This window comes from Euphorbia lathyris, chromosome 7 (genome assembly GCF_963576675.1).
Source record: "Euphorbia lathyris chromosome 7, ddEupLath1.1, whole genome shotgun sequence".
Taxonomy (NCBI): domain Eukaryota; kingdom Viridiplantae; phylum Streptophyta; class Magnoliopsida; order Malpighiales; family Euphorbiaceae; genus Euphorbia; species Euphorbia lathyris.
This window is the reverse complement of record NC_088916.1, coordinates 40,914,283-40,986,371: the sequence shown is the minus strand read 5'-3', so window position 1 is coordinate 40,986,371 and position 72,089 is coordinate 40,914,283. Positions and strand designations below refer to the sequence as shown.

At 35.9% G+C, this 72,089-nt stretch overlaps 2 protein-coding genes across 2 annotated transcripts; both read left to right on the top strand.

Moving 5' to 3' along the window:
* The first annotated feature begins 11,421 nt into the window (after window positions 1–11,421).
* LOC136234927 (receptor-like protein kinase 7) lies at window positions 11,422–14,762 on the top strand. The gene is made up of 2 exons (XM_066024418.1): window positions 11,422–14,112; window positions 14,209–14,762. The coding sequence occupies exons 1-2, from the start codon at window positions 11,562–11,564 to the stop codon at window positions 14,592–14,594; spliced, it is 2,937 nt and encodes a 978-aa protein (XP_065880490.1). The 5' UTR covers window positions 11,422–11,561; the 3' UTR covers window positions 14,595–14,762.
* A 28,476-nt stretch (window positions 14,763–43,238) lies between these two features.
* On the top strand, window positions 43,239–46,498 carry LOC136235594 (receptor protein-tyrosine kinase CEPR1). The gene is made up of 2 exons (XM_066025385.1): window positions 43,239–45,768; window positions 45,944–46,498. Exons 1-2 carry the CDS (start codon window positions 43,296–43,298, stop codon window positions 46,327–46,329), a joined length of 2,859 nt encoding a protein of 952 aa, XP_065881457.1. The 5' UTR covers window positions 43,239–43,295; the 3' UTR covers window positions 46,330–46,498.
* Window positions 46,499–72,089: the final 25,591 nt, after the last annotated feature.

The following is a 72,089-nucleotide window of genomic DNA, read 5'->3' as shown; positions in this document are numbered from 1 at the left end:
GATATCGATCCCACAAAGAACATTTTGATAATAAAAACTACAATTCTGATTAAATTCGTTTTCTCGAGGTTAATAGAAAAACGTTAAAAGGTTTCTAATTCTAATTTTGGTTATAGTTAAGATTACAATTTATAGAAATTATATTTAGATTAAAGTTCATTTCAAGGTTAATTTATACCAAGCAAAAACACAACTTATAACTTTGATTTGTTTAGAAAGATATAACAAATTATCGATTTACTCAATTTAAAAGCATTGAACTGTAATCAATCTTTCCCATCGGCCTTGATTGAAAACCTTAATCAAATTCGGTGTTTATATCCGATTAATCGACCTCTCGTAATGATGAAATATAAATCCGAATTTGCTTAAGTGCCCAACAAGTTAGCATGAAAAATACCAAGATATTTTTATAAATACTTTGCATGAAACACCCGTTAGAATTACTTAAAGAGTATCGCTAGATCAAACTTAAAATGAAACAACAGTAAAGATGGAATTGAATTAAAAGATATTCATTAGTTTGAGTTGAAACATCTCAAGTTAACAGAGAAGAAGAAGTTTGAATCATATTTGACTATGAAGAGTTCCTGGTTGTCAATCCTTTACTCAACTTCGTAGGTTTGTCAAACCATGGGTTGCCCCCAACACTGGTTCATCTCGTTGAATCCTCGAAATAGCACCCCTCGGTGATCTACAGAGTATAAACTCGACTTGAGTAAACTCTAATGTAAATAATAAAATTTGTATCTTGTATCTCTAACTATTTGTACAACTTGCAACTTTATTTAACAAATTTGTGTAACAATTTTCTAACATTTGAACTCTGAGTTCTTCCTCTATCTATAATTATCCAAGAGGTGTGTTGAAGAGACATGTTCATTGGTGAAGAGTTGCCTCTATCCGAATGAAAGGATGCGTCGTTTGGAGAAATAAACATGTTAAATGTGCTAAATGTCTTCGCTGTTTCTATAGAGATTTAAGAATCTCGTACGTGATTTAGGGAAGAGGAAGGAAGGAAGGAAGGTGTGCATTTCTGGCTGCCCCTTAGCGTGTCGCAATCGAGATTTTGAGAATCTCGATCGTGACAGAAACCTTTTCTTTTCTTTCTTGGTTGTGTGCTTCAATTCTTTGACGTGATTTCTGATTCTCGTACGTGATATTCACAAAAGCTTGATTTCTCACTCATTTCTACTCCATTTTTTGCTCCTATTTGGATTTTTCCAAATACTTAACACCTTGCACACAAACAACAAATACCAACGTGAAATCTTTCCAAAATAATATAATTAATATATTTTTTACATGAAATTGACATATTTATGCATGCTAATTTAGGTATATTTTGGGCTTATCAATTCCCCATTATTATGATAATATGGAACTTGGTCTAACTGGGAGCATACTGAATTATGATAAATATATGAAGTTCGTCTATCAGGATTCGGAAACGCGTCATACTAAAAGACAAAAAGTTGATCATCGATGATTCGGTGTCGAAGGCTTATCTCTTTCAGTAACTCATGGTGATTATGCAAAACCGAAGAATATTCAACATGCTCTCTCTTGTCCTGAAAAAAACAAAAGGATTAAGGCAATGGAAGAAGAACTTGTTGGTCTATTGTTATGTGAGAATTAGTTCCCGGGGGGGGGGGGGGGGGGGGGGGGGAGGGTTAATGGAACTATTTAGGATTTAAAAATTTAGCCAAGTTAAAATATTTCTCATAGCTCAATAGCACAGTTCAGAGGATAAATATGTAAGGTTTAGAGGCAACTTTAGTTGATGGCCAACTAAGATTGGTTCTGTCCTTAGTTCGAAAGATGTTGCCTTAGAAGGGCTTCCGAACTTAGCTCAGTTTAAATACAACTCTGACTAATTTATGTTTCCAAAATAAAAGCAAGCAATAAATAGTAAGAGTTAGAGAGAGTGATACTCAGTAGTTATATCCTGGTTCGGCCTCCTGCCTACATCCAGTCCCCGAAATTCCTCTTCCGAGCTTCAATCCACTACTGAGTTATTTCTGGTAGAGCACAAACCAATAGCTACTGAGTTATTACATAGTTTCTTCCTCTATAATCCTACACTCAAACTATCTAACTCTATTTGTTAAATACTGAACAAACAGAGATTCAGAACTAGACTTAAAAAATTGATAATTTCATTCTAAGCTAAGAACAAAATGAAAGATCTAGAGAATTGATTACATAGAATAATAAAGACGTTTGTGTAAATGCTTTTGCGTTTGCTTTTCTTTGCTCGGAACCTCAAGAAATGATTCACTCAGAATTTCAGCGTTGAAGATCAAATTCCAAAGTTGCAAATGAGGGGCCTTTTATAGTTGACACCTAAAGGCTCGGGTCATTTCAAATTTCGAAATAACCGTTGGGAGGGAAACGCTCTTCTATCGCATTCACTCCTCAGAAACCAGTGTCAACAGCCAATGGTCTTCTATCTTTTACCATTTATTTGTCTGTTGCGCTGTGCTTCAGGCTTGGTCGGAAGCAGACTGGTTGTCTAACCAAATCAGGCAAAGTTCTCAGGTTGACCAAGAGGCAAGTTGTTTGTTGCTTCTGAAACTTTCCTTTTATGGTGAGGCTTTGTCAATTGCGTAGAGTCAACTCTTGATCTTGTCTAGCGTGGCTTGATCTTTGTCTTCCGAATTCATTCTTATCTTTGAGACACGTAAGATTGCTTCTAGATCCTTGTGCCTGTTGGGCTGGAAGCTTGATCCACTAGCATTTGGGCTTATGGGCTTTGACTCAAGGCTAAAGGCCTTTTTCTTATTTCTTTGAACTTACTTATAATTTATCAACACACTTTAACAAACACATTAGTAGAAATAAATCAACATTTATTATTAATTACGGAGATATTAATTTCATTTAATATTTTTGTCATAATCAAAATTAATGAGGAAATTGTGTTTCAACAGAAATGACTTCTATGCAAGTCAACCATATTTGGCAATTAGTTGACCTACCTAAGGGTAGAAGGGAAATTGGGAACAAATGGGTTCTCAAGATTAAACGAAAGGCTGATGGTAGTATCAAAAGATACAAGGCTCGTTTAGACGCTACGAGCTATACACAATAGGAAGTAATATACTTTGAGGAGACTTTTTGCCCTGTTGTGAGATTTACTTCCATAAGGCTCATACTCGCAATTGTGGCAGGTTTGGACCTAGAGCTACATCAAATGGATGTTAAGACTGTCTTTCTCAATGGAGAATTGGAAGAAGAAATTTACATACAATAACATGTAGGTTTCGTTCAAGAAGGTTGCAAACAAAAGGTTTGCCAATTGATCAAATCGATCTATGGCATCAAACAGTCTTCAAGGCAATGGCACCTACATTTTCATAATAAGATGACATTGAATGGCTTCAATCAAATTGAAGAAGATCACTGTGTCTATACTACGCGCTCCGGAAACAAGTTTATCATTCTATCATTATATGTCGATGATATCCTAATTGCAGGAAATGATAAGACTTATGTACATCAAACCAAAGGTTGGCTTAGTTCAAGTTTTGAGATGAAAGATATGGGAGAAACAATGTATATTCTTGGGATCAAGATCACAAGGGATCGCTCTAAGAAATTGTTGGCCTTGTCTCAAGAGACTTATATCAACAAGGTTCTTGAGCAATTCAATATGCGAGACTGCAAACCCATAGATAGCCCGATAAGCAAAGATCATGTTCTAAGCTCAAAGTTGTGCCCTAAAACACAACAAGAAATCCAGAAAATGGAAAACGTTCCTTATGCAAATGCGGTTGGCAGCCTTATATATGTAATGTTATGCACTAGGCCTGATATCTGCCATGTTGTTGGGACGGTAAGCAGATATCAATCCAACCCATGACAAACTCATTGGTTTGCTATAAAGAGAATACTGAGGTATCTCAAAAGAACGACATATTATTCCTTGTGTTACCAAGGAAAGAATCTTCTATTTAGAGGATACACAGATGCAGACAAGGCCGTAGACTTGGATGAAAGAAAATCAATGTCTGGCTATATCTTTTTGCTAAAAATGGACCAAATAACCCGCAACTTCAATGCATAACGACACACAGTCTCACTAGTATATTCAAGCCTAACCATAAATATTTTCACAATTTGAATACCACTACCACCACTTCTGTCTCTCCCTTACCCAATAACCCAGTAAGTGCTTCAAATTACAAAAGTGCAATATTAGATGAATATAATGCTTTGATTAAAAAAAGACATGGGATTTGGTACCTCGACCCTCTAATGTGAATATTATACAGTCTATGTGAATTTTTCATCATAAAAGAAAATATGGCGGTTCTTTTGAGAGGCATAAATCCCGTCTTGTAGGTGATGGTAAGTCTCAGCTAAAAGGTGTTGATTGTGATGAGACTTCCAGTCCGGTTGTCAAATTAGCTACTATTCGATCAGTCTTGAGTATTGCTTTATCTCATTCTTGGCCAATTCATCAATTAGATGTCAAGAATGCTTTCTTACATGGACATCTCAATGTAATAGTTTATATGCATCAGCCGATGGGTTTCAAAGATCCACAACATTTGGATTATGTTTGCCTATTAAAGAAGTCTTTATATAGCATGAAACAAGCTCTCGAGCTTGGCAGATTATGTTGATGTTGGGGTTTAGTGTCCTATAGACAATTGTTGTAGGATATAAACTATTTGTAAATGAATTGTTCATTATCATTTGTTTTATAAGACAAAGTAAGTTTAAACTATATAAAGACATTAATCTTTTATCAGAACTAATTAAGTTAAATAAACGAAATCCCAAGTTTATTTAAGTGATCATAAAGTGTTCATACAAGCATGAAGTGAGACTGAACTTTATAATAAACCAATAAATTTAAAACAACCCCAAGTCAAGTAATATGTTTATGGGATTAACACATTGCTGTTAAGACTTGCACGTAACAATGTCTTATGTTGTGAATAGAGAGCTGATCTCACAAGATTTAGATATGGAGATATCTAGACAGTTACCTGAATCCGGTGAAGGGGTTCATTAGGAATGGAGACCCGATTTGAGATAACAGGATGGATGGATTTATCCAAATGTCACATGTTCATCTTGAATGGTATTAGTAGGTATAAGTAATCCTCAGACTCAAATAAACATTAATTATTGATTCTAGATTATGGAGTGTGGTGCTTAGACTCTGTTCAAGCACGATCCACTACAGAAGGGACTCTGGGGTGTGTGAGGCAGACGTTGGGTATCACATAAAGTAATTACAGGATAGTTAATGTTAGATTGAGCATTCGTCACTCCTAATAGACAGGAGATATATTCATGGCCTATTATAGAGAATTAACTGGAAATCCTTGCAAGGTGATAGGGTTAAAAGTAGAAATGGAGATTTCACTTAACCTATCTATTCAGAGTTAATTCTATCTGGACAAGTAAAACAGACATCTCAATATATGTAACTTGACATATTCTATAGTTACAGAATCGTCTAAGGATATAGTTGATGAATGATCGAATTATACTAGACCTAATACAGAAAGGTAAACGTCAGTATCAACTTGGCTTTTTATCACTCTGGGGGAATGTCTACAATTCTGCTAGTAACAGTCCTCGAATTCATTCTGTTATATATTTAGTTGAAATTAATTTGGTTGAATTAATTCTAATAAATATATACGGCTAGCAGCGGTAAGAACCTAATGGGTCGCACATAGGACTTGGAATGGGAGGACGGAATTGTAATTTAAGGGGATGAATATATATGGGCCGAAATTTGCATACTAAAGGGATAAAATAATTTAATTGATAATTATAATTAGATTATGGTTATAATTACATTACGTAATTATGTGATAATATTAATTAGAAGTTTTAATATGATTATATCTCTAATTAATTATCCCTAACATAAATAAATAACCAATATTTAGGATCATTATTTATTTATATTAGGATATTAATTAAGATAATGATAGATATTTATTTAATTATCTAATTAGTAATCCTGTTCCAAATTGGATTCTAATTAATTAATTTAACTAATACAATTAAGGTTAGGAATTGAGGAGACTATAAATAGCCCCTTCCCTTATGTATTTCGGCCAACACATATTTGGTGGCTAAGGAATTCTTCCGACTTCATTCTGTCTTAATTACTCTTCCGTTTACTCTCTCTTTGATCTCTTGTCGATTCCTTAAAGGAATCAATTTATATTGATATTCATTGGTTGATTACTAATTGTTTTCTTTCTGTTGTTATCATTGTTCGTGATATACGGTTAAGAAGTTGTGGGCACTTTATTTGCAACGGTAGATTGATCTTCAAAAAAGATACACTTGTTTAATCTATCTTTGTATGAAATAACGATTAATGGATTTTGAGAAAGGGAAATAGATAAAATAGATATAAAAAATTATATTTCCGATGTGCCTAGATTTGCCTATTTTCCTTTCAATTGCCACTATTGGATTCTTTCACAGAAAATCAGATCATTCTTTGTTAATATATCGAAAAGGTGTTGGCATTGCATATATTATACTTTATGTTGATGATATAATCTTACAGCTTCATTTGATGCTCTTTGCACATCCATTATGGCTCTCTTGAGTGCAGAATTTTCTATGAAAGATCTCGGCTCACTTAGTTACTTCTTAGATATTATTGTAACTTGTGATACTAATTGGCTTATTTTTGTCACAGCAAAAATATGCAGAAGAAATCCTTGACATTGCTGGCATGTCTAACTGCAGTACTTGTCCTACATTTGTTGATACAAATCGTAAACTGGGCTCCTCCAATGACACTTCATATGTGGATCCAACCAAGTACCGCCAACTTGTAGGAGCATTACAATGGCCAAATATTTCTTACGCAGTAAAACAAGTTTGTCTCCATATGCATGACCCCCAAGAATGAGCATATGAGTGCTCTCAAACGCATTTTGCGTTACATTCATGGTTCACTTACATTAGGACTACATCTTTATAAGTCATCTGTTGATAAACTAATTTCATATACAGATGTAGACCGGGGTGGATGTCTAGACATTAGACGTTCCACACTGGCTATTGTGTGTCAACTTGATTTCTTGGTCCTCCAAATGCCAACTCAGTCTCTCACAGTACATTGCTGAAGCGGAATACATGGGTGTCGCTAATGTTGTCTCCGAATCTTGCTAGATCAGAAATATTCTATTAGAACTTCATTATCCTATTATGAAAGCTACGTTGGTCTATTGTGATAATGCAATTTATTTATCCGACAATCCAGTTTAACACTAACACACAAAACATATTGAGTTGGACATATACTTTGTTCGTGAGAAGGTTGAATGCGGTGAAGTGTGTACCCTTCATGTTCCGTCGCTACCAAATTGCTGATATTTTTATAAAAGGATTTCCGCGTGTACTTTTTTGATGATTTTTGGGACAATCTCAACGTTCAGCAACCTCCCGCTAAGACAACATGGTGTGATAGACGATATAATTTTATTAATTGTAATTACCTTTTGTAATTATTATTAGGGTAAATTACAAAAAATGGGTCAAATGAGAGGCCCATTTACATATTTAACCCATTTACTCAACCTACTATATATCTAGACTGATTTTGTGTGACTTTCCCATAATACCCTCAATATTTACGCGCATTTGTCTCCCTCCCGTTTGACTTTGCAGATTCGATCTTATGCGAAGCCTACGAAGATAATGTTTGGGTTTACTTGATGAATTTAATTATCATATGTGAAGCCTGCGAAGCTAATGTTTGGTTTAGTTGATGAATTTAATTAGCATATGCGAAGCCTGGATGTGTTGAAGCTAATTCGCGAAGTGGTATATAACAAAAAATTCCAAACAACAACGGATTCTAACATTAAAATCATAACATTATCAAAATCACCAATAAGATTGCCATAATAAACTCCTAACAAATCACTTGATAATACATATGCTCCTATTCAATACCGATGGATGGATGTGTCTCACGGTATAGAACAAGATTGCCACAATAAACTCCTAACAAATCACTTCATTATACATAGACTCATATTCACCACCGATGGATGGATGTCTTACGATACATAGGCTCTTATTCACCACTGAGGGATGGACGTGTCCCACGGTGTAAGTTCCTATTCACCACTGATGGTAGGAAGTCTAGGCCTTTTGGAATGGATGTCTCTCATGGCACCCCAGGACGTCGGCTTCCAGGAATGAATATTATGTATTCAACCACCTTCAGAAAAATTTAATCGTGTTAGTCAGAAAAAAATGAAGATTTGGCTTCGCGAAACGAGGATTCGCTAAGTATGCGAACATAAATGTGCAAGGAAGAGAGTGATTTTACTTAGCGAAACAATGATTTCGCGACGTCTGCGAGGAGGAATGTGACGCTCTGACTTCGCGAAACGATGATTTCGCGGAGTCTGCGAGGAGAAATGTGACGCTCTAACTTCGCGAAACGATGATTTTGCGGAGTCTGCGAGAGAAATTTATCGAATTACCTCGCCAACTTCGCGTAATCATCATCTCGCGAAGTGAAATCGATAAATTTCTCCCCCACAGACCTCGCGAAAACCATATATGCTAAGTGGATTTATGGGAAAAACGCAGAAAAAACAGTATATACTTATATTTTTCGACGAAACCAATATGATAAACTGGAGAAAACGATGAAAATAACGTAGAATTACCATTTTTTCGATGGTTAGAAGAAGAAAGAAACCAAGAAACGAGCAGGAAATGGAAGATGAAGAACCATGACTTCGTTTTCTAGGATTAGGAAGTTGCAGAATCAAGAGATGAAGAGAGGAAGAAGATAATACATTGTGATTTGGAGAAATTGTGCATATTTCGTGCAATTTAAAGGAAGATAGGAAGATCAAAAGTCTTGAAATCATTAATGGAGGAGCTGTGAACCGTTTCGCGCAATTAAAGAGAAGATGGGAGGGACCGTTCGCGTTTGAGGAAGTGGGAAGGTTAGGGGTATTATGAGAAAGTCACACAAAATCAGTCTAGATATATAATAGATTGAGTAAATGAGTTAAATATAATGGGCCTCCCATTTAACATAGTTTTGTAATTTTCCCTTATTATCATTCTTTAATCGTTGACCGCTAACATATGTCCTAAGACTAGGTAATGGTATATTCGATTAGCCTAAGATTGTTAGCTTTGTATATATTGGAGTGAATTAAGGAAGGAATTTACCTTCCTAGAGTTGATGATATATTATTTGTCTCTAGTAGAGTAGGTCGATGTGCATAGGCAGCTTCCCTTCATCTTCATCTATATGAGTGGGGCATGTCCGTTTAGAGAGGTGGAAGATGAATTGCTATCACTAAATTTGGTTCCCCATTCATAATATTATATTATGGGTCCTCCTTTTCACTAACATTTGACCTCATCTCTATCTTTCTTAAATTATTTTCATTCATCAATATTATGCTTTCTTTCTTCTTCTAAAGGATACAAAATAATTGTTCACTAAATCAACTTTTTATAATAATTTTATATTTATTATTTTTATAACATCTTCCATAATACAAAAAAGGAAAGTGTAATGCTGGTTGGTTCTTCTTTCTTTTTTCTCATTCTAAATTATACAATACAAATATTTAGTTAGAATTATAAAAAAATTATTGCTAATTATTTCAAAAGAATAAACATTTATCATATATTAATAACAATAATCAATAAATAGTAAATAATAAATTTAAACAATTGAAATAGTAACAACTCATCCCATGCAAAATCATTTTTCTTCAACAGTGAAAGTTTATTAAATTATTAAAATTTCATGATTCATGTAAGTTAAATTAAAATAATTAAATGTTTTGAATATGGAAACATACAAATTTCATAACTATATGGGCTATAATTTTTTCCTTTTTCTTTTTTATTTGTTACTTGAAAAATGAAAATAAGACCAAAGTATTATTTTTCTTACCACTTATTAAAAACAATAATAGTATTTTACATCAAGATTTATGATTTGATAATATTTATTTTTCTGCTCTTATGTGCATCAAACTCATGGATTTGGATGGTGTGCAGGTGGGGTCAAATGTGTTGTTATTGGTAAAACATATTTATCAAGCATACTTTCGTTCAATTATAGACGATTATAAAAGTCTTATTTCTAGTATCAATGTTGTTTATATCAAATTTATATGTCATTCTGCAAATATGATGACTCATGCTTTAGCTAGATTTTCTCATTTCTTATCAGAACTTATACAATGTGGTATTGTCCCTCCAGATTTTATTTTAAATTCCTTGTATGTTGATTCCGTTCAATGAAACTTATTTTTTTTTTAAAAACATTTATCTCCTACTTTATTAAAATCAATGAAATGTAAACTAATTTGAATAAGATTGTAGTGATAAATATTAACTACGAAATTGAACTTTTAATTATACACAGTGGAATAGAAAATGGAAAAACATATATATTCGTGAATAAGTTATTACACATTTGGATTTTATTTTATAAATTACTACATATTTTCTTACAAAAAAAAAAAAATACTACATATTTAAATTTAACTTATCACATGTTTTGTAATTTTTTGTTTTTACGACGTATAAAGAAAATTTCAGTTTTTTTTCTATCATCCATTTGGCCCCTTAACTTTATAGCCAAAATCAGTTATCACCTCATACTCCTAGAATCGCCAAATAGATCCTTATTCTAGTTGTAGATGGTTGATCAATTGTCTTAGCTCCTCTGTTCTATTTTCTTCTCCATAAGCTTCAGCAACTTGTAATCCTGCCAACGGGAAATAAGATAGAATAGAACAGTTAAAAGAAAGGATTGATTAATCATCTAGAAGTAGTATAGATACTCATTTTGGTGATTTAAGGAGTATGAGAGACTAATTGAATTTAATTACATAGTTTAGGATGCCAAGTGAGCTTTATGCTCCTAGTTTTTTTTTTGGTAGGAAAGGGAAAGAAAACAACAAAAAAACCAACACCTAACTCGGGATTAGCCTAGGAAAGCTAACCCCCACCCGATCATCCGACAGAAACGAACAAAGAAAGTTCGGAGGAGAAGAGAATGTTGAAATTCCCGGCATCCTTTCATGGCCTTCCGCAGCAAGGCGATCAACCACCTTATTCTGCTCCCTGTACACATGACAAAAGGAGATGGAATCGAAAGAAGAACACAGTCTTATGATCTCTTTAACAAGGTTTCGGCTACTCAAACACAAAGCCTTGTTATTAGCAATCATATTAACTGCTTCAAGGTTGTCAGAATCCACGAGTTTTTAGTCCCATGTCAATGGCCAAACCTCAAATAATAGTTTATTATTTAAAAAAAAGATTCCTTCAAATTTTGGTAGTAATAGGTAAAAAATTGAAAGTTAAATAAGAGTTGCAACAGAAAAAAAGAGTCGGTCCATAAATAAGTAATAGCATGAAGCAAATGATAATAATATGAATATGATACACAAAACAAAACAAAGATAGCTTAGCAGATCAAATGTGAACACCAACACGCCCGCCATCTCCTCTTGCTTCTTCTTCTTCTTCTTCTTCTTCTTCTTGTAATTCATTCACCAGCCGACATGTCACCGACCTCTTCTCTCTTCGTCCTCTCTTTTCTATTCCTCTTCTCTGCTATCAAATCTGATGACCTTCAAATTCTCCTTAACCTCAAAACTCAACTTCATAATTCAAATACTAATGTTTTCGATTCCTGGTTGCCTTCTAATTCCGTTTGTCATTTCACCGGAATCACTTGCAATTCAGCCAATTCAGTTAAAGAAATCGAACTTTCAAACCGCAACTTGACGGGAGTTATTCCTCTTGATTCCATATGCAACCTTCAATTCTTAGACAAGCTATCACTTGGCTTCAATTCTCTCTCTGGTAGAATCATGCTTGACTTGAATGCTTGCATCAAATTGCAATATCTTGACCTTGGAAACAATCTTTTCACCGGTCAATTTCCCCAATTTTCTGCTTTGACTCAATTACAGCATCTTTATTTGAATCAGAGTGGATTCTCTGGTGTTTTTCCATGGAAATCCCTCGAAAATCTCACCAATCTTGTTACGCTCAGTTTAGGGGATAATCCATTCGATCCAATTCCTTTTCCACCGCAGATTCTCAAGCTAGTAAAACTAAATTGGCTCTACTTAGCGAATTGCAGCCTTGAGGGCACAATTCCGGAAGATATCGGCAATCTCTCCGAGCTAATAAACTTCGAACTTTCGGACAATAACATATCCGGCGAGATTCCTTCACAGATAGGAATGCTCGCTAACCTGTGGCAGCTGGAGCTCTACAATAACAACTTGACCGGAAAATTACCAATCGGAATTGGAAATCTGACGAAACTTGAGAAATTCGATGCTTCACTAAACCATTTACAAGGGACTTTATCTGAGTTAAGATCCTTGTCGAATCTTGTAACCCTGCAGCTCTATTACAACGAGTTCTCCGGTGAAATTCCGGTGGAGTTTGGCCAGTTCAAGAAGCTCGTCAATCTTTCTCTGTACGGGAACAAGCTAACCGGTCCTGTACCTCCACAGCTCGGCTATTGGACTAACTTTGATTTTATTGATGTCTCGGAGAATCACTTGACTGGCTCAATTCCGCCTAACATGTGTAAGCAGGGGACGATGAAGGCCCTTCTCATGCTACAAAACAATCTGACCGGCGAAATTCCGGCTAGTTATGCAAATTGCACTACTTTAAAGAGATTTAGAGTCGGTAAAAATTTGCTTTCCGGAAGAGTTCCTGCTGGAATTTGGGGATTGCCGAACGTTGACATAATCGACATCGAATGGAATCAGCTTGAAGGCGAAATAACTGGTGAAATCGGCAAAGCCAAAGCTCTTAAGCAGCTGTTCGTCGGTCACAATCGCTTGTCTGGCGAATTGGCTGAAGAGATTTCACATGCTACATCGTTGTATTCAATTCAGTTAAATGACAATCAGTTTTCTGGTAAGATACCGGAGTCAATTGGAGAACTTAAGCAGCTGAATAATCTTTATTTGCAGAACAACATGTTTTCTGGTTCATTACCAGATTCATTGGGCTCTTGTTCTTCTCTCACCGATTTAAACATAGCTCATAATTTGCTTTCCGGTGAAATCCCTTCATCTTTAGGATCTCTTCCGACTTTAAATGCTCTGAATATATCAGAGAATCAACTTTCGGGTCAAATACCAGACAGCTTGTCATCTTTGAAACTCAGCCTTCTTGATCTAACTCACAACAAGTTAACCGGTTATATTCCTCAATCTCTCTCAATTGAAGCATATAACGGAAGCTTTGATGGAAATCTCGGACTGTGCAGTCAGACGGTGAGCAATTTCCGGCGATGCAAGGCGGAATCAAGAATGTCCAAAGATGTCCGAACACTTGTAGCCTGCTTCTCCGTGGGCGCAGCAATCATGATTATGTCCCTTGTGTACTTGTTTTACTTAAAGAAGAAAGAAAAGGATATTCATGAGCATTCTTTGAAGGAAGAATCTTGGGATGTGAAATCTTTCCACGTCTTAACATTTAGTGAAGATGAGATTCTTGATGCAATTAAAGAAGAGAATGTGATAGGAAAAGGAGGATCTGGAAACGTGTACAAAGTGCTACTTGCCAACGGTAAAGAACTTGCAGTCAAACATATTTGGAACACAAATTCCGGTGAGCGGAAAAAGAGCTGGAGCACAACACCGATGCTTGGGAAACGAGGCGAAAAATCAAAAGAATTCGATGCAGAGGTGGAGACTTTGAGCTCAATAAGACATGTGAATGTGGTGAAGCTTTATTGCAGCATTACGAGTGAGGACTCAAGCCTGTTGGTGTATGAGTACATGATGAATGGGAGCTTATGGGACCGGCTTCATGCCTCACCGTCACAGAAGATGGAACTTGATTGGGAAACAAGGTACGAAATCGCTGTAGGAGCAGCTAAAGGGTTGGAGTATTTGCATCATGGTTGCGACAGACCCATAATTCACAGAGATGTCAAGTCCAGCAACATACTTTTGGATGAGTTTTTGAAGCCTAGAATTGCTGATTTTGGTCTGGCTAAGATTGTTCAAGCCAATGCTAGCAGCAAGGATAGTAGTAATCATGTGATTGCTGGTACCCATGGTTATATAGCTCCTGGTAAGTAATCAAAATCTAAATGCTGCTGATTTCGTCATATCATATCATATCATGTTTTGAAATTGTTATGTCTAATTAAGATATTGATGTATGCAGAATACGGGTACACAAACAAAGTGAATGAGAAGAGCGATGTGTATAGCTTCGGAGTGGTGTTAATGGAGCTAGTTAGCGGGAAAAGGCCGATGGAAGCGGAATTTGGAGAGAATAAAGACATAGTGGACTGGGTGGGTAGCAACTTGAAGTGTAAAGAGAAAGTATTTAGTATAATGGATTCAAGAATCCCAAAAGTTTTCAAGGAAGATGTAGTCAAGGTATTGAGAATTGCAATAATGTGTACTGCCAGATTTCCATCACAAAGACCAACAATGAGAAGTGTAGTCCAAATGCTAGAAGATGCAAAGCCATGTAAATTGATGAGCATTGTGATTTGCAAGGAAGGGGCAGTCAATCAGAAAGAGATGATCAAATGTAAAATATAGAGCCAAGATAGCTTGTAACATATTATCCAACTATGTAATTTTTATGTCTTAATCTACTAATGCAGAGAGCTTGAGCTTGACCTCTCCCTCTCTCTCTTTTTTTTTTGTTAGTTCTATGGAGGTGGATGTACTCAAAATGTAATAAAACTGTTGCACTTTTTGTTATTACATATATACATAGTGTAATCTACAAGCGGCTGGTGTGTTATTGCACTCTCAGGAACTGCCCCTGAAATAAATGGTTTTCACCTCCTTTCACTGCCTTCATTTTATATGAGAGTCCAACATAGTTGTTAAATCGAGATACGACTCGTGACTCGAAATCTCATTTTATGAATCGAGACTCGTGAATCGTATCGAATCGTAAGATACGGATCAATTTTAAAATATTATAAAAAAAATAAAATATTAACCATATTTAACTTTAAATATAAGTCTAAAAATGAAATATTAATATCCAAATAGAAATATTGATCAAGTTAAATACTTAAATTAAAATTAAAATTAAAATTTAATGCAATCCTAATAAAAGTTGAAGAGTCCTAATTATTTGAAGAGTCATCTTTCAATTGAAGAGTCCTAATTATTTGAAGAGTCTCTTCACTTATTCCTTTTATTTGATTTTTTTTATGTTTAACAATTAAAACATAAACATGTATTGTACGTTTTTCTCATTTGTTGTATTGTTTGTAACAATAACAAATGAATTCATATAGATAGACATTAATGGATTACAATTTACAAAGGGTGTTGTTAAACCCAGCCCCATTTTCCCACTCCTAGCCTCGTGAAAGGACGAAAATGCCCTTTCATGGGTTTTGGGAGGGGAAAAAGCTATTTTTTTTTCTCTCCCGACACGCGGGCGTGTGACTATCACGCCTCACCGTGTGGTCGGGCGTGATAGCCCCACGCCTCACCGTGTGGTCGGGCATGTAGCGATCACGCCCGACCACACGGTGAGGCGTGGGGCTATCACGCCCGACCACACGGTGAGGCGTGATAGTCACACGCCCGCGTGTCGGGAGAGCAAAAAAAATAGCTAGTCCGCTATTGAATTAAATCTGTAAATACCTGTTACGTAAAAAAAATAGTCCGTTGTTGAATTAAACCCGTAAAAAAATTAGTCCGCTAGTCCATATCTAGACGACGAGCAGGTGACGGGACGGATTTCCCCCTGATAGTAGGCCGCTCCGTCTACAAAATTACACTAAATTAATCTAAAAATTTAACATATAAATTATAATCGAATTAATATCAAAATTTCATATATAAATTAAACCCCAAATTAATGTAAACATTTAACAATTTAATTAAAACGTAAATATAATTTTTTTTTTTTTAAAAACATTTCAAAAACCCCTCGGGCGTATGAACATCACGCCCACACCATAGGTCGGGCGTATGAACATCACGCCCGACCTATGGTGAGGGCGTATGAATATCACGCCCGACCTATGGTGCGGGCGTGATAGCCTCACGCCCGAACCACAGGTCGGGCGTGATATTCATACGCCGAAACCGTAGGTCAGGCGCGATGTTCATACGCCCGACTGCGATTCCGGCGTTTTAAAAAAATCACCCACAGATTCAATTTTTAACTTAAATCAAAAAAACAAAAACGGTAAATCTTATTATTTTCGCTTTCCCTTTACGGTTGTTGTTACACTCCATGTTTTGGTTCACAAATTAGTCCGGATTTGATCAAAGAGTGTGTAAGGTATTTGAGAGGTTTTGTGTTTTTTCAAATTTTGGGTAAAGGGTAGTTTGGTCTTTTTACGGGGCTAGGGGTGGGAATTCATGGCTGGGTTTAGTAATCCACTTTACAAAACAATCATTAATACCATTTATTATTTTCTGCACAGCATTAAATATTTAGACTTTCCAGCACCTGTCTTTACATTTTCCATTTAATTTTTTTTTTTTAAAGCTAATGCCATGACTCGACCGACTCGGGTGACTCGGCCGATACGGCCGAGTCACCGACGATTCGGCCGAGTCATGGCCGATTCAGGTGGATTTCGAGCCAGACCATAGAGTCGACTCGAAATCCACCCGACTCGTATCGACTCGTACGAGTCGACTCGTGACTCGTACGAGTCTAATAACTATGGAGCCCAACAATTTTTACTCTGATCAAAACAGTGTCATTTTGACATATCAACAGGAGAAAGATTTTTGCCCATTTTTTATTTTTATGGGCTGAGCTTGCAATTTACATTCCCAGCCCTTAGATTTTTGGCTCCAGGATTGATGTAATCTGATTAGATTTTGGGTGCATTATAAACTATCAAAGTAATCACTATATTTCTTTTTAGACGGAAGAAATGATAAGGTTTAATCATGCTATTTAAGTATATTTTGAATTTCAATTCAATTCAATTGGAGAGTATCAGGAATTTTCACAACTTTCTTTTTTTTTTTTTTTTTTAAGAAAAAACAAATTTTCAAATTGAGTGTTGATTTAATAGAAAACAAATGAAGAGAAAATTTATTGTTTATGTAAGATGATTGTGACATCTCTCCATAACAAATATTTTATGATAAATTATATCCACTTAATACATCACCGGCTCCCTGAACTTGTCCGCAATAGTAAATTGGTTCCCTGAACTTTGCAAGTGTCTCACCAACTCCTCGAACTTGCTTATTCTGTAACAACTGAATACAAACATCATAATACTAACTCAGGTTAAGGTGCAAAAATACCCCTAACGTTTTGGATCAGGAGTAATTTTACCTCTAACGTCTAAAATGGTGCAATTTTGCTCATAACGTTAGTAGCCAAAAGCAAATTTATAAATTTGGTGAATTTTTTTGTCCAATTCCTACAAGAGACAGTATATTTTTTTTATTTTTTTAACATCCCAACATATGTTTGTGATTTGTTACTGATAAAATGACACGTGTGAAGTGTAGATCACAAGATTCATGACCGAGATGACAGTTTGATGAATTATTTCTCAAATTAACCCAATTTATCAATGTTAGGTGTAAAATTGCACCATTTTAGATGTTAGGGGTAAAATTACTCCTAACCCAAAACGTTAGAGGTATTTTTACACCTTAACCCGAGTTAGTATTATGTTTTTGTATTTAGTTGTTACAGAATAAGCAAGTTTAAGGAGCTGGTGAGACACTTGCAAAGTTGAGGGAGCTAATCAATTTTTATGGACAGGTTTAGGGAGCTGGTGATACGAAATAAGCAAGTTCAGTGAGCTGATGAGACAATTGTAAAGTTCAAGGAGCCAATCTACTATTATGGACAAGTTCAGGAAGCTGATATATTAGGCGAATTATATCTATACCATTCGAACTGTTTTTAATATTCGATCATTTTGACTTCAAAATTTTCCATAAAATTTTGCTCAATTTTACCATTTACTAACATATTGTCACTCAATTTTTTTTCTAATAACATATAAACTTCAATATAGATGATAAAAAGGACATTCTAAACTATTGAAGTCACTTAAGTATTGTTTGTTTAAAATATAGAAAATGGTTGTTTAGAGAGTAGAAATTCTACTATGATGCTGGTCTATTGAATTTTGTCAATGGAAACATGACAATTGTGCATTTTTTTTTACATCAATCATTTCTCAATAAGGTATCATGTTTCTCTGTTTTTATTGATTGAGTTCATTGCACCCGGTCCACCATAAAAGTTCTTGTTTAGAGAGAAAAAATTAAAAAAATGACAATTTAAAAAATCGAAAACATAGTTTTACAGTAAATATAATTTTATCAATTTTAATTTTTGGATAATTTAAGGTTATTTACATTACAAAATGGATCATAAATGTAGTTCTGTCAATTTTAAGTTGCGGATAATTTAAGGTTATTTAGTTTTTATAATGGATGATGATATTAATAAAAGACAAAGTAACTGAATTTTTATGTAGGATTTTAAAATGAAGTGATTATAGGAATAGTTTAAGATGAATTGGTAGGAGAGAAAAACATATAATATAATTTGGTAAACTTGAATTTAGAATTAGGGTCAGAAAGTTGATAAACATCATTGGAAGCAAGCTCATTTCTTAATTCCTATAAAGTTAGACTAACCTCTTTTTGCAAATATTTTAATTACTTTTAGTTTTAAATATTGAACACCAAACTCAATAATCCATTCCATAGATGCCAAAAATTCGTATAAATTTTTTTTTTAAAAAAAGATGATAGTAGCTGATGTTCTACATTAGTTTATTGAATAATTAAAACCTAACATTGAATATCTTGTATTGTAGGCACATTTATCTCAATGACTACATGTTTTATTCTATTTCAAACTTTCATGTAAAAGTAAAAGGGTTTCAAAGTATTTTCTTTTAAGCTATAAATTTTCAAAGCTTTTCATTGAGTACATATCATTTTTCTTATGGTCCAAAAAATATCGTTTAATATCTACAAACATAAGCTCTTGCACACTTTGTATTATCTAAAGGAGGAATAATAATAAATAATAGTAATAATAAGTTTTGTTTCTATTGTTTTAGTTTTTCAAAACAGTGTTTAGCGTTTATTCCAAATCATGTGAAATATAGTATTTCGTTAGATTTATACAACAACAATGCATAATTTTTTTTAAACAACAGTGTTTTGAGTTTTTTTATTGAAAACTATTTGTATATATTTGATGTTAGCAAAATTATCCTTATAATTTCCAATAGTATTTCTTCTTTAATATTATTCATATTTCTATAGCATTATTGTCGAAAGAACAAAATTTTACCTCATTCATTAAAATTATTATTTTAGTTTTTATTTAATTATTTGGATTCTTTTTATTAAGTTGGATTGTATTTTTTATTGGACAAATTACAAATATAACCTTATAGTTTCGTCGATTTATAAATAAGTGTTCGTGATTTTTTTGTTGTTAAAAGAGGACTGAGGTGGTCATGAAGGAAGTTGGGGAGTCACTACTTATTCTTCTCCTCCGGCCTTTCTTTCCTCGATCCTTCTGGAGGATGTGGTGGGGGTTAGCTTCCCAAGGCTGATCCCGGGTTAAGTTTTTGTTTGTTTGTTTTTTTTTTCTTGTTCCTACCAAAAAAAAAAAAAAAAAAAAGAGGACTGAGGTCCTTGCCGTTAATAAAACTAAGAACTTTTAGGTTGATATTGTCAGTTTTGACGGTTGATAACCTCAAATTAGAAAATTCGAAGAATTAAATTTATTTAGTACTACATTTATCATGAAACTACGTTTTTTATTTTCGAAAAATCACAATTTTTGGGTCTTTCTCTCTCTAAATGTGCACTTTCTCTCTCCTAATAAAAAATACTTAAATAACTCAAAATTAACAAAATTCATCAGCAGTAAAAAAAAAAATGAGAATATCAACCTAAAAATCCCTAATTTTGCTAACGACGAGAACTCCACTCCTCTTTTTGCAACAACAAAAAAAAAAAAATAGGAACTAATTTGCAAATCGGAGAAATCACATCGCTTTATTTTTTCTTTTTATAATTTATTTATTGATTAGTTTGAAATATATTCATATTAGACATGGCGATTAGGCTGGGTGTTAAGAGGCTTTCTGTGGAGTCAGATAACTTGGAGGCCATCAATATGATTTTGGGTAGTCATGCCATGGGTCTTCATAGCCGCAACCTTATTAAAGCTATTAAGAGGCTTAGCCCCTCTTTTGATATCCTTGAGTTCAGCCACATTTTCCGGAAGCAGAACCGTGTTGCAGATCACTTGGCGGCGGCAGGCCATGAGGGGGTATTAGGTGTTTCTACCCTTACCGTTCCCCCTATCACTCTTTCTCCTCTTCTTTTAGAGGATAGGATTGGGGTTAGCTTTCCTAGGCTAATCCCGGTGTAGTTGCTTGTTTTGCTTTGCTTTCCTTTTCTACCAAAAAAAAAAAAAACATCTCATCACAAATTTATCAAACACTAATAATTAATCAACTAATAATAACAATACTTCATTTGTTGACAATTATTCCTTCCCTAGGAGGCGCCTTTAGGTTCCACTGTGTGCACTTTGATAATAAAATCACTATAATATTATAGAATAAATAGATATTAAAATATGTTTAAAAAAGTGTTGTTAACTTAATTGTAAAGATGTCCTATTGGGGTATATATATAACGCACTTGCCTTAATGAGAGTTAATTAGGTCGTTTCACCATTACTTCCTTTAATTATTATTATTTCTATTAATTGTCATTATTCTTCTAAAAGGAATAACGACTTCTTTTGGGATTCTGCATAACTGCTCAAGTGGCATAAGGTCGTGGCAATGGACATATGTTCCTTCTTGTCATCATCTCACGGCGAATCCTTTATATAATCTTTCACACGGATCTGGTGTAGACGAAGCTTATCTCAACTGGCTTTCACCCGCGGGAGGTCCGTCATGACTACTACAGTATTGTTTGGACTCGAGGTCCACTAGAGAAAACGACTTGCTCGGCAGGAGCGTGTCGGAGAAAGAGTTACCACCAAGATTTTAGGTCGGAGAATGTTACTGAGATTCCTTGCGGGAAGCAAGTGAATTCGAGAAGTTAGGTACAGTTGGGGAAGGTCAATTTTACCCCCTTCCATCTATTATAATACTTCATTCTCCCATTTTGTTTCTCATTTACGCAGGAAAAGAAGAAAGGCCGTGGATTTGGGGAAAACTTTCCAAATTGCTCCACACTTTTTTTGAAATTTCAATTGTTCAACTTTTTTTTTTATTTTCATTCAACTTCTAATTTTCAAGTAATTTTTTTCATTTTATTTTATTTCTAGTTTTATAATTTCTAAATTAGAGATTGTTAAATTGGGATTTATTTTGTGAGATTTTTAATTTATAGGAGATTATTATTATTATGTTGTTTGCATGAGATTTTTTAGTAATTATAATTAATTTAGGGATTTCTAATATAGGGTTTAATATAGTGATTTCTAATATAAAATTAAACTATAAATTAAACTAAGAATCTCATTATAACCAAATGTGATAAAAAAAATCCTATTAATTTAGGTATTTTTAGATTTTTACCTCAATCAATTGCTAGTGAATATATCAAAAAAAAAAAAAGAATTCCCGAACAGCTTTTGTATATAAATACACATTTTCAGTAGAAATCAAATTCTTGAAAAAAAAAATTCTACCTAGAGTGGAGCCCCCCGATGTATAAGTCCTGACTCTGCCACTGAATGAGACAGAACAAATAGTTTAAAATATAAAATGGTAAAGGTATGCGATTGATATTATCCTCAAATACTCTACCTGTTACCATCTCTATATTCTCTTTGTATGTAGTAAATGCCTCCCATAAGCATGGTTTTGAAAATCGGATAGATGGTTCAACAGGGAACCGGCAAAGCATTCGGTCCTGTTAGTGTGGTTTGGGGTCACTATATGAACCGGGTGAAACCGATGAACCAGGCCCAAATTAACAACCAGGCCCCATAACTGTTGACAGACCCAAATTTTTAAACAGGCCCAAATTAACAACCAGGCCCCATAACTGTTGACAGACCCAAATTAATAAGAAGACCCAAATTAATAAACAGATCAAAAGTTAAATTACAAACTGATATAATTTTGAAGACCAATTTTTAACAGACTCAAAATTAATAAGTTTTTTATAAAAATAATAATAAAAAAAAAACTAAAAACAAATTCTTCTGATACTTTCTTTCCTTCTCTTCGTCTTTTCTTTTCTTTCCCTGCCCCAAAACGAACGAATCCTAGAAATCTGGTTTTTTTTTTTTTAACTTTAATTTAATTGTGATGTTTAATTTATTTTATTTATCTATATTACAGTAAAACCTCTATAAATTAATAATGTTGGGACCATAGAATTTTATTAATTTAGAGAGATATTAATTAATCGATAAATTAATAATTATTAATTTATAGAGTGATTTTAATTTTTTTTTTAAATAAATTTTAAATTACTAATTTAAATAAAGTTTTTGTCTAAAATCAATGAACAAATAAAATTAAATGTGCATTATATAAGTTAATTGAATTTGGAAGTTCATTGTATTTATGTTAAAAATATTCTATGTATCATAGTTAATGAATTACTATATAAATTTATAGGGAGTGTTGTTTCAAACCATACCAAAAATAGACTTCTCATGAATCTGTCACAACGAATTTAGAGGAAGCAACCACAGAAGAGATTTATGAACTTGCGGGAATGATTGGTCAGCTTGATTACCGCAATCCAGTGGATGTTAATCAAATATTAGATTATCCAGGTGAAAACAATGAATGCTCATAAGTCCAAAGTTTAAAAGAAATTGTATCGAGCATTATGCAAAATTTAATTGAGGATGAAGCTAATGATGATTCGGTACTTTTGAAACCAGTCACAAGAAAGGAAGCAATTATAGCATCATCCACTTTTTACAATTTTTTGTTACATTTTGACAAAGATACACCGAAACTTTTGAATGCACTGAGAATGGTTAGAGATGAAATTCAACTAGATTTAAATTTCTAGAAAAAACAAAATACTATAAATTCATATTTTGCTAAATTATCCTAAGTATATATATCTATATATATATTTCTCATATGTATTTGAGAAATTATTAATTTATAGAGGTAATAATACAATGTATTTATCAAGGGTTGTTCCAGAAAATTATTATCTTATTAATTTATTAAAATTGATCATTTTTTGAACTGACCCAAGTCGGGACCAGAAGAAATTATTATTTTAAAGAGTTTATTAATTTATCGAGTATTAATTTATAGAGGTTTTACTATATTTACGTTTAATATATATAAATGCATCCTTCAACTTGGTAAATTTTTATTCTTGATACTCTCAACTTTCACTTGAACCTATAGCACCCTTGTACTCGGCTAATTTGAACCTCCACCACACTGAATTATAATATAATATTTGTGCATATGATGTGTGATCTTCACACACAATCAATATATAAGATGTCAAATTAAAAATAGACATGTGAAATTAAATTGACACACCAATAAAAAAAATGTAAATTGGCGATTTGTTTTGTCTATAGTTTTATCATCTCTTACGTTGCTCATCTTCAATCTTCAACTCAAAATCCCTAACTTAATGTGCAGCAAATCTACCAAAGCTACAATCAAGACCCACATTTAAAAACTGACCCAAACCCAGAAATCAAAGTTACCACCGTTAAAGCTTGACACTTCCTACCTCCTCAATCTTTATTTGCAATTTTAATGGCCTACTAGAGAGCCAAGGCCATTAGGATAGAAAGTAGGAAGAAGACCAGAGAATAAACATAGAAGGAAATAAGTTACTCACCGATGGCGAGTGCAAGGACGACCATTGACGAAGCTGGTAGGTACCATGCGAAACCAAGAAAGAGTGCTAATGAATAATTGACATCAATGTTGTATGGATACGTACACAAAAACGGGTATGGACACGGAAACGTACACGGACGTTATTTCTAAAGCATAACCTTTCTAAAATAATTTTGAATTTTAAAGGAATTGTTTGATACAAGACATATTAGCTTAGCTGGTTGTGCAAAGAAATCAACAACAAAAAAAAGAGCATGAAGGGGAATTGGTAAACTCACGCGCCACAAATTTTAGAGGTTCCACATCAGCTATTAATTATGACAAATCATCAATTAAGTGTGTAAGAGGTTCAATTTAACCAAGTATAAGAGTGTAATAGGTTCAAGTGAAAGTTGAGAGTGCCAAGAGCAAAAACTTACTAAATTGAAAGGTGTATTTATATATTAAGCCTATTATTTATAACGTTATTTGGCTCAACCAATTTGATTCAACCGATTGAACCTATTAACCTCTGAACTTTTTGTTAAACTGATTTGACTTTCGGTCCGGTTTTAAAAACCTAAGTGATTAACTTGGAGCTTACCTTACTACTTGGGCTTCTAAAGTTGGATTGAAAAGCGGGTTGCCGTTAATATCTGGACTTGATCCAAATGAGTTACCTGCTTGGACCAAGATGTATTGTATTGCTTTCTGTGTATTTCGGGCTTTAAGCCCTGCTTTACATTTTCTTTCTATTCTCCCAAATTATCTTTAGCCATTGTTATTAGGCTTAACGCATCTCTACCTCCATGCATTTATTTTTAAAAAATCAACTATTCCCTCTATTTTAAAAACATCTTATTTGTTTTTTTGAACTCGCTTAAAGTAACCCTACTGATTGCTCTAAATTCATCTAATCAATATGTCATTGTAAATAAATTAAAGGAGCTAATAGATCATTTTTAAAAAGTTTGATGAATCAATATGTTACTGTTGAGAGTAAATGTAATTTTTACATTTATTTACATTCTTATCCTAGATTATAATTATAATCTAAGTTCGCTAATTTTTCATTTATTCGTATACAAACCATATGTTATAATTATAACATATAGTTTGTCATTTTTATCATTTTGATGTAAAAAAATAAAAAAAATACAAAATAAAGGAAATAAAGAATATAAAATAATAATAAAAAAAGAAATAGTCAAAAGAAGAGAGAAAGTGGGTAATAAGTAGTGGTTTAGTGGGTGACAAAGTGGAAAATGCCACTAAACTAATTCTCTTAATGCAGAAAATCTGAAATAGGCCACCGATCACTTTTGATTAATTTTTTCGACAAGCTAAACGTTCAAGAACTTCAGAAGTGAGCTTGGATCCAGAAAATAGACGTCCCCAGCTTTCTGGGTCCATCTTCAACAGCACCATAGGACGAACAAGAGAGAGCAGGAATTTTACGAAGGCAGCTGCAGAAACACAAGCAAATTCGGGTCAACTTACACAAGCCAAGTTGAGGCCTAAAAAAGAGGAAGCACTACTCCATTTTGTGCTTAGTGGAGTCATGGCATGAGTAGTGGCAAAGTAGTGGATTAGTGGGTGCAAATTCAACCCCCTCCGCCCTAATAATCATTACAAAACCAATATCAATACCAAAATAATCAATCCTATACTACAATACACAACACATATCAATACAATTCTCAAATATATTCAACCTATTCATATATTTCTAGCCAAATTCGATCCCAATTCGGTCCATATTCAAGCTTCCGAGCCAATTTCAATCACCAATCCTCGATTCTTATCAACAATTTTAGCTACAATCGCTATAATCTCAAGATTTCGTTCATCAAACTGAACATCAATTTTTATCAGCCCCCTTTTGTCCGATTTTAGCCACTAAAATCGTCCCTCTTGGTCCCTGATTTGGTATAATTTGCTCTTTTCCGACCAAACACAAATCCGATTCGTTTTTCCTACTCAAATTCACATCCAAATACTCAATTTCCTAGCCAAAATATCAATATTATCACAGCAATCCCAATTTCCAAATATTCAAGCCCAATCAATTAGCACCACTAAACGCACATTTTTACTTAAGTCAAGCATCGGTCTCGGGATAACGACCTTAGGCAGACACAACATTTCAATGCGACGCTTCGACACAATGGTTCACCGCTTCGGTTAATTCATTTCAACAGTAGTGCTCACCTGCACCCTGAATGACCAAATGAATTTGGTCATTCACCCTTAGATCCAAACTTATTAAATTTAAGCCTTAGGATGATTTGCATCTCCACCACATGATCGTAATAATCTTGGATCTAACGGTGAATGACCAAATTCATTTGATCATTCAGGGTCCAGGTGAGCACTACTGTTCATTTCAATTGTTCATTTCAATTTCAATTACAATCATATTTATTGCTTTTGACATTGTGGATATTAAATTTGTTATTTGTCTTGGTTGTAATTATTCCTATTTGGTTTATTGTAACACAAAACTCTTATCTATCTATACTATATATAATAGCGGAAGCAGAGAGAAATAAAGAGAGGTATTTTAGAAGCTTTTTTGATGAGTTGTCAACAAGTAAAAAATCAAAATAAAAAAAATTAATTAATTAAAAATAACAAATTTATATTTATAATATATTTAACATTTACTAGCCTATTAATTAAAATAATAAAAGAATTTAAGAGTTATAGGAAGATGAAAAAACACAAAACAAAGGAAATCCAAAAGTCACAAATAAACTTCTATATAAAGCATGAAAGATAGTATTTCACTATTATATTTATTTGTCATGATAGATAGTATTATATTTCTGAAGGTAATTATTCGATTTTTTTCATGTGTTGTAGTTATTTTTGTTCTCAATTGTGTTGTTGTTTTATTTTTATTAAACAATAGTTGTTATAGTTTCATCTTTCAGATCCATTTCTGTTGTTACCCAGGTTTTATACATTTCACTATCTTATCCATGTCTTCTTTTTTATTTGTCTTTTTTCAAACCGATATCTCAAATTGAAGAAATCCGATGGAAATAGTAGATGAATGGACAACTAAAATCAGAAAACACAAAGGTGTCAAAAATTACAAGAAATCCTTATGTTTCTCAAGGTAATTATTCGATTTTTTTCATATGTTGTAGTTATTTTTGTTCTCAATTGTATTATTGTTTTATTTTTATTAAACAATAGTTGTTATAGTTTCATCTTTCAGATATGAAATTTCATTTCTGTCGTTACCCAGGTTCCATACCTCTCGATACCTTATCCATGTTTTCTTTTTTATTTGTTTTTTTTTTCTCAAAATGACTAAAATAAAGATTTTGTATATTTGCATTCTTTTTTAGTATGTGTTGCAAGATGTTATCGTTTCGATTGTTAACTCTAACTAAAATTTAAATTTTCAGCTTTATATAAACTCAATTGTAAGTTTTAACTGAAATTAGATTAATTTTTCTAATTCGGAACCTGTTGAAATCCACTCATTTTTTCAATTGTTAGTTTTAATTGAAGTTAGATTAAATTTTTCTAATTCGAAACATGTTGAAATCCACTCATTTTTTAGTTTGAGTTTATCTAACTGATATGAATTATATTTTTTATTTTTATGCATTTTGGTACAAATAGATATAAAGTTTCATACAATAGTTGTTCATTGAAGTTGGAGACATATTGAAGAAAATATTAAAGAGGTATTGAAATATTATACTTACAATAAAGTTTATTTTAATTATAAATTATGTTATTTTATTATTATTATTATCAAGAAGTTATTTTTTCCCAGTTCTCTAGACAAAGAGATTGTAAGCGTCTAATACACTTGATAAGATGTTTCTTGAAGAATTTAGATTATGCTAGATATGAATTAAAAATGAAGGTAAATAAAAATAAATTTTGATGTTCAAAATCCTAAAATGTACATTAATTATGGGATATTGAGATAATTGCTTTTGCAACATTGACTTATATAGTTTTTAACTATTATATTGTGGTTTGTACAAAATTATTAGTATTTCAAGAGTTTTTAACAGATGAAAATGAAACATGATCATAGGACAAGTTGTTGTAAAATATTAATTAAAAAATATTATTATTTGAATCTCTTCAAATTCTCAAATGTTGAACATAATGATTCTAATTAATAGAATTAATTTCACATATTAATTATAAAACGTTTTTTTACTGAGTGGTTACAATTGCGATTTAATTCTATTTAACTAAAATTAATTTATGGACTTAATACTTCATTAAGGACAAATTCACTCTCCTCTTTATATGCTTATATCTTGACATTCTCTCTTATTTTCGAAAAAAAAACGAGAGGAAGATAGTTCTCTCCTAATTATCTTTTTTATCCCTTCATTTTTGTTTGTTTTTCTTGCTTACGAAATTCAAGAATATATATAAATATTAGAAAATATTAATGAATTCAAATAAGTGAAATCTGTGAGCGTGACTGATATTCTATACAATGAAAGAATGAAGAACAAATTGATTGAATGTCTTGGTGAGATATTACGAGATGAAAATAGGAGAAATCGTCACTTTAAGCTGATTCAATTGGATATAGTGGATTATTGTAGCATAATGAATAATTGAATTCAAATACTTGGTTATCATGAAATACCATCAAGCAAAATGATTATCATCAAGATGAATTTGTGACTAATTTTTATGAATTTTAATTTTTTTTATATGTAACATAGATTGTAATTCTTTTGTATTGTAGATATAATATTTAATTTTAATTGTAGTTTAATTCAATTTTTGGTTTTTTTATTATATTCTAATATATTTCTTAATTAATCTCATATTTTATTATCATTGTTTCACAGAATTCCAGTTATAAAAAAAATATGAAAATGTATTAAAAATTAAAAATTATTGAATTTTGTAAAAATAAATAAATCATTCACCTTTAATTAAAATTCTACAAAAAAAAATTAATCAATTATTTTCAAAATTAATTTAATTTAATTTGAATTACCAATACAAATATATATTAATTTCAAATAATCATAATATAAAAATTTTCATAACATGATATAAAAGTACTTAAAAGTAAATATATCAATTTATTAATCTAAATTATATAAAAGTTTATATCCCGTGCATCGCACGGGTTTTCGACTAGTTTTAAAGTAAATATAAAGAAAAATTCCCAAATTCTTGTGTTTGCTTTATTATTCCTACATTTTTAATCATTGAAAACTATTGGTCCAATTCTAGTTAAAGTTGTGCTGACGGCAACTAGGAACCCAAGGAAACATTTTCACAATCCTTGCTTTTCCCATACAATTGTTTGATTATTAGTCAGTTATTTATTAGATACAGACGCATATCTGTAAAAACCGTTTTCTTAAACGTACGTTGAGAACCTAATTCTCTGACACGCCCGTGTTTTTCCCGCACAAATCAAGGTTGTAAAGGAAATAAAAATATCGCCAACAGTTACTTTAAGGAAGTTGATAAGATAAATAAAATGTTTTCAAAATATAAAAGGAATTGATCAAAATCAATTTATATATTACACGGAAAATAACAAAAAAACAATTTTATAAGCGAAATGATCAAAATCAATTTATATTACAACGATAATTAAAATTAAATTATATTACAAATTATTATTATTTTTAAACTATAAAAGCAATTTTAGTATTAAGAAATGCAGTCACGTTCACATGGCCAGCCATCATTAAATCTCAACTTTTGGATGATTTTAATCTCCATCTTAGAATTTTAATCAAGTGATCGTGACTGATTATATTCTGAAATTCTATTTAAATATCTCAAACTCTAAATATCTAAAAATGAAAAAAAAAATTGATACGAATTTCTGATGATAGGGTTGATTTTGACCTTAAATCAATAAAGATTTTCAAGCTAAACTTAAAGAAGTAGAAAACCCTCAATATTCACGAGCTAAACCCACGAGCTAAACCCGTAGGAATTGTAAAATCCCCATTGTTGAAGGGATGAACCCTAATATAAGCTCTCAAAGAGAAATATAAGTTTGATTAATAAAAAGTTGCTTCTTACAAAGAAAGAGATGAATTTACATCATCCTAAAATCTAAAGATGAAATTACATAAATAGGTAAATATATATAACTAAATAGATAAAGCTTAAAGGAATAAAATGGGGTAAGAAGGTTGTAAAAAAACACTAGGCGCTAGTCGGACGGACAGGACCCTCGAGGATTAATCAAGGATTATTAGTCGGAGATTAATCGGATTTGTATTTTTATATTTTTTTTTATATATTAATCAACAACATCATTTCGGTCCATTGGGTTAAGCCTCCTCCTGGTTGGGTTAAAGTTAATGTTGATGGCTCTGCTCTTAGTGCACCAGGTGAGGCGGGGGCGGGTGACATTTTTCGTAACTCTCGCGGCTTCTCCAAAGGCTGTTTTGCATTTTCTATCCCTCCTACTTTTGCCTATGTGACTGAATTAAGAGCTGCAATTTTCGCAATTGAATTAGCTTGAGAGAGTAATTGGCATAATCTTTGGATTGAGTCTGACTCGATGTATGTGGTTAATCTAATTAAACATCATTCCATGGAGGTCCACTGGACTATTTTTCAAGATTGATTGCATTGTCTTAACATTTGTTTAAGGATGTCCATTTTATCTACACACATTTTCAGGGAAGGAAACAGAGTTGCAGACGCTCTTGCAAAATTTGGGGTTTCCTCTTCGGCAATTAATTGGTGGCCTTCAGCTCCTGCTTTTTGTCACTTGATGATTGATGATGACATTTGTAATTTTAGTCATCTACGATTCTCCTAACTCTCTCTTTTATATATATATATATATTTTTGTCCTCCTTCCCCTCTTCTTGTATAACTCAAACTTTTCAATTTTTAATATATTTGGGTTTTTCAGTTCTTGGACCACGGACGCTCGCCCCGCCCAAGCTCTGTCTCGTCCCAATTTCTATAAAAAAAATTATTAATTAACAAATTATTGTATAAATTCAATTAAAATATATATTATACTGTCTAAAAATAATAATATAAAATTATTTAATATAGAAAAATACGTATATTTGTAATATATATCTTTAAAATTATACAAAAATCAACATTTCAACAACAATATTATTGAAACAGCTTAAAACTGAATTATAATAAAGCAAAAAAATAAATTCACAATTAAAAATACTTTTGTTAATTCTCGCTTAGGCGGTACTTAGGCGGTCTAGGCGGAACCCAAACGGTTGAAAATCGCATAGGCATCAATAAAACGCCTAGAGGGACTAATTGTAGAAAATCGAGGTGGATTCTTGATTTCGAGCGCTTAGACGGTCCAGGCGGCTTTCGTTTCGAACAGTGGATAAAAGGGTGGCAAACTTGTAAATAAGGTGGTGGTATGAGTTGTAAATAAGGGGTGGCAAAGTTATAATTAGGAGGAAGTTGGAGTGAGGGGAAGGCTGGTTTGTAAGGCTCTTTAAAAAGTCTATACAACGTGTGGGATTCATTTCGAAAGGATTGGTGGCCTTTATAAAGTCCACACGACGTGTGGGTTTGGTTCTGAAATCTCTAATGTCTTTTTAAAATCCACACGACGTGTGAGATCTATTTTTCACATGAATTTTCTTCGATTCCCTTTGGTGTGTTGCCCCTTTGGATTGGCTTCTCTCACTATCCATCTCCACACATGTAGTCGACTGAATGCCCGTATAAAAATTTAACTGAAATAAAATGGATATCTACAAATTGATAAAAAAAAAAAAGTTATCCAAAATGTGATGGGTGATTACATGTGTAGAAAATAAAAGTCTATTAGAAGTGTATTCATATTAAAACTGTATCTGCACTCTCATATTATGAAATAAGAAATAAGGTTATTTAAAGCCTACAGAACGTACCAAAAGAAGATGAAACTCCTCAAAGGTAACTCATAAAATGACCCACGAATCGGATATGTAAGACTTATTCAATAACTAACAAAATCCTACTGACTAGGACTGTACAAAAAATATCTCAACAGATAAATCATAAGACTCGGACAAACCTCTTCATTCTCTTCCTTAAGTTAAACACAGTAAAACATGTTTAACTTACTTCACTAACATTGTGCATTGTCATCATTCCTCTAAGTTTAACAAATGCATTAGTTTTGAGAGGTTTAGTCATAATTACTGCAACATATTTAGTACTTCCATAATACATAAGTTTAATTGACCCCTCTTTAACTAATTCTCTAAGAAAATCATACCCCACGTGCATGTGTATGCAACTGCCATGATGAACTGATTTTTGGATAGCTTTATGGTAGACTTGTCACATAAGATCTTGATAAACTCTTTTTCTTCATGTCCTAGCTATTTTAAGATTCTCTCCAGCAATATTGGCTGGCAAGCACTGGTAGCAGCAGCCATATATTCTACCTCTGTGGTCAATAATGTCACAATTTGCTGTTTTTTAGCTCTATGAAATGATGCCTGAACCTAGCATAAAAACATAACCACTGGTACTCCTGATATCTTCAAAGTCTCATGTGTAATCACTATTAGTAAACACTGAAAGGTTGATTCTTGTTTCATGTTTGTAGTGAATCCCATATCTTATTGTGCCTCTCAAATAGCGTAAAGCCCTTTTTGCTGCCTGCATATGTAAGTCGGTTGGATTTGCCATAAATCTTCTAAAAAGGCTTGTTATGAACATCAAATCGAGACTAGTTGAAGTTAAATAACACAAATGGCCTACAAATTGTTTGTAGAGAGTCCTATTTAATGCATTTCCATTCTTATAACCCCCTAAATTTTCACATGATACAATTGGTGTGCCAACCATCTTGCTATCAAGCATTCCAAATTTCTTCAAAACTTCTAGTGCATATCTGATATCTCCCGGATAAAATTCTGTTGGAGCTCCACCTGTGGGGGGCGTCGTTGGGTTCGGCCGGGGAGACTCTGATGCTTAAGTCAGTAAAGTATAGAATAATAAACTATAAGCATGAATAATAGTGTAAAAAAGTGTACCTCAATGCCTTGGGATGTGAGGCTATTTATACTAGAATAGTTGTAACCATCAATCTTGTAACTAGAAAGCCCTCCATTGATGCTACATTAATGGTAGTTAATATGTTCATTCAAGTATGACCGTTAGCTTATTTATGGAGCTATTACTGATGGCTAAATGCTCTTTTGGTCCTTTTATTACATGAAGCTTTATAAATTTGCCTTTGGATAATATCTGGATGTTATCAATATCTTTTCTGATAAATGAACACTCCTTCATCCTTTTGCAGAAACTCTATTCCGAGAAAATAACTCATGCTTCCTAAATTCGTTGTTGTCCTAAAAGGTGTGACTCTAGCAAGTGCACTAGGTACAAGTAATAAAGTGTAAGTAAATTATCGTCTCCACATGGATGGTTGTTATCTTAAGGTTGGATTTTGATAACTAAAATTAAACATAATAAAAACATTAAAAACATGCAAGATAAATTTAGGGTGATTCGAGATAAAAGAGAACAGGCTGGAAGCGCAGCCAGACAACTAGTGAACAAGCAAATTCCTCCCTAATGAACGATATTACAAGCATAAATCCAAGGTCTCTTCCACTAACTTCACTAAGGGCAGGTCTCCCATTTTCCAAAGATTCTTTAAGAGCATGCAAACTAGTTTCCTTTGTGTTTACAGAGACTCCTAAGCATTAAGAATAAGAAAGCATTTTAATGGTGAAGCTAAAAACCCTTGGCACATAGTTAATTGTGTCTCCATCCTTAAGTAATATATGCTAGATGGTGTTTCCATCGCCTAATCCGAGTCTCCTTCGCAATTATTCGACTAACTATAGGTTAGCTAAACCTATAATAAATTACAAACCAAAATAGCAATCATCTAAAGATGTTTTCGTTGATATTAGGGGAGAAAATACTTACATCCACCAGCCTAAGGCTGGCTTCAGCATGTAGAGTGACTACTCACTCCTTTTCACTATGCAATACAAGAAGAAAAAAAAACTTAAAGTTGGTCTATATTAGACCTTCTCTGTTGAATCTTCCCTTTTGATTGAATTTTTTTTAATAATCAGTACAACAGCCCAAAGTGGGTTTAAATACATAAGAAAAATGATAAAATACTAAAGCAAAGACAAAACTATAGAAATCAGCAGTTAAGAACAGTCTGCCAAAAACAGACGAAACAGTCTACCACAAAAGACAAACAGTCTGCCATAAGTAGACAAAACAACTGCTGCATATAATAGTCTGCAGTATAAGACAAAAAGACATAGATTACTAGTTCCAACTACAAGTTTTAATTCCATTGGCAAGACAAAAACATAGAAAAGGTAAATTGATAGTTCCAATGACAAGTCCTTGAAAATGATGGTCTTCTTTTGGCTTCAGCTCCACTCCTTCTACCTTCATGTTTGACTGTTCTTTCTCCAAATGGAGAGCAAGCAGAGCCATCTAACTGTTCTTTCTCCAAACTGAGAGTAAGCAGACAGTAAGTAGAATAATCTGACCGTTCTTTCTCTAAATAAAGAGCAGGCACGGGTAAAACAAAACATGCATCATTAAGGCAAATCATGAGATTTAAGGTTAATAAAAGTCATAATTAAGCTTCGAGACATATCTAAACATCCTAAATAAATACGTATAATTTGCACTTATCAAACACCCCCAAAAAAAATTTTGCTTGTCCTCAAGCAAACACCAAGACATAACAAAAGACACCAAATATAAACTAGAAATACTAATGTGAAAGTAGACAAACAATTTTAGAGAACTAGCAACAGAAAATGCAAGGATCCTAAAAACGTTGAGATGCTTTCAGTATCAAGAAAAAGACAAGTAACCAAACAATTTCAACTTCAAACGTCCAATCAAAGCTCTTGTTTTTCAACCGAAGTTGTAAAGCATGTAATAAGCCTGAATTTTAACTAGGTTAATTAAAACAACTTAAAATTAGAATGCCTCACCGGAGTAAACGCGCAAATCTCTCAAAGTGTTTAGGTTCAATGTGTTTTCACTCAACAGCTACTTCATGAACAATTAAGAACCATAAGCTTGCAAATCGGCCAAAACTCTATTGCTTTGAATTGAAAATAAGCGCAATCAAAGGGTCTTTAAAAGGGTTGAATCGGGGCTTAGGTGCATGGGTAGGAAAGGCATAATACTAGGCTAAAGAAGACTACCAAGCTAAAGAAAATTGAGTCAAGTTGTAAATTGAAGAGAATTTAGTGCTGAATTTTTGGAACAAGTAGAGAATGAAGAATAAGAATAGTGCCTCTTTTGAACAAGCATAAAGAACAAACACAAAGAACAATTGGTGTGTTATATCTGGACGCTAGCAAGTGTACTAGGTCGGATGTAGTGTTTAGTAAGACCAAGTGTCGTATTCCACAGGGATTGCACTTAGAGAGAAGAATAGTTACCTTAAGTGTTAGATTCGAATATTGAGTGGGTGAATAATATCAAACTTAACATAAACAACAACTAAAACAGTGATAAATGTAATGAACTTAAGATGAACAGGCACAGACCTAACCATATGCCTACGAACAACTGTGCCTAACAGTTATCTCTTAGTGAAGTAAATCCATATTCCTGAGTTGGGTCTCTCCCTCATTTGTCACTAAGGTCCGATGTCCCATTTCTAAAGATTCTAAGTAGGTAATATTAACCAAGTGTCCTTGCGTTAACATACAAACAAGCATTAAGTAACAGGAAGCATTCATAAGGAAACCCCAATATGTGGTAGTTTTCGTGTCCGTCCACTACAACATATGCCGATTAGCTATTTTCGTTACGTCGGAGCACCGTCGTGCCATCTTCGGTAACCATAATATAGATTTGATCTTAATCTATTCTTTAAGCATACTAATAACACTCATTCATGGATATAAATACTTCATTAATCAACAAAAGATACTTACAGTCGCCGTTTAATGGCTGGCTAAGCCTGCAGAAGGAATTACTCACTCATTGACATGAGCGAATCGCTTGTTATTCCCAAAAACATTCTTCCGACAATAATATAAAAACAGAGAATAAAAATTGATGGTGGCGGAAAACGAGGCACCATTACAATAAGACTTTGTCCTATTTATACCCCTTTTCGAACATCAACCCTAATTACAAGGGTAAAGAGTAACAAAAAGTAAATACAATGACAAGTGAACAATCCTCCTACACTTGGCGCAAGATGGAAGTTGTCTTACTTTCCACGTTTATCTCTCTTTCTCTCTCCTGTAGCTTGCTCGACCCGCGCGTTATCCGTTTCCTTCCATATGACCCGTTAATGCTGTTGTTTAAGCTGTTATGTTCTACTGAGAGCCTGTTCGTGAGGATTCCTACTTCAAACTGTTATTTCTGCCTGTTTCTTCCAATTCTGGTTGAAAACTAAGACTTTAAAGCTCTTTTCCATGAATGTTCATCCTCTTGTACTTGCTCATTTTACTCACATCAACAATCAGCAAGACTTTTTTTTATTATTATTATTTTTTTTTTTTTTTTTTTTGCTGACTTTCCTTTTTTTAAAGATAATCTTAAGAGGTTTTTTCTTTTCTTTCCTTTTCAACAAATCACTATTAAAAAAAGTTATGCACATTATAAATTCAACTTTAGCTCAAGACAATCCTCTTCAGTAGCTCTGCGTGCCACGTATGCATGCTTTGAATGATAAATGCTTCTTGCTACGTGTCTCTTCTGATTGCATGCCACGTCTTCTAGGGTTAGCACGCCTATTAAACCTAGAAGCTAGAAACGACAAATTCATCATTAACTTTACCCTATTTATGCGTTGTCACTAACATAATGTCAGAATCTAGGTCATAATTGCCTATGTTTTAAGACTTCTACCATTCCGACCTCTCACCTGCCCTAATTTTGCCTATAAAAGGAGGCTAAATCACATCACTATTTCCTTATGCCTGAAATTTCTTCTGCTCTCTCTATTTCTCTCTGCAATCTTTCACTCCCTAAAGAGTTCTTCGTTAAAGCTTCAATAATGGGATCTGAGAACAATGACAGAACCTCATTTAGTGCTTTTGAGAGTGAGGATCTTAACTCCTCAGAAGTAAATCCTTCCTCAACAAAGGAATAACTAGTGGACTATGAAGATTCACCGGAGAAAGTACAAGAGAAACCTAAGACTCTAGAACCCTTCAGTCCTTTTCACGAAGTAGAAAACCCACCACTGCACAAATCAAGATACTTCGAGATGACCTACATGAACTCAACAGAACCCTTTGTTACTTAGATTAAGCAGGAGAAATGGTAAACTTTCTTCTCCCTTCCGAGCGTCATCTACACTTACCTCGTGATTGAGTTTTATGAGAACCTCTGCATCGCTTCAGAGGACTCTGTCCTTCTTGTGACAATTGTAAAGGAAAAACCCTCTTCATCACTCCCCAGATCCTCGCTGACTTTCTAGATGTCAACCTAGAAGGATCAGAACTCCGAAAGATCGGAGATGAAAAATAGTGGTGAACTGATTGCCACTTCCATGGCCCAAGTACCCAGACAAGCCCACTACCTCATCGTGAACTACATCCTTATAAAGAAAGGCTCTATAAATTTTGTCTCCAATTTCGAGATATGCATCAATTGGAACATTCTGGAGAACAAAGCTCTGAATCTTCCCATCATGTTGATCAACGCCTTGAAGAGGTGTACTATATAGCTGAATTTTGGTTCTCTCATAACCAAAATTCTTTAGCACTATGAAATCTCACTCTCGCCAATCTCCGAAAATAAACACGGCATTGGGTCTATGATAAACAAGAAGATTCTTGGAGGCCTTGAACACAACAAGCCTTCCAATGTAGCCACTACTAGTGCTGAACCCAAGAAAGCCAAGAAGCGAAAAAGCTTCTAAAAAATCTGTTGAGCCTGAGCCAACTCCCAAATCTCTCATATCTCCAAAGCAAGCTACCAAGAAAGTCAGAGCCAGCTTTGCTAAATCTGACTTCGAATTGGAGAAAACCAAAGCTTCTAAGAAGCATGGTACTGAGGAATCTAAAGCTGAAAAATCATATTAGTCCTCAAAGAGTAAGAGGTCAATGTCAATCCCATGATTTCTTTGTCATATGAGGACTTGGCTAGATTTCTTTCGACTAAGGCTTTGCTAAAAAAATTATTGGTCTTGAAGGTTACATTAGGATCGCTCCCACTCTTTTCCTAGAAGCGTCGCACTCAATGTCGAGCAATTCTGCAAAGTTTGCTAATGCCAACACTAAGGTAATAGTGATAATGTGTTTTAAGGCATCGAAAACTGCTTAAGAATCCTCAGACCACAGAAACTCATCTTTTTTTGTTAGTTTAGTGAAAGATTTGGCTATCTTAGCATAATTGGCTATAAACTTCTGGTAGTAGCCTGTGAGGTCGAGAAATCCTCGAACTCCCTTCACTATTGTCGGGACTGGCCATGATACAACTGCTTTGATCTTTTAACAGTCAATAGAAACTGCTATAGTATAGTGATAATATGTCACAAGTACTCGACCATTTCCCCTCCAAATTGGCACTTCTTAAGGTTAGCCACAAATTGGTTGCCATCTAATACCCTTAGAGCTACCTCAACATGCTTCAAGTGAAGCTCCCAACCACTACTAAAAATTAATATATCATCGAAAAAGACCAAAAAAGACTTTCGAAGATAAGGCATGAAGATATATTGTTCATGGTAGCATGGAATGTTGTTGGTGCATCAGTGAATCCGAATGGCATGACTAAATATTCATATTGGCCAATAGGGGTAGAAATGTTGTTTTCAACGTATTCTGCTTTCATCAAAATTTGATGTTATCTAGATTTGAGGTATATCTTTGAGAAAAAACGAGCTCCACACAGCTAGTCCAATAACTCATCAACCATTGGAATCGAGTATTTATCGGGAATCGTCACCCAAATTAGAGACTGATAGTCTACACATAGCCTCCAAGTTGCATGCTTCTTTTTCAGCAGAAATACCACACCAGAGTAAGCACTGCTTCTGTTTCTACATGTCTTCCACTTGCCTTTAAATCTTATCTTTATGATGTGAGGGTAAATGTAGGGTCTCTCACACCTAGGTGTGCAACTTAAAACTAAGTTGATAGCATGTGAAATTCCCCAGTCAAGAGGCAGTCCTATTTATTCCTTAAAAACCGATGCAAATCTCTCTAGTAGCCTATTAAATTACCTTTTATTGTTTCCCCTCCAGTTCAGACCTTCCTTTTCTAGCTTCCCGTTGAGCCATTACTAATTCCCCATCCTTATCCCAACCATGATTGGAGTGAGGGGGTGCTTCATTGTGTTTTCCTTATATTTCATTTTGTGTTGCTTCCCGTCATGCCACACCACTCCTAGAGTCCTCAACCACTCCATACCAAATATTACATCCAAATTTTCAATATTGAACACCAAAGCTTTAATTTGACATTCAAAATCTCCCATAGCCAACTGGATTAACAAATAATGTTTTGATATGTTCACTCGGTGGCCACCACCTAAGTGAATTACTACCTCCTTCCCTACTTCGGCCTTTAATCACAACAAATTGACTAGCCTCTTGAAGATGAAGTTGTGCGTTGCACCATTGTCAACTAATACGGAAATTGGGATTAGAACTAGAGGTGGCAATTTCTGACACGAAAACACGATTACAGAGCCAACCCGACTGACACGATACGATTGACACGAAAATCATTTTTCTAGCATTTATAACATATAAAACCATATGGAATATAAATATGAGATAACACGATTTTGACACGAAACACGATAATTGCCAGTTTAGAACGACTTCCCCAATAAATTTGAATGTTTTAGCTCCTCTTCTTAGTGCTCAACCATCTCATTCCATCCTAAAAATTTGCACTCACTGATTTCTCCATCACTATCTTCCCTTTGCACTACTGACTCTTCTTCTACTAACACGATATCTCCTTCTTCATTAACGTCCTCATCGTCGGCTAGTACCAACATTATGAGGCGTGCTTCCGGGCAGTGGTGTTGGGGTGAGTATGGTTCTACACACTGAAAGCATAATCTTCTCTTTTTCCAGTCATCCCACTCCTTCTATGTTATGTGTTTGGTACCTCTGTTGCGTAATTTGTAGATGATGGTCGAGGACTGGAATTTAAGTAAGATGAGTTGAGATAATATTTTCCTTCAATCTCATTTCATTTGTCATATTCATAGCCTACTGAGTTTCCAACCCTATTGAACCTTCCTTTCCATATGTTTTGTGACCGAGTCACGTGATTACTAATTCCTCTTTCTCTTGTCACCCAACTTGCATTCCTGGGATTAATGATACCGCCTCTGTTTTTGTTCTTCTTTGTTGTTTTTGCCATCCAGGCGAGTAATAGGGTGCATCCTCACCTTCTATCTAATTTCCTCCTTCAAACCCTTCATAAAGTACCCAACATATTTTAAATTTTGGTTGTTGTTGGATTAGGGAAACTACTTATTCAAAGTCTTCAATAAATTTTGCCATTTTCCCCATTTTTGCAGCATTGTTATTTCTTTAGACGGGTTCAGAATATCAAGAAGCAAAACATTGCAATAATTCTTCTGTAAAGATATGTCATGTCAATTCTAGCATTGCGGATTTGCATTGCTACGATTAGAGGTGCCATTACCCAGCTCAATGTGGTGTTGCCTTGGACCAAGCTTGGTGGTTTGAGCAATCATTGTCGCATCCTTAGTGCTTAGTTCAATCGGTTTTATTCATACATTTTGTCCATGGGAAGCGAAATCTTCATCATTCACGAGATGTTTACCTAATCTCTTCAACACATTAAAAAGTTGGACCTTGATCTCTTCCATGACGTCATGTTTTAGGATAGCATAGTAACTTAGTTACCCATTCCAGTGAGTTGCTTCTCCACTCTTACTATCTTTGCATCTACCGGGTCGAACTTACTAAGAACCCTCGGATCCATGTCGTCGATAGTGTTTGGCATTCGACAAGTCAAATCAAAATGATAGAAAATGGTCAGACAACAAGTAGCAAATTATAATCCATTGCAGAGTAAATCTCATCAATATCTAGATCCTTGAACTAGAATTGTCATTGGATACTTATTCAACCATGAGACATTTATATGTATAGAAATCTTCGTTTAAGATGTTTGTTTTTTTTGTAAAGTCAAACAAAAGTTTAAATCCACCTAATTTAATATTAAGGATAGTGTGATAATAAATAATCTTGTAAAAACCTTAAATTACATTGATGAATTTACGTGATTAATATGTAATCAAATATATTCAAGATCCTAAAATATACAGAATTACAACAAACAGAAAATCGACGAACTATGCAATGAATTTTCACGACATAAATACCTCTTGTAAATTTTAGAGCAAAACTTCAAATTCTTATAACAAGTAGATCAAATCAAAGAGTAGAATTATAATGTTGGATCTTGTTCTTATGTTCTATGTTACTTTCACATAAAGAAGAAAAGTATGTTGTTTATATAGAGAAAATGAAAAAATTGTGTTATCACTAACAATGTCTTCCCATTTATATTGGCTTTAAAGTATATACCTATAAAGATGTTAGGGTTTTCACCAAGGTTGTAACAAACATTATGCACTAGTCAGACGGACAGAGCTCTCGAGGATTAATCGGGAACTAGTCTGAGAATTTAATCGGATTTGTATTTTTATATTTATTAATCAATAAATTATTATATAAATTCAATTAAAATATGTATTATACTATCTAAAAATAATAATATAAAATTATTTAATATATAAAAACACATATATCTGTAATATATACCTTTAAAAATGAGTAAAAATCAACATTTCGAAACAACACAAAAGTTAATTATAATAAAGAAAAAAATAAATTTATAATACAAAATGCTTTTGTTCATCGTCGCTTAGGCAGAATTCAGACAGTCTAGGCAGCGTTGAGCCGGCCTAGACGGAGCCCAAACGATTAAAAATCGCTTAGGGACCACAAAAACGCCTAGAAGGACTAATTGAAGAAAATCGCGGTGGATTCTCGATTTCAAGCACCTAGGCAGTCCAGGCGGCTTTGGTTTTTTTTTTATTTTAATGGAGAGGACGAAACCCCTGAGCACAGCAAAGAACAAGTTAAGTGATACTAGTCATCCTAGGAAGACAAGTACCATAAATATCAGAAAATAAGATATCCAGGATGCCTGCAGGGGCCACCTCACACTCGTGAAGACCCAAGGGTAAACTTCCTGCATAATTCGCCATCCAGTCCGCGGCATGATTACCTTCACGAAGAACATGAATCAACCTAAGGCGGCTTTGGTTTTGAACAATTGTTTTCACCATAGCCTATAATTTATTAATATTTATCTCTTATCTATCAAAATCAATAATATGTGAATTAATTTGTACAAAATAACAGTAATAGAGAATAGTGTTGAGTTAAGGTGAATTAACCTCAAAGGCATTAAGTAATGCAAAAGTCATAGTATATTATTTTGTAGGAAGTGAGGGTCCTTTCGATTAAAAGATCTAAAAAAGAAAATTCCTTTATGCTTTAAAGTATTTTGTATGCAGACAGTTAAGAAATGTGGGGACAGAACATATAACTGTGTACTCTTTTAAGTACCTCTCTTTAATTATTGTTCTAATTTCCATATCAATTAATCAATTGTTTTCGAATATGATCCTTCTCCTTCCAATACCAACCAATTCCCCAACACCATCCTACACAAATAGAATATAATTCAATTCCCACTTCCACCTCACACCAATTTCATAATACTCTCCTCCATTTACCAATCTCAACTTTTAAGGTCTAGTTTATAATTAAAGATACAAACTTGTCTTCTTTTTTTTTTTTTTTTTTTTTTGTCATTCAGCACTTTAAAGTTATAACTCAATATATCACATATCTAAATTTGTCAATTTTGAACCTCCGGCAACCTTATTTTTGCCGATTTGACGGTCTTCAAAGTTGATATGACACAGTTAAATCAAGCTTCAAAGGAAGTAGCAATAAATTGGGTTTGATCACCTAATAAAGAAATTTGGATAGAAAGGAACCATATAAGCTGACCACTCATAAGCTTTTAACAATAAAATATAGAAAGGCTTGATTGGGAAAATAGACATGGGCAAGAAAGTTGTTCATATTGACATGCTAAATCAAATAAAGTATTAGAGGAGAAACATACCATAGCATAGCAGTAGTGTGTATGCGCATCAGCTGTCCAACGGAAAGAGATTGATCAGAAGAACATACATACGGTGATGAGGAGGAGGAGATGCAGTTTATTCAGAGCATCTTATCTATGTAAAAGATTGGCACTAAATGTTATTCTCTACACATGTTAGTGGAGTATAGACCTCTTTTCTTTATGCAAAGATATGCCTAACTCTCTTTCTCTCGCACTACCAATACATGAATCTGCTTTTCTATCATCACTGCACCCACTCAAACATCTCATTTATATACTTCTTTGCTTCCTCACCTCCTTCTCTGCAACAACCACCTTTACTCCTTCTCTCTCAAATGGCTCCTAATTTTGTTTTTTTCCTTTTTCTATCACTTGTATATCTAACCTTCCCTTTGCAAGCAATCACTACAAATCAATCTCACTTTTTCAATTTAATGAGAACCTCTCTCTCCGGAAACGCCCTGCTTGATTGGGATATTACTGGAGAAAAATCTTACTGCAATTTCCGGGGAGTTAGCTGCAACACTCAAGGATATGTTGAAAAACTTGACATAACTGGTTGGTCAATCTCTGGCCGTTTTCCAACTGATATATGCTCTTATCTCCCACAGTTGCGTGTTCTCCGTCTCGGCCATAACCGTCTGTATGGAGACTTCCTTCAGACCATCATCAACTGTTCTCTCCTGGAAGAGCTGAACACCAGTCGTTTGTATCTAACTGGAACACTTCCTGATTTCTCGCCGTTGAAATATCTTCGGGCACTTGACATGTCATACAACCTCTTCAGAGGTGAGTTTCCAATATCGGTAGTGACTAACCTTAGTAATCTTGAGTACCTCAATTTCAATGAAAATGGGGAACTCAAGTATTGGCAACTGCCGGAGAACATTTCCAGGCTGACAAAGCTTAAAACAATGCTGTTGATGACGTGCATGATAACTGGTCCAATCCCGGCAACAATTGGCAACATGACATCCCTTGTTGATCTTGAATTAAGTGGGAATTTAATCACAGGCCATATTCCAGTAGAGATAGGATTGCTGAAAAACTTGCAACAGCTTGAACTCTACTATAATTATCTCCTTTCTGGCAATATACCTGAGGAAATTGGGAATTTGACAGAGCTTATAGATTTGGACATTTCAGTCACTAACTTGACTGGAAACATTCCAGACTCCATATGCCGGCTTCCCAAGCTCGAAGTCCTTCAGTCTTACAACAACAGCCTTACCGGACAAATCCCAGGTTGTATAGCCAACTCAACAAGATTGCGTATATTATCACTTTATGAAAACTCTCTTACAGGAGAAGTTCCACAGCAATTAGGGCATCTATCAGCTATGATGGTCCTAGACTTGTCAGAGAACAAACTCTCAGGCCCATTACCAGCAGAAGTTTGCAAGGGAGGTAAACTGCAATACTTCCTTGTTATGGATAACATGTTTTCGGGGGAGCTACCTGATAGCTATGCAAAATGCATGCCACTTCTACGGTTCCGAGTCAGTCACAACCATTTAGAAGGATCAATACCACAAGGAATTCTAGGTCTTCCCCATGTCTCAATCATTGATTTAAGTTACAACAATTTTAGCGGTTCAATTCCTCACACATTTGGAAGTGCTAGAAACTTGTCAGAATTATTTCTGCAAAGCAACAAGATTTCAGGAGTTGTACCTCCTGAAATCTCTGGGGCTATCAATCTGGTAAAGATTGATGTCAGCAATAATCTCTTGTCTGGACCAGTACCTTTCCAAATCGGCTACCTGACAAAGCTGAATTTACTGATGATGCAAGGCAACAACCTGAACTCTTCCATCCCCAATTCACTTTCTTATCTAAAATCTCTCAACGTTCTTGATCTTTCCAACAACACTTTTACTGGAAGTGTTCCAGAAAGTCTGAGCAAGTTGTTACCAAATTCTATCAACTTCACAAACAATCATCTTTCTGGTCCAATTCCTCTCTCTTTGATAAGAGGTGGTCTGTCAGAGAGCTTTTCAGGCAACCCAGGTCTTTGTGCTCCAGTCTATGTTTCATCAGCTCCAGATTTTCCCATATGCTCACAAAATTATAAGCGGAAGAGGTTGAATTCTATTTGGGTGATTGGAATTTCAGTAGTTATCATAGTAGTTGGGGCTCTCTTGTTTCTGAAACGTAAACTCAGTAAAGAAGAGGAACGAGAAGAAACCATGTCATCCTCAATCTTCTCTTATAGTGTTAAAAGCTTCCATCGAGTAAGTTTTGATCAACAAGAGATCTTCGAAGGGATGATTAATAAAAATGAAGTGGGCCGTGGAGGATCTGGGATAGTGTACAAGATTCAACTGAGTAGTGGAGATGTTATTGCAGCGAAGAGGCTATGGAGCAATGGAATGAAAGGTTCAGCTTCGGAAAATCAGTTTGTTTTGGACAAGGGATTGAAAACTGAGGTTGAGACCCTGGGAAGTATAAGGCACAAGAACATTGTCAAATTGTACTGTTACTTCTCCAGTTTGGATTGCAATCTCTTGATTTACGAGTACATGCCAAATGGAAACCTCAGGGATGCCCTTGACAAAGACCGGATCCATCTGGATTGGCCCACCCGTCATCAAATAGCACTGGGGGTTGCTCAGGGCTTAGCATATCTACACCATGATCTATTGACACCAATCATTCACAGAGACATAAAGTCAACCAATATCTTGCTAGATATTAATTACCAGCCCAAAGTTGCAGACTTTGGCATAGCCAAAGTTTTGCAAGCTAAAGGAGGGAAGGATTCCACTACCACCGCTGTTGTAGGAACATATGCTTACATGGCTCCAGGTAAATTCCTGATCCAAATAAGTTTGACACATTAACGTTTAGAAGAATTTTCTTTAACAAATTGTCTGAATCACTATACCCTGTTTTATGAATAAGATATCATTAACAAGCAGTTCCTTATGTTGTGTAGTTGGATGTGTTGAACCATTTTTATTGAGTTTTATTCTTATGACAGAATATGCATATTTGTCTAAAGCAACAACCAAGTGTGATGTCTATAGTTTTGGGGTGGTGCTGTTGGAATTAATAACTGGAAAGAAGCCAGTAGAGGCAGACTTCGGCGAGAACAAGAACATCATAAACTGGGTTTCAGCAAAAGTGGAAAGCAAAGGAGTGGTGGAGGTATTGGACGAGCAATTATCAAGGTCTTTCTGGAATGAGATGATTCAAGTTCTGCGAATTGCCTTGCGCTGTACCTGCAATAGCCCAGGCCCTCGCCCAACAATGAATGAGGTTGTTCAGTTGCTGATTGAGGCAGATCCATGCAGATTTGATTCTTTCAAGTTGTCGAATAAGACCAAAGAGACCTCAAATGTCAATAAGATAATCAGCAACAATTGATTATAACTGCTATAGGGATATGGCAGAGTTCTAGTTGAAATCCCATTGTATCTACAGCATAGAATAGTCCCTAATGTATTGACTATAGAGACAATTATCATAAACAACTACTCTTTTTTCTTTTTTTTCTTTCTTTTAACTAAAGTAACATATAGATTCTTTTCTCCCCCTTATGTTTTAAATTTGATACTTTTCCATTTTGTTTTTTTGCCCGTGCAAGGATTTTTGAGGAATTTTGTAATCAATAAAACTGCTTTATAGTAACGCATAGCATCCATATTTCAAAGACTAAAAAATGAAAGCACTCCCTAGCTTTTGAGAATTTTGTTTTTTTCTCTTTTATCCTACGCTGTTTTTTTCATTAGAGGGCCATCTAAAGAAAAAACAAAGGCTCCCCAAAAAGACACATTATTGGTTAAGGGTGGAAGGTTTTGATTCGCGAGGTGGTTTTCCTTTTCACACTAAAGTGGAGTCCTGATTCTGATTTTAAAATCAGGAAATAATTCATATTTGGGAGGGTCCCCCTTCACCCTTGTTGTCCACTGAAAAAGATTGATAGGGTGAGTGAATGATTGGCATCTATATCTCCATTCAAGTAAGGGAGAAAAGAAATTAAGCCCAAGTCTTTTATTTTTCTTACTTGCCTAATGGAAATGGAGGGAACCACCATTCTGGCTTCACCCTAGATAGTGAGCCAATAACCTCCACTCACAAGTTGATTCTCTTTATCTCTGCAAGGGATTCTCATTTACAACAACAACAAAGCCTTAGTCCCGAAATGATTTGGATCGGCTAACATGAACCATCATATAAAACCGTGAAATCACATCGTGTCAGCAACACAAATTCTCTCCCTCCACTTCGTCCTATCCACTACCATATTTTCCTCAATCCCTAATAAACTCATATCACTCTCGATCACCCTGCTCCAAGTTTGCTTAGGTCTTCCCCTACCCCTCACCACTACGTCCCTTTGCCACTCTTCGGTCCTCCTAACCGGCGCATCAAGCGCTCTACGTCTCACATGGCCAAACCACCTTAGTCGGTTTTCCCTCATTTTATTCTCAATAGATGTAACCCCTACTTTTGTCCTAATTATTTCATTACTCACCCGATCCTTTCTCGTATGACCACACATCCATCTCAACATACGCATCTCCGCCACCGACATCTTATGGATGTGACAGTGTTTCACTGCCCAACACTCTGTACCATATAACAATGCTGGTCTGATTGCCGTGCGGTAGAATTTTCCCTTCAATCTATTAGGCATGCCGGGGTCACAAAGGAAACCCGTAGCACTCTTCCACTTCGACCAGCCAGCTTTAATCCTATGAGCAACATCTCCATCTACTTCTCCATCCGTTTGGATAATAGATCCTAAATACCGGAAGCAATCTGAGGCCTGAACAACTCTCCCATCTAGGGTGCCTCTAGATTCTAGAGTTTGTCTCCATAGTTCCAACTTCCTCTCCACTCCTTCTTTCGTCTCATCCACCAACACAATATCATCTGCAAACAACATGCACCATGGTATACCCTCTTGAAGTGAACTTGTTAGTTCATCCATAACAATGGCAAAAAGAAATGGACTTAGTGCGGAACCTTGATGCACTCCAATCGTAATAGGGAACTCTTCAGTCTTCCCAACACTAGTACTTACACTCGTGCATGCTCCCTCATACATGTCCTTTATGATGTCAATATATTTCCGCGAAATGTCTTTCCTTAACAAGGCACACCAAAGTACTTCCCTTGGTACCTTATCATATGCTTTCTCCAAGTCAATGAAAACCATATGCAAGTCTTTCTTCTTATTTCGGTAGTGCTCCATTAATTGTCTCATTAGATGGATGGCTTCCATAGTTGATTTTCCCGGCATAAAGTCAAACTGGTTTTCCGAGATCTTCACCGTCCTCATTAGCCTTTGTTCGATCACTCGCTCTCAAAGTTTCATAGTGTGACTCATTAATTTGATTCCTCGATAGTTGGCACAATCTTGGACATCGCCTTTGTTCTTATACAAAGGGATTAAGATACTTTTCCTCCAGTCTGATGGCATCTTATTGTTTCTCCAAATTTTGTTGAAGAACGTCGTCAACCATTCGATTCCTCTCTCTCCCAAACATCTCCAAATCTCAATAGGGATGCCATCAGGTCCTATTGCTTTCTTCGGCCTCATCTTATTTAATGCCATTTTGACTTCACCCTTTTGAATTCTCCGCAGGCATTCATGATTTATCATATCGTGAGGGATACTTATATCTCCAATATCTTGTCTGCGATCTCCATTAAATAAAAAAAAAAGGGCGGCCCGGTCGCATTACGCGTCCCCGCTGAGCGAGGGTCCGGGGAGGGGTCCCACCACAAGGGTGTATTGGGGGCAAGCCTTCCCTTGCCAATTGGCAAGAGGCCGCTCCTAAGACTCGAACCCGTGACCTCTGGTCACACGGCAACAACGTTTTTACCGTTGCGCCAAGGCTCGCCCTCGCGATCTCCATTAAATAAGTCATCAAAATAGGACCTCCATCGTTCCTTGATATCCTTATCTCCAGCTAGGACTTTTTGGTCCACATCCTTCACACATTTAACTTTTCCGAGATCTCGCGTCTTCCTATCTCTCATCCGAGCAATTCTATATATGTCTCTCTCCCCTTCTTTCGTGTCCAATCTTGTATACAGATCCCGATTCACCTTTGCTATAATATGCAAGATCTAAACTTTATATAACGAATAATCTGATGCCTAACAATGACCAGGTTGTGTATATATAGACAGACAATTGCATATGCCATTAGAATTTAAAGTAGGCTATATATATGCAACAAACTTTAATTGAAGGGTTGATCAACTTCAAACCGGTTGATCGGATTCACTTACCAAAAATAATAATAACTAAAGTAGCTTTCTTAATCATTAGCCAAAGGCAAATTAGGTTTTTTCTACATTATGATAACAAAAATAACTTACAACAGACAGTTTTGTATTGCTAATAATAGATATGATGAGTTGGAGACATCTAAGTTAAATTAATTAGTGATTCATCATTTCAGTAGGTAGACTATAGGCAAGCAAGTTGTCGCAAGCATAAATAGGAGCACATATGCAAGGGGTTTTGCATCTATATATGCAGAAAAAGTGAGCGCATATCTACACGTGTGCTTTCTTTCAACTTCAAGAGTGGGTTGAGGGGTCCTCATAAAAGAATAAGGTTCATGGAGACAAACATATATATTTCTTTTAGGAAAAAAACATTTTGAGGAACCTAATTTTTGTTGATTAATTTTCTGATCTTTTAATTTGATATATATTAAGTCTTTGATCGGTTATAATTACACACATTAAACCTCTAATAACCAAGAAAAACAGCTTGGAATATAAAAATCTGTAAATAGTGCGAGAGCATTATGAATTTTATCTGTATTTAAAATTTGCATTTTTAAGTGTTCGAAAAGTATTCTTTTTATGTTTAACGAATCTATTAAAAAAATTGCAAAAATCTTATTTTGAACGTTAAAAAATATGATTTCAAATGCAGATGAAATGAGCAACATTTCTTTTAACTAAGTTAGATGTTCATAGCTAACTAATTAGGTAAACAATAGCTTAATATGTTGATTATAATTGATTGAGGGTCCAATGCATCAAATTGAAAAATTAGGGGTTCAATCAATAAATAATTAATCATAAATTTACTAAAATTAAAATTAATTAATTGAGAATCTGAAGGAAAGTGGATTAAAGGCAGTTAGTTGGAAGTCTAGGGAGTCCTAGACGTGATTTGAGTTTTAAAACTAGCAGAAGTTAATTCTTGAATCAAGTAGCAGGACGTGGAAGAAGTTAGGAAAGGTAGTTCTTGAATCTAAGTGCAAAACATTTATCATGGTGGAGAGAAGCATAAACTCAAAGAAAGTGCAAAACTTTGATTGAAGGAATAGTTCTTGAAATGAAAAGGACAGGGTATCAACTATGAAGCCATAGTCGGTTATGACAAGGAATTCCAAATCAGGACGGTCATGTCCCTCTATGAATACAGTAGATTCATAATGGGAACTTATTCTTTACATTTACAGTCTCAGAAGTCATAATCATATCGTGTTTCACTATTTCTGCAAAATTGATTTCATCCACTTGACTTAAAAACAGAGAATTGAAAAAACAAAATTAATTTATGAAAAGTCACCTGTTTGTAGCACCTGGATGCTAATGGAAATGCCACTTAATGCCTGAAATAATAAACAATTAGCAAATTAATAAATTAAGCTAGTGCAAATAAACCACCTATTAAAACATGACGATAACTACAACTAATCTGAACAAAATGTAATTGAAAATTTGGAAGAAAACAGTACAGACATGTTTGTGGTAATTGCTCAATAGAAGTCAAAACTGGAGATGGGCAATGTCAAAATCAACTAAACGGCCTCAATTGTGCAGCACTATACTTGAGAAAAAAATAGCAGTAATTCTAGAGATAAATTATCCAAATGCGGGCTTTGTGAATGCAAAGAAGATGAATTTCTTAAAAGGCAATGTCTCAAACAGGTAATGTGCAATGGAGTGGAGGAGAGTCTGAACCGAAACATGAAGCTTTAGGTGGGGACTTTTACCTCTACCAGACCAGAGCCAAGAATGCCACTCATTTCATTGCTGCCTGCCGCTAACACAGGCAATTTAGGATTGGTCTAACTTTGCACGGAACGGAACCCAAACAGCTCTACTGTTCTGTTTCAACACCAAAAGCACATTGCAAGTGACGCTAGATTCTTCCAAAAAACATTACATCAACTCTAAGAAATAATAAATAATAAGAATTTTGGAGATCGACAAAAATTCAAACTAATTATAGCTTTCGGTGTTTCTTTTATAAATTAAGAGTCAATTTGGGGAGATCGGAGGTTAACGAATGTAAGAGTTAGAAGGAAAGAGGATGTGATGGAATTAAAAAGCTAAGTTTATATTATTCTCATTAAGCACTATTGTGGAGTTAAAAATATAGAATTGATGAGTTAAAATATTAACTCTTATTAACCTCCACTTATTCTAGGAGATGGGAGAAACTTCCAAACGATGTTAATTTAAAATTTTGTATTTCATTATTCTCATTAACTTCCATTAACCTCCTCTAAAATAAAAGTTTAAATTAAGAGACCATTTAGTTTAAATTAAAGTTTAAGTATCAACTTAGCTTTAAAGTCTATAATATTTCCAACCTCCACTTACTAGTTTGCATGTTATTAAAAGAATCTCTGGAACATGGGAGACCTGATCTTAGTAAGATTAGTGAAAGTCACATTGGATCTACGTACATGATATTGCTTAATAGGGAGGAAACCTGCTTGTTCACTAGCCGTATGGTTGTGCTTCTTGTCTGTTCTCTTTAAATTCTGAATGAACTCAACTTTAATTGCATGATTAGTTATTACTCAAAAGTAATTGTCTTTTGTTAATTTTAGAAATTGTTCTTTAAATCTTCAAACCTCACTCATAACTCTTTTCAACTCATTGTTCTAAGAACCAGGTTGTTCTATAAAATAACTCCGTAATTTCTTGCCTTCATATCCCTGTGGAGATGATAATTTACTATCACTTTATTACTTGTACCTAGTGCACTTGCTAGTTTCACTTCATTTCGGGAAAAATAGCATAATCATAAATTGCGATCTGTGGTTAGCTATAAGGATATTAGGTATCAAGATTAGTATGGATAGATCAAGGCGGCTTTTAGACCCAAGTCAGTTAATGTATATAGACAAGATTCTGAAAAGATTCAAAATGGATAACGCAAAGGAAGGGTACTTACCATACTTTATGGCATCATCTTAAGTAAGGATGATATTCTACTAAGGATGAAAGGGAGCACATGAGTCAGGTTCCATATGCTTCTGATATTGGATCGGTCACGTATGTCATGATATGTACCAGGCCAGATGTAGCACATGCACTAATCATGACTAGTTAGTTCCAACAAGATCCATAGATGCCTTATTGGACCGTTCTCAAGTAATCCTAAAGTACCTTAAGAGGAATAAGAATAGTTTTTTAGTGTATGGAGATCAGAAAAGAGCTACATGTATTAGGATACAATAATGCTAGCTTCCAATGTGATCCTTTTGAAAAGAGATTGCAAATCGGGAATGTGTTCTTATTAAATGGAGGTATTCTCAGCTGGAAGAGCTCAAAGCAAAGTACCACTATAGGTTCGACTATAGAGGCTGAGTATATAGTTGCATCGGATGTAGAAAAGTAAGTAGTTTGGTTAAAGAAGTTTATCACTGAGTTAGGAGTTGTTCCATATATCCTAGACATGGTGGATATCTTTTGTAACAATACGAGAGCCATCACATAAGCGAAAGATCCTCAGTCACACCAAAGAACCAAACATCTACTCTGAAATTTCCATCTCATTCGAGAGATCATCAATAGAGGAGATGTGAAACTAGTTTGGGTTGCGTTAGAAGACAACATCATAGATCTATTGACCAACCAGCTACCTCGAGCTCAGCATGATGGTGACATTAGATATATAGGGATTAGGACTATGCCTGGTTAGGAGCTGAAAAGTGTACGACCGTACCCATTTGAGGCGGGATAATCTCTACTCATTTGAAGCTTGTCAATTCACCAGGAATCAAGAAATGTTTTAGCAATAGAAGAGGGTCATGGGACCATACCTCATGCTAAACATTTATGTCTATAAGCAAAAGAACACATGAGGTTATTATTAGGTTCTTGGTGTGTTCATACGGTATTTTATTTCAATTTGGTAATCATTGTATTTTGCTAGAGATGACGTATGATATGTGAACTGAATGATTGATTCAGGTTTACTGCCATACTTGAATGAGCCTACAGGATCGCACACTCAGAAAGTTTAACCAAATCAAGTTAGAGTAAACACATAATGAATATAATGGTTATAATAAATCTAGAGTTGTTGATTACAGTAAAAACCTAGGTTACATATTGATTTAATTGGATTAAAGTCAGGTTTAAGATAAGTCTGGATGCTTTGGGTTTCGATAACATTATCATCAATTCTATTTTATTGGATAAATATAAATCAATTAGTTTATAGTTAATTATATATTATTTATATACCATTTGTGTGCCGATATATATTAATTGTTAAACTAGTTATAATAATGAATTAATATGTATTAAGATTTGATTATATTAATTAGATTAATATTTTATCAATATATATAATATGTATTAGATTATTTTAATTAATATAATTAGATTAAATTAAAATTAAATTCTAACTAATTACATAAGGATTGGGACAAAGGAAATAATTAATTAATTAATGAGAAAATTATAAAATTGGGTTAAATGGGAGATCTATTTATATATTTAACCTATTTACACAACCTACTATATATTAGAGTGATTTTATATGACTTTTCCAAAATACCTTATAACACTTATAAATTTTTTAGGCTTTCGTCTTTCTCCATCTCGTCCGACTTCGCAGATTTTGCAATATGCAAAGTTTGCGAAAATAATTTTTGGTTTAATAGATGATTTTAATTCGCAGATTTTACAATATGTGAAGTCTGCGAAGATAAGAGATATGTTTTTAAGCATTTTTATCTTCGCAGACTTCGCATATTACGAAATCTGTGAAGTGGTATATCACAAAAAAATGCATAACAATAAGGGATTCTCATTCCATTTGTCATTCTGTTGGAGCTTGTAGGAGGAACCTTCGTCGTGAAGAACATGTTGACATTAAGCAAAGAAATGGAAAGCAAAAGATGGGATCTCCCAAGCCCCGAGGTAGGTCTGTTACTCGGATTTGGAAACAGAAGCCAGGAGTTCACATTGATACTAGTGAATCCTCTAAAGGTGCTCCTGCCAAAGGAGAGTCTGACAAACCTAATAACTGTGACTTGCAAATGGTACTTCACAGTTCAGTCAAGATTAGTGAGTCGGTTCTTGACTCTGATTCTGGCACGGCCCCCACCTCTCCTTCTCTTGGCTTTCCATCTTATCAACTTGATAAAGAGCTGGGAATCTTGTGTTGGCAAACCTCTCACCCCAATCCTCTGGTTTCTGAAATTCCTAATTTGCAAATCATTGAGCATTCAGAAAACAGTGATCGTTTGCAGGTGGTTAATGATCCTGACAAAAAGACTTGGTCTAAAGTCCAGAAAAGGAAGAAAAACAAAGTTAACAACATTCCCCTTGAGGTCAGTGGTAAATGGCATAGCAAGCCGCCTGTGCGGTTTCAATGATTGTGTTATTTTGGAATTATAGGGGCATCGGTAATGATCACACTCAACGAGCCCTAAAGCTTATGTGCCAACAACATCGTCATGATTTTTTTGTGTCTTGCAAAACCTCTTGTTTGTTTTAGTGACACTTCTGATCGGTTTTGGAGATCTCTGGGTCTTTCTCTTTTTGCCTAGAATGATAAGGATTCGCCGACTCTTTGGTTTCTTTCTAAGGATGCTTCTTCCCTTTCTCTTCATTCTTCTCATGTCCAGCATGTTACTGTTCAACACCAGATGGGTGGTAAGTCTTTTCTTCTTTCTTTTGTCTATGGTAGTAACCTGGCTTCGAAATGAAGGGAGTTGTGGTCTTCTCTTTATAGTTGTGCCTTTCCACATAATAATTGGTTAGTGTTTGGGGATTTCAATGCTATTATGGGCTCTCATGAGAAGCTTGGTTCCCCTCCTGCTGCTAGATCCTGCAGGGAATTCGGGAATTTTATTGATGATTGTGATCTTATTGATATTGATACTTTGGGTCAAAGGTTTACTTGGTCCAATGGTCAGCATGGGGAGGCTCATGTTGAATGTCGCCTCGATAGAGCTTTGGTGTCAGAGGGCTTTTTAGATTCTTGGGACTTTATCTCTTGCACAACTCTAGCAAGGTATAGTTCTGATCATTGCCTGATGCTCCTTCATTGCAGAATTGGGGAACCTAGGATGGCTAGGTTCAGATTCCATGCCATGTGGACCACTAATGATTCTTTAAATGGGGTAATTGCTAATCACTGGACAACATCCCACATCTCTCTCCCTCCTGCACAACTATTATATCATAAACTTCGCACTCTTAGGCCTATTCTTAGGGATTGGAATTAAAACGTGTTTGGCAGAATTGATTCTGATAAGGTATGTGAAACAAGCCCATTAAGCCCACTAGAGTACAGATGGAGGCCCAAGCCCACTAACAGAAGCCTATAAATACACTCACTGAATTGAGGTAAAAGGGGGATAGATAGACAATTGTTCTTCGATTATATGCTTGGATATCACCTAGAACTACTAACTTTCTTGATCATCGGAGTGTCTGCAGGGACCGCTCCCCGCACAGGGACGTTACTCGAAGGATCCAAGGTGTTGAGGAGCTAACCGGGCCACTGCTGGGCCACTGTAGTTCGTTGCCTAATTATTTGGTGCGGTGAAGGTGGACTACGAGTGACCTCAATGCTCCGAAAAGATGCAAACGCCAACTGAATCCACCCCAACAAGAGAGCCGGTCACCGGAGCAGCTAGCTCTCTAACAAATGAATTGCGTTCTGCGTCAGCTCTTCCAATCTCCCCCAAGAACCTGGCCCCCTTGATGGAGGAGGTTGACCTGACGGAAGAGGAAGCGTACAACACCTCGTAGCTTCTCAGCGCGATACACAGCTTCCAGACTACTTAGGATGTACACACGGTGGCTCAGATGAAGATCATAAAGCAGCAAAGAAGCCTGCAAGAAGAGAATGCTAAAATCTGGCAGTACCTCAAGGAGGCCACAGAGCCGCGGCAAGCGGGCACGACCACATGGGAACCTACTATCCCGAACGCATCCATTGAAGTACCACCGGAGAACCCGAATTCACTACCAGTGGGTAGGGCCGCGGGCTCCGAGCCCCTGACAGTCGCAAGTAGTGAGGACCTACTGGAGCTGAAGATTCAGCATTTCCTAGACAAGCGAGCACTTGGAGGAGTCATGGGAGGAAGCGTCACATCAAGCAAAACTCTGTTGGTGCAGCGAATCATTGAGACGAGGTTTCCGCGAGACTGGAAGGCTCCTCGCCTGTCGCAGTATTCAGGAACAGAGGACCCCAATGACCATGTGGCCTCTTTTATGAGCACCATCAACCTCTACTCCAAAGACGAGGACATTATGTGCAAGGTTTTTCCCACTACGCTCTCCGGGAGCGCGCAAGAATGGTATCGGGGACTGGCGCCCGAATCTATCGACTCTTTCGATCTTTTGAAAGACCTCTTCCTCTCGAGGATCACCGCGGCCGCAAAAGTAAGGAAGATTAGTTCCGACCTCAATGCCCTCAAGCAGCGAACCACCGAGCCACTACGCAACTTCCTCTCCAGATTCCACCATATGGCCTCTCAGGTCAAAGGGCTCAACCTAGAAGTATCACACGATGCTCTCGCAAAGGGCACCTCTTGCGAACACCTCAAGCATAAATGTTTCAGAAAGATGCCTCGGTCGTTCGAGGAACTAATGACCATATCACAGACATTCGTCCAGTATGACGACTGCGATCGCCCTTTAGGCTATGAAGAATCAAAAAAGGACAAGGTTAGGGGGGACTCTCGGAGAGAGGAGAAGAGTAAGGTGTCAGGAGATGCCCGCTATGGGGGTCGGGGCCGTAAGGAGGAGGCTCCCCTTCCCTACCCCCCGCGGGTCGAAGCGGTGACTTTAGACAGGAGAGGCGACAAGTCCCACGGAAAGGAGGTTCATTACACCACGCAGCACACCGCAAGAAGATACACACATCAGACCTCGTCGGCAGATTAGGGCAAGACCTGCGTCGAAAAAGAATACGACAAGTATCATAAGTCTTCCGGTCACTCGATGGAGAATTGCCATCAGCTGAAGAAAGAGATAGACAGCATCACGAAGCAGGATGCACCGTCGAGGCTCCCTAGGCATAGGGAGCAGAGCCCGAAGCAGCGGGACACCGATCGAACCGAGGACGCCAAAAGACCAAGGTTTCAAGGGGAGATCCATGTCATTTGAGAAGGGACCCCGGCGCACTGCGACTCTCCGGAGACTTCCCGTAAAAGAAAAACGACAGATCAGATCCTGACACTACAACCCCCGCTCTGAACCAGCCACTCAGAAGCGCTTGTCATCACCGTGAGTATCGCTAGCTTCAATGTACATCAAGTGCTTATCGAGACAATGATCTCGGTGAATCTAATCACCTGGACAGTGCTATGGGCCATGAAAAACGTCTGCAGTGCCCTCCGCACGGGGACCTTTCCTCTGGTAGGGCTGTCCGAGATCGAAGTTCCTATCAAATGGATCATCTCCCTTCCGACGATGTTAGCCCGCAACGGCAGCGAGGCGGAATGCATAGCCGAGTGGGTAGTGGTGGACATCCCACTTACCTATAATGCAATCATCGGGAGGCCTCTGCTGGCAACCCTAAAGGCCACGATCAATGTCTTCAGACTGTGCCTGACTCTGCCACACCACGACGCCAGATCACAATCCTCGGAGACCGTATATTAGCCAAAACGTTGCAATGGCAGGCGATGCAACCGCAGACAGCTTTGTACTTAGAGGACGACCTGATGGACATGAGGGGCTATAATCCTACTCCCATAGATCCAGTCGCGGATTGCTTGGTCGGAGAGGGCAAAACGCTGAAGATTGGAACCAGTATACCACTCAACCTCGTTGAGGAAATAAAAGCCATCCTCACTCAACACGCGGATGTGTTCACATGGAGCACTGAAAAATATCACGGGCGTGTCGTCTGATCAGGCGATGCACAAGCTAGACATCGACCCCGCTATTGAGCCAGTAAAGTAGAAGAAGCGCGTTCAAGCGCAGGATAAACAAGTGGCCATCAAGGCCGAGATTCAAAAACTTCTAGCTGTAAAATTCATTCACGAGGTGCACTACTCGGACTGGCTTTCTAATGTCGTGCTTGTAAAGAAAGTCAGTGGGAAGTACAACATGTGTGTAGACTTTACTGATGTCAATAAAGCATGCCCTAAAGATTGTTATCTGTTGCCTAACATAGATCAACTCATCGATCAGACTGCGGGACGTAAGATCCTATCACAGTTCGACGCTATCACGGGTTTCCAGGAAATACCTCTGGACCCTGCTGACGTAGAGAAAACATCTTTCATCACTCATGAAGGCACGTATTGCTACAACGTAATGCCTTTCGGCCTAAAAAACACAGAGGCTACCTCTCAAAGATTGATCGACAAAATGTTCTCCCACCTCATCGGCAACACAGTACAAGTCTACGTTGATGACATGGTCGTTCTTAGCACCGTAGAACAAGATCACCTGCGAGATCTGGCAGAAGTTTTTAGCATCTTTCGAGACTTCAACCTCAAGCTTAACCCAGAAAAATGCTTCTTTGGCATCCGATCAGGCAAGTTCCTCGGCTGCGTGGTATCAGAGAAAGGGATCGAGCCCAACCCGACAAAAATCAAGGCAATCTTGGCAATGAAGGCACGCCGCAACCTCCGGGACGTGCAAAAGCTTAATGGACACCTTATCGCCTTAGGACGATTTATCTCATGCTCGGCACAACGTTGCCTCCCTTTCTATAAAGTAATAAAAAAGGAGCACCCTTTCACATGGTCGACGAATTGCCATGCGGCTTTTGATGCCATCAAAGTCTTCCTCACCACTCCACCGCTACTTTCAGCCCCAAAACCGGGAAGGGACATCCATCTCTACTTCACCATCGCAGAAGAGGCGGTAGCAATGGCACTCACTCAGACGGAGGGCGGCGAGGTATTCCCTTTCTATTTCCTGAGCAAGGTACTCAAGGGAGCTGAGATCCGGTATTTGGAAATTGAAAAAGCTCTATTCGCCATAACACAAGCTTCGGAATGCCTGCGGGCATACTTCCAAGCTCACACCATCATCGTCAAGACAAACTACCCACTGAAGAAAGCAGTCCAGAAACCCGAGGTTTTCGGGCGTATAACTAATTGGTCTATCCTCCTCTCGTAATTCGACATATGCTTTGAAGCTCGAACAAAAATTAAGGCACAAATACTCTCAGATTTTCTCGTTGAATTTACCGATGCGACAACTGCCAACCTCACTCCAAACGCAGACAACATCGACGTCGACCAATGGTCCATGAGTGTGGACGAGTCATGTGGCCCATGACGAGCAGGCACCGGCATCGCTATCCGAAGACCACACAACCTCCACCTATGATATGCCATTCGGCTGAACTTTCCGACCACGAATAATCAGGCAGAGTATAAAGCATTGATAGTAGCTCTTCGATTGGCCAAAACTTTAGTAAAGGGACACTAACAATATACTCAAACTCTAAACTCATCGTATGCCATGTCAATGGCCCTTACAAGGCCAAGGCCCCACTATGTGCTTGTATCTGGAGCTAGCGAAGACCCTCCTCTATGATCTCACGAGCAAAGGAGTTACATTCACCCTGATTTTGATTCCACGAGAAGAGAATGAGGAAGCAAACGGCATAGCCGCGCTCGCAGTGGGAGAATAATCCACCGACCTGAATACCCGCATAGAAATTTCGCCCGCCCCTGCTATCAAGACTGAGTGCTCGCTGCAGATCGAACAAGCTGACGCGGCAACCTCGGGATGGCGCAGTGACATAATTAATTTCCTGCAAGATGGAACCCTTCCAGAAGACAAGAATCAGGCATCCCTCGTAGTGCAACGATCATGGCGATACGCCATTCATGATGGCATCCTATACCGCAAGGCGTCTTGCCAGCCATGGTTGAAGTGTATCTCAGAGGAGGAAGGGCACCACTGTCTAAAAGAAATACACCAAGGAGTCTGCAGTTTGCACCAAGGTGCACGATCTGTCGTGAAGAAGGCTCGGCTTCAAGGACTCTACTGGCAAACTATGGACTCCAACGTCGTCAAAGTAGTGCGTAATTGCCAGGCATGCCAAGTTCACGCGAACACCTACCACGTCCCGGCGGCACCTTTCAAAGGCATCATCACGCCATGGCCTTTCGCCGTATGGGGGATCGACCTACTTGGCCCTTTTCCTATAGCCCCAGCATAGAAGCGTTTTATAGTGGTCGCAATCGATCACTTCACCAAATGGATTGAGGCGGAAGCAATCACCAAAATCACTGTCGACAACGTCATCTGTTTCATTAAACGCGTAATAATCTACCATTTCAGAGTCCCTCACTCTTTTATTACGGATAATGGGGGACAGTTGGACTGTGCCCAGTTTCGTGACTTCTGCTCGGCCTGGGGCATCAAAGGACGATATACATCAGTCGTTCATCCCCAAAGCAACGACTTGACAGAAGTTAGTAATCGGACTATCTTACGTGGGATCAAAGCCCGACTGTTCGACAAAGAGCAAGCATGGCCCGACCATATCCCTTCCGTGTTATGGTCATATCGAACTACTCCGCACTCGGGAACATGAAAGACACCATTCTTCCTCACTTATAGAGCCGAACCTATGGCGCCTTCTGAGGTAACCCTCCGATCACCGTGATATAGCAATTTCGATGAGACAAGTAACAGTGAGGCTCTCGCCGAAGCCGAAGAAAGACTGGAGGAAGAGCGTCTCAATGCCTTACTTCACATCACAACCCACAAGTAAAGCTTGGCGCGCTACCATGACAAGCGGATGCGCCCTCGCAATTTCCAGGTTGGAGACCTCGTACTCCGAGATGCCGCCGCCTCGCAGTCCCCACTCGCCAAAGGGAAGCTGGGTCAATCATGGGAAGGGCCATACAAGATCCACACAGTACTGCACAACGGCGCCTACAAAATAGCTTCCTTAGACGGTCTTGTCTTTGACAACAGCTGGAATATTCAGACACTTAGGAAGTACTACCAATAGCTTTTGTCAACTTCATCGTTTCTTGTTAATAAAAGACGAAAGCTTCGACCTTCAATTATAATTTAATAACCACATGTTATTATCAATTATAAACTTATGAGCTCCCATCTGAGCTACGCGCATATCTCAACTAATTATAATTTAATAACCACATGTTATAATCAATTATAAACTTGCGAGCTCCCATTTGAGCTACTCGCATATCTCAAACGGATTATAATTTAATAACCACATGTTATTATCAATTATAAAACTTGCGAGCTCCTATATGAGCTACTCGCGTATCCCAAACAAATTATAATTTAATAACCACATGTTATCATCAATTATAAAACTTGCAAGCTCCTATATGAGCTACTCACGTATCTCAAACAAATTATAATTTAATAACCACATGATATTATCAATTATAAAACTTGCGAGCTCCTATATGCGCTACTCGCATATCTTAAACAGATTATAATTTAATAACCACATGTTATTATCAATTATGAACTTACGAGCTCCCATCTGAGCTACTCACATATTTTTATCCGCAAAATATCATCTAGACTGCTCGCACTTCGGGAGCAGTTATTATTGTTCGTCCCTTATAACGTGACAAGTTTAGTTCCAAGGGGGGGGATAGGAACTATTTAAAATATTGTCCATTTAGGCTGACTTCTTTTCTTAAGAAAAGGTTTACACATCGGCGCTAAGTAATTCTAAGACACAAGCTTAGTCAACTTGTGACTAAGTCTGTTTCTTTCCTTGAGTCAGGAGATAGCACTTAGAGTCTATTCCTGAACTCAGCTTCTTAGTGCACTCAACTCAGCGTGAGTTCGTTACTTAGTCAGTTTTATAGCAAGCAATATATAAAGGAGTTTAAGGGTTAAAAATATGTTACTCAGCAGACATATCCTGGTTCGGCCTCTCCGCCTACGTCCAGTCCCCGGAACTCGTTCGAGCTTTTTGAATTCTCTACTGAGCTCTTTAAAGGTAGAGCACAAAACCTTTTACAATAGAAGCTGAGTATACAAGAGTACCTTCCACTATTCCTCCACTCACTCCTCTATCTACCGCTGAGTACTATAACCGAGTACTCAGCCTCTCCTTTCTATTCTTCTAGAAATGATAAAGTGTTTGTCCTAAACAACAATTGCTAAGACACTTTAGATGATTGAAAATCACTCTAGACTTTTACACAATAATTTGGAAATTAGTGTAAGGTTTTTGCTTTGCTTTTCTCACAGAACTTCAAGTATGAATTTGGACAGCGTTTCGGCTAATTGAAGATCTGCATAGATTGAAGCAAATGAGAGGCCTTTATATAGTGACACTTGAGGCACCGGTAATTTCGAATTTCGAAATAACCGTTGGAGGGAAACGGCTTCCTGTCGTTGTCACTCAGTACGTGCACAGTGTCGTTGACCAATGAGATTCTTGCATCTTCTGTCCACGGTAGTGCTCGGCAGCTTTTCGTCTGGCAAACAGAATGTTTCGATATTTTTGGCAAAGTCTTCCAGACAGCTTCCTACGCCTTCTGAACTTTACCTAAAGTAGAAATACTTTGTCTAGAAGTTGGTTCTTGTCTGCCGCTGTCTTGTACTTCTTGTCGACACACTCAGCAGCTTTATCTTGAAGCAATTGAGAGAAGGCTTCTCGATCCTTCTTCATGCTGAGCTTGTGCTTTGTATAAAATGACCGCGTTTTGTATCTTGGGCCGTGATGTCTTGATGTGTTGACTTGGTCTTGACTTCCACTTATGGGCTTTATATCTTAATGTCTTATATACCAATAAACTCAACATTGAACAAACACATTAGTGTAAATAAATCAAAGCATTTAAATTTAATGTGTTAGAATATTTTTTTATCAATTACATAAATAATTTTGTCAAATCAAAATCATGTGGAAAGGTGTTTCAACAAACTCCCCCATTTTGATGTTGGCAAAAATATTCAGTCAAGAACTCAGTGTTGAGCTCCTCCATGATAGTTGACCTTATATTACTCAGTATACTCCCCCGTAAGGGTTAAGCGGCTGGCAAGGGATGAGCTGCCTACTCAATAAGGTGATAGCTAATAGGTGTTTATCACATGCAACATAGGAGCCACCAAAACATTTTATAGTTGAAAAAAAATACAAAACAATAAAATATCACATAAATAACTTCTCATGACTCGTACTATAATTTCATATGTTCTTTTATATTAATTTATTTGTTAAGGGCCCCGCTTGCCAAGTAGAAGTATACCCAATGGTTCACCGGTCAAATCACTATCAAAATCTCAATCATAATCTCGCCATATTATATATCAACAGCACAGGATACCTCTCCGTCAGGTATCCCCGCACCTCCCCAGTGCGTAGCAAAAACAGCACAAAGTATCTCCTACATCCCGAGATACTCCGACACTAGCCATAAGGACAAGTGCCTAGCAAATCATATCTCAACTGAACCATAAATACCAACAGCATAAAATTGACCATTGCGTATAAATCCACTATGACAAGCTATTAATTAACCATTATTCTCGATTTGTCATGTTTATCTCATAACACATCCAATATCAGAAAAATCAAGTGCAACATCATTACTCGTGTCCATAGCATCCATAATTCCAACTCAACCCAATGTCATAAGATCTCAGACAATCAATTTGCATAACGCATATCATAATCATCTCGATTTCTCTTCAATTGTATTCATAAAAGACAATTGCTTGTTAAAACATGAGTAGACACAACAATCAAACAAATATATATCAACCATCACTTACTTGGAAATCCACGTAACCCAATGAAACACTAAGTCTCGACCGACCGTTAAATGTCTACTTCTTCGGTATCACCTAAATATAATACGTTTATTTATAAATCGTCAAAATAGATACTAACAATATGGTAACTTTTTATGTATTATCGAATTATTATTATCTTGTTATTATGTACCATTTAAAGTTAAAATATATAAGAAGTTACGATTTCTTTTCATGATAGCAGAAGTTGTTAGATTATGAAGTTTTCTTTTCTTAACTAAATGTATCCATACAAAGCTTTAAACTAATCACTGTAAATTCTCATTTGATCAATTGGACACAACAATCTATGTCTAGTTTTTTTCCATGTAATTAGAATAAGAAAACCAGCCTTGGCGAAACGGTAAATGTTGTTGTCGTGTGACCAAGAGGTCACGGGTTCGAGTCTTAGGAGCGGCCTCTTGCCCCTTATGGTGGGACCCCTCCCCGGACCCTCGCTCAGCGGGACGCGTAGTGCGACCGTACCGCCCTTTTTTTTTAGAATAAGAAAACCAAAGCTCACTCACCTAAAAAGTAATCTAAAATAGAAAATAATTATATAAAATTGACTATCCATGACATCTTTAAACCACACAATATTATATATATATTTTTAATAAGAGTAGCTGAAAAAGAGGGTGGTAATGATTACTTGAACCCACCATTCTAAAAATATTCATAAACAATTTCAGAAGACTTCCTCCAACATATCCATGAGTTTATATATATATATATATATATATATATATATATATATATATATATATATTATATTAAAATATAAGCCTTGAAGAAAAAGAAACTCTATTGACATATGATTAATTTCATAAAATCATAAGCTCTGTACCTGATGGATGATTGACGGCTGCTGCAGAAGATGATAGTCGAATAGGGTTTTTTTTTCTTCCTTTCTCTTTCCTTTTCTTTTTCTTTCTTATGTTTTTTTCTTCTAATTGGTTTCTATTGGGATGGGCTGTTGATCTATCCGTAAATAATGACTACTATATATAACAATTAAGCCCAGTTCCAAAAAAAAATATTTAGTTTAGCCCACTTAATTAATATCATTGTTAATTTATTTACATCAATCATATCTTACCGTCCTAATTAATAGTTAGTCCTAATCAATTATATAACTCAAATTTTGTTTTATTATTATTATTCCTTTTTTTTTACATTACAGTTCTCTCACCCTAAAAGAAATTTTGTCCTCAAAATTTACGTACCTGCAGTATCGAAGAGATGCGGATATTTTTGTTTCATGTGTTCCTCAATCTCCCATGTAGCTTCACGTAGTGATCGGTGGTGACTCCAACGAACTCTCACCATTGGAATCTCTCGCCTTCTCAATTTCCTCATTTGAGTTTCTAATATTTCCACGGGTTCCTCTTTGTAAGTTAAATCCTTGACCACTTGAATCTCCGGCTCTGAAATCACATGATCCGAATCAGAACGATATTTCCTCAACATTGACACATGGAAAACATCATGAATCTGAGACAACTCTGCTGGTAGCGCTAGTCTATAAGCCAATGGTCCAATCCTCACTGTGATCTCGTACGGTCCGATGTACCTCGGACTTAGCTTCCCTCTTTTCCCGAATTGAACAATCCCTCTCCAAGGTGAAACCCTTAAGAACACATGATCTCTTACCTCATATTCCATCTCCCGTCGATGCTTATCAGCATAAATTTTTTGTCTATCCTGTGCCGCTTGTAGACATTTCTTTACCGTATCGATCTTTTCGACTGTCTTCTACACCAGTTCAGGTCCTTCTAACTGTCTCATGCCTTCCATATCCCAACAAACAGGATTTCTACACTTCCTTCCATATAATGCTTCATATGGTGCCATCCCAATGCTAGAATGGAAACCATTATTGTAAGCAAACTCTATCAACGGCAAATGCCTATCCCAATCTCCCTGAAAGTTTAGCACACAAGCCCTCATCATATCTTCTAATGTTTGGATAGTACGCTCCGACTATCCATCTGTCTGAGGGTGAAACGCGGTGCTAAAATTCAGCTTGGTGCCTAAGGCTGCTTCTAACCTTGAGTTAGGAAATAGCGCTAGAGTCTATTCCTGAACTCAATACTCAAAAAACACACAACTCAATATATATCAATTTTAGCATTTTACTAGGCACAGTACAAAGCAAGCAGATAAGGAGTTAAGAGTTAGAAAATGTTACTCAATAGATTTGTCCTGGTTCGGCCTCCTGCCTACGTCCAGTCCAGTACAAAGCAAGCAGATAAGGAGTTAAGAGTTAGAAAATGTTACTCAGTAGATTTGTCCTGGTTCGGCCTCCTGCCTACATCCAGTCCCCGGGATCCTTCCGAGCTTTAATCCACTACTGAGCTCTTTCAGGTAGAGCACAAACCTCTTACAATAGTCAGTGAGTATATAGAGTACCTTCCTCTATATCCTATACCCAATACTATTCTACCACTGAGTGTTATAATCGAGCAACTCAGTATCTCCTTACAATCTTTAGAATTGATAAAGATGTTGTTCTAAATAAACAGAACACTTTAGATGATTTACAATCTAATCTTTTACACAAAATAAGAGTGAGTGTAAGATTTCTTTGCTTTGCTTTGGCACATAACTTCAGATAGCAATTTGGTCAGCATTTCGACTTGATGAAGATCTACATCGAATGAAGCAAATGAGAAGCCTATTTATAGTGACATCTGAACCTCTGGTGATTTCAAATTTCGAAATAACCATTAGAGGGGAACGGCTTCACTGTCGCTTTTGCTCCTCAGTGCTCAGTGTCTTCGGCCAATAAGAATGTCGCATCTTTTGTGTTGATCAGGGATCAGGTGCTTTTGGTCAGTAAGCGTAAGACTGTCTCTCCATTTATGGTAAAGTCTTCTGAATAGCTTTCTGGGGCGTCTGACCTTTACCTAAAATGGATTAGCTTTGTCTCCAAGTTGTTGAGGTCAACTTCTGCCTTGTTTTCTATCCGTTCGACTTAGCAGCTTCATCGTGAAGCAGTTATCAAGGCTTCTGGATCCTTCTTCTTGTTGAGCTGAGTTGATTCATAATCTTGGATTTGTTGACTTGGGCTTTGACACTTCCTTATGGGCTTTGGGCCTTGGTCTTAATGTCTCTTAATACTTGTGAATTAAATACTCAACATTTGAACAAACACATTAGTAACAAATAAATCAAAGCATTTAAATTTAATGTGTTGGAATATTTTATCAATGAGATTTAATATTTTTATCAAATCAAAATCATTGTGGAAATTGTGTTTCAACAAACTCCCCCATTTTGATGTTGGCAAAAATATTAAATAAGGAACTCAGTATGAAGCTCCCCCATGATTGTTGACCTTACTTTTGCTTCTGAGTTCTCCAGTTTTTCAGTTCCTATTGACCGTGTTAAGTGAACCAGCAGCTTTGGAATTTCTTTTAGATTTAAATTATAGCTTTGGAGTATAGTATGTGCTTAATCAGTTTGGGATAATTTATTTTGAAGTTTATTCGTAAATTTTTGACTTTAGAATTTAATGTTTAAGCTATGAGTTTTGACTCGTATTGACGCATTTATATCTTTCGTTGAGTAATAAATGTCTTTTGAGAATCGGGTGTTACAGAAAAAGAAATTGCTAGAAAGAGGAGCAGTCTTGGTAGGAGAACTAGAGGAAGAAAGAAGTGATTGAAAGATTAGGAGTAAACAATTGGGTGAGAAAGGTCTGAATTGCCCATAAAGAGACGATGTTGTTTTGGTGCGAGTGTGCTTATTACACAAATGTCCACATCACTTATTGGATAGGGGCAATTGAAGGATAAAATCAGAATAAATTGAAATAACAAAAAGGGACAGATAAAGTGAAAGAGATAGAAGGAATAAAAGGTGTAATTGGAAATTTTTGGCAAAAATTTTCAATTGTACTGTTCAATCTCTTCACTTTTATAGTATATATATAATTGGAAGCCTCTTAAATCAGATGTCCTAATTAAAATATATTTTTGAATTGGAGGCCCCCTTAAATCAGATGCCCTAGGTGACCGCCTAGGCCAGCTCCCATTAGAACCGGCTCTGTGTATGAGTCACTAATTTAGATCATTCCTTGGGTGATTTCGGACGGTTTTTGCATGGTTTATCCTAAGATCGCTGCCTATTTTCACTACTTTTCACTCACTTTCAAAGACTTTCACCTCTATCACCACTCAGTTTCACTCAATTTCTATGAGTTTCAAGTGGTTTTAGGCGAATAAAAACTCATTTTTAAATGGTTTCGGTCACTTTCAGATGTGTGAAAATGAGTTTCAATCACTTTTGGTGATTCCAATGGGTTGCGTTGGGTTGCCTAATGGTCTAAGAGGTTGTGATTTCGACATGCAAGACATAAAACACTCTACTACTCATTTTTGTTTTTTATTCTTCTTTTCCCTTGTAATATATACTAATTTGCTCTTTGTGTTTTTTGTGAGTTCTTTGAACTCATTTAGGTCACTAAACCTCCTTTGGATATTGGCTACTATGTGAAAAATAATTCCTTTGGGACTTAGGAGGGGTCACTTGCATAAATGAGAAAGAAAGAAAAAGGAAAAGGAAAGGCATGTCTAGATGCATTGCATGAATGTCATTGTTTGCCGAAAACAAAAAAGCGGCAAATGAAATTTCACTTACGCGGCCACACCAAATTTTAGGCGCTCTTATTTGACTAAAATTTCAGCTGATATATAAACCCTATCTCTAATCCCAAACCCTAGTTTAGGTTACGCAAGAGCTTCATCCCTCTCATCCCTCTCTATTGTTATCTTGCATTTTCATATAGTTTTTAATATATTTTAATTATAGTAATCATACATTTTAAGATAGTTTTTAATATTTTATAATTGTTTTATGTTTAGTTTTGTGTTTTAAGAAATAATGCTTGTTCCATATGTTTTTAGGTATTATTTGAGGCAAAAATGCAACTATGGAATCATTATTGAAGTAAATAAAGTTGCCCAGTCAGAACTCCCTCCAGTCACGACCTCGTAGCAGTTCAAGAATGAAGAATCCATGACTCTTTAAATAAGTCTTTATTGTCATAAATTCCTCAATAACCATCCAAGGAATGTTATGACTATTTGAAGAGTCTTTTGAATGCTCAAGAAGGAGTTACACTACTTAATGCTCTCTTTAATTCTATTAAAGTTAAAAAGTTGCAAAGAAGAATTCAACTCTCCATTAATCTTCCTTTTAATTACATTAAAGTTAAGAAGTTAGAGCAAAGAATCCAATCCTCCATTAATCTTCTCTTTAATGGCATTAAAGTTGGAAGTTTTAAGGAATGCATGAAGGCATGTGCAACTATAAATACCTACATTTGGAAGCATGAAAGCAGACCTGGAAAAACATGGAACATGCCTCACCACCTTTTTTAGCTCTCTTTTAAACTTTTTTTAGTTTTCTTTTTGTTCATTTCCTTTCTACATTTGTAATTGATTCTAGTTTTATTTCAAAGTTTATTCTCTATTCATCTTTTCTTCTCTTTACTTTAATTATGTTTTCTAGTTTGTTTTCTATTAAATTTCTTGTTTTCTTTCCATCTACCATGAACTAACTCCTCCATAGCTAGAGTTATGGCGGATCCTAATCGAAGTAGATGATTTACTTGCAATCCTATTTTAGGTTCATAATTTATTAATTAGAGAATTAAACTATGGAGCTTAATTTCCTAGTTAGATATTTGGCCAATATTTAGCTAAATTACAATTAATGATTTTGGTTGACCGACACTAAGATAATTAATGGAACTACATAGTTTAGACCTGTGTCTATGCGGTGCAGTTTTTCAGGGTTTAGTTTCACGACTTAACTTTGGGGTTATTTTAAAGAGCTTAATGCTTTCATTATACCTTTATTCTTGACTAAACCAAAGCTAGGATAATTGTATGTGAAATAGAATTAATCTTGGCTAGACCAAAGCTTGGTTAATTACTTTAGGAAATAATCACCGTCTCTAGATTAAAATTTAAGAACTTGGATATGATTGTTATGTGGATTATATACATTAGGTTAGGTGAAGCCTTGCTCTAGTGACTTACATCATATTCAAATTCATTTTATTTCCCTTCTTTGTTTACTTTATTTAATTATTTTAAATTTATTAGCTTAATATCACAACCAATTCAAGTTTTGATTGCTTAGATAATAGAAATTCACAGAAATCAATAGATATAAACACAATCCTCGAGGGAACGATACTCTACTTATTCTTTATTACTTGATAACGATAGGGTGCACTTGCCCTTAGTTTTGCACGATATACATTTCGTCCATCAACTATCTCCATGGCTGTTTTGAACATGCAATCACTAGGTGAGCTATAAACACGGTACTGGTAAGTATCTATTGATTTTCATTGTTCCTTACTCTCTCTTTTCCTCATTCGATTTACTTTTATGTATGTCGATTTCAGCAGCTGGAATAAGGATCTATTGATTTTCAGAGCTATGATTTAAAGGGTTAGATCTCTCGCTTAGATACTGATTTTATTGTATTCATTGTTAGAATCACCGCTGAAATTTTTGGGTCATTATCTTTTTTAACCTAGGGCAATACAGTGCCAGTTGCTGAAGATGTTCTGATTTCTTTTTATTTGACATAATATTTGCAGGGATAGTAAGAATGCTACATGCGAAGGCTGACTAAAGAGATTGTCAATCAGTTCTTGCGTTTAGCATATGGGAATATTTCTTTAACTTATTGAGTATATATTGTTGTTATGTTGATTTGAACTGATTGGTTGCATGTATGATGTTGTTGTGGGTGGTGCTGCTGAGATAGGTTTGCAATATATCTTCCACTTGGATTGTTATCTGAATGAGTATGTTTATGTATATGAACATAGAATTCATTGATTTAGGAAACTAGCCTGATTTTGAGTATATATATATTATTATGTGGGTTTGAACTGAACGATTACATATATGTATGATATTGTGGGTGATGATGAAATGATTGGTATGAACTAATTGGTTAGATATAACTGTTTAGGAAGCTAGGACTCATAGAGTTTATGTATGAATGATCATTAAGAATTTGGCTGATTAGGCATACTCTAAAGCTTTGAATGTTCATTGTGATTGGCAATACTCTTACGCCTATGAGTTATACTGATAGAAGTGATTGAGTACGTGTATGTGTATGTGTATGAAACATGTTTATGTTTGATGTTCTGTTGATGTTTATGTTTGAGGTTCTGTATGAGTATGTGTACGATTGTTCATTTGGGCATGTAGCTTATTAATCATGCATCAAGTATTAGAGGAACATTGTAAAAGGGTCATTGAGCATGTATGAAGCATGTATTAAAGGGTAAATTTAGGCTAGTTGCATGTACTGATATGGCTTGCAAATGATAAGATATCACCATACTCTTTTTTATTTGAACATGACCTATGATGATAAGTAAGGAATACGTTGTCTGCTTGTTATAGCATGTTCACTTGAATATACATATCTGCTTGAATAAGTTGTCTACTTGTTATAACATGTTAGGCATACTCCTAAATATCCATTACTGTCTATCATGTCACTTGGCTTGTTATGCTTATGGAAAAGTGTTTAACATGGTGATGAAGTTGTATGATTCTAACAACACAAGTTTATGACTAAGCTTATGGTGACAGTATCATACACTTCATCACCATGCTAACTTCATCATGAACTGTACAATCCAAGTGGCAGGTACATAGTGGTGGCTTTATGATGCTATGAGAACAAGTTTTAGACATGCATGAATAAGTTGTCTATTTGTTATAACATGTTAGGCATACTCTTAACGCTGAAAATGTTATGAAACCATTCAGGATGGTGATGAGATAAGTTTACAATATACCTTCCACTTGGCTTGTTATCTGATTGAAACAATTCAGGATGTTGATTGGTTTTCGATGCTATCAGCATAAGTTATGAACTTGATATTATGTTTAGGAAAGTAGCTGATCATGCATACTCTTAAAGCTGAAAATGATGAACTTGCCTGATTCTTTTCTATTTTAACACGAGTTATGCTGATGAGACATATGTTTCATGTCAATTTAGCATGTTATGTGTTATGTGTCTATGTATGAAGCATGTTGGCTTGTTTTATGTTCTGTTTATGAAGTAACTGATTTAGGAATAGACATATGTTTTATATCAATTTAGCATGTTATGTG

Coding starts and splice junctions, on each gene's coding strand:
- LOC136234927 (XM_066024418.1), top strand. CDS start 11,562: ATGTCACCGACCTCTTCTCTCTTCGTCCTCTCTTTTCTATTCCTCTTC. Junction 14,113..14,208: donor CCATGGTTATATAGCTCCTG/GTAAGTAATCAA, acceptor TGATGTATGCAG/AATACGGGTACACAAACAAA.
- LOC136235594 (XM_066025385.1), top strand. CDS start 43,296: ATGGCTCCTAATTTTGTTTTTTTCCTTTTTCTATCACTTGTATATCTA. Junction 45,769..45,943: donor ATATGCTTACATGGCTCCAG/GTAAATTCCTGA, acceptor TTCTTATGACAG/AATATGCATATTTGTCTAAA.